The sequence below is a fragment of the Nannospalax galili genome, unplaced genomic scaffold, assembly GCF_000622305.1.
Source record: "Nannospalax galili isolate Female #2095 unplaced genomic scaffold, S.galili_v1.0 scaffold409, whole genome shotgun sequence".
Classification (NCBI taxonomy): Eukaryota; Metazoa; Chordata; class Mammalia; order Rodentia; family Spalacidae; genus Nannospalax; species Nannospalax galili.
In genome coordinates this window covers 2,245,886-2,305,201 of record NW_008360308.1, presented here as the reverse complement: position 1 = coordinate 2,305,201, position 59,316 = coordinate 2,245,886, and the positions used below count along the sequence as shown (strand labels likewise).

The following is a 59,316-nucleotide window of genomic DNA, read 5'->3' as shown; positions in this document are numbered from 1 at the left end:
AGAACAACCAGTGTTCTTAACCGCTGAGCCATCTCTCCAGCCCCTCTATTTTTTTTTATGCCAAGTTACTATGCCAACATTACAGTTGCCTGAACAAAAGGTCCAACTCAAATTTAGGGTTTTTTAAAAAAAATTTATTTATTATTTATATTTTATGTGTATACATGTATTGCCTGCATGTAAGTAAGTGCACCCATGTTGCGCAATGCCCGCAGAGGTCAGAAGAGGCTGTCAGATCTCCTGGGACTGGAGTTATAGACAATTGTTAGCTGCCATGTGGGTACTAGGATTTGAACCCAGGTCTTCTGCAAGAACAACCAGTGTTCTTAACTGCTGAGCCATCTCTCCAGCCCAAATTTAGTTTTAAGAGTGGACCTGAACTCAGAGGACACTTGTTTCCCCAGATAACTTTTGGAATCAGCTGTCTCCTGAAACTTGGTGGAACTGTCTGGAACTCTTTCTCTAGAATTGTGTCCTTGAGTCAGGCACCACCCATTATTTTATTCAAAAATGATTTCTCCAGCTTCAGTTGGGGAAGTACAAGTTTGGCTCTATCCCTATCTTAACAGACCATCCTGCCTTTCCATCCTCAGTTCTAGAATATCTCAGTCACCCCAAGCTCAATCATTCTTCCCAGTCTTCACTGTGTACAATGAAAATGGGTATGCTGGCTTCCAGAACTTTGATAAGCTAATTCCCAAACATACCCACTTTCATTTGTTCATTCATTCATATCTTTTTGGGTGGAGTACCAAAATTGAGGTTCCCAGGAAAACAATTTCAGGTGCCCAGATCACAAGACACAAGAGAAATGGTTTTGCTGGGGTTAATTAAGTCATTAGTCCAGATTATTTCCAGTGCCACCCCTACACTTTTTAATTAATTTATTTTATATGTATGAGTGTTTGATCTGCATGAATGTAAGTACACCCATGCATACAATACCCATGAAAGCCAAAAGAGAATGATGGCTCTCTTGGAACTGGAGTTTCAGATGGTTGCTAGCTGCCATGTGGATGCTGGGAACCAAACTCCTATCCTCTTAACTGCTCTTAACTGCTGAGCAGTCTCTCCAGTCCTGTATTTCTAATTTCTTGAAACAAGGCCTGGTTATTGCCCAGGCAAGTATCAGACTTACAGCAATGCCCCTGCCTCCATCTCTCCAGTGCTATGGGTAGCACTACCTTGGGTGCATTTCTGAATTATTGTGAGACAGCAACAAAGAAAGCTGTGGCTGATGCAGTCATCCTACTTCCAGAATATCTCAGAAAGTCCTTTAATTCTCCAATGACATCTTTCTGGCCAAATAGCAACCTCCCACCTCCCGGTCCCAGACTCCCTCAGGTGCAGTGTCCTGGAGAGCCGTAGGGTCAAGTAGCACACAACCCAAAAGAAGCTAGAGCAGAGAGCAGCTAGGCCAGGGAGGTAAAAGCCGGTGATTAGCTGCCCAGTCTCAGTGCGGGGGAGAGGGTTGCCACTGGGTGTCTCCAGTGGCCTCTAAAGGAGAGCAGGTCCACGAAGTTGAAGAGGCTGAGCCCCCCGCCCCTCAAGTTCTTTCTGACTACAGCAGGGCCAAGAGGAATCCTGCACCGTGTCCACTGGACAGGCTGATATCCTGTGCCCCTCACCCAGACTCCAGAGATGCGCAGCCACGGAAGCCTCTGAGCACTTTGTCACCATCCAGCCGGAAAGAGAGGAGCTTTCGGGCGCCGGTGGGGAGGTGACCTTCGAGTACAGATGCATGCATTGCCCACCCCACCCCACCCCCGCCTCTGTTATGCTTGCTTGCCCCCCCCCCCCCCCCCCCCGCCTCTGTCTCCACTCGCTATGGAAAGTGGGGGGGGAGGCTAGGACAGTGCTGAGAGGCATTGGGAACCTGGGCCACTGTAACCCGACGTTGCACCTGTCCCAGCTTTGGCCGGCACTCACCCATTTACCTCTGCGTGTGCGTGTTTCTGTATGTCCCAGGACCGGATCTCCTCCCCTTGCCCCCCCCCCCCCCCCCCCCGCCTCTGTCTCCACTCGCTATGGAAAGTGGGGGGGGAGGCTAGGACAGTGCTGAGAGGCATTGGGAACCTGGGCCACTGTAACCCGACGTTGCACCTGTCCCAGCTTTGGCCGGCACTCACCCATTTACCTCTGCGTGTGCGTGTTTCTGTATGTCCCAGGACCGGATCTCCTCCCCTGCACAAGCACGCGGAAGCTCGCTATCTCCACTCCAGCCCCATCCCGAGAAGACAAATGTCAGGGTCTCGAGCCGGTAGCATAAAGTGATGGAGAATTTGAAGGCCGGATCCTGAGACTGTGCGCGAGATCACACACACACACACACACACACACACACACACACACACACACGTGCCTTTCCCTTCCCTGCATCCTAAGGAAACTTTTTCAGAGCGGTGGCTACTCTTTACTGGGTTCACTGAGGACCCCGGGTTGGTAGGATGCTCCTGTAGGTGGCACTCTCCAGGAGTGGTCAGTCGCCACGGAGTACATGGGTCCCTGGCTTGTAGAGCTGGCATATGATGTCCTCAAGGGTGACCCAAGGCTGGAGGTCAGAGAAAGAAGCCTCGTGTACATCAGACAGATACTGTAGGACTTGATGCCAACTCCTTGGATCCCAAGTCCTCAAAGAAATTGGGCCTGTCTCTCTTCACTCCTATGTTGACTTTGGCTGGAAGACAGGGGTCCCTCTGTGAAGAAGACTCTTTAGTCACCTTTGAACCTTACAGTAAGTGGCCCCCACTAACATAATGTATAAAGGGGCCTCCCAGGCAACCTCAGTACAGATAACCAGCCACAGCAAATTGCCCCTCAGGTCTCCAACTGGTTTCCCTCAGGGCCTGTCTGAAACCTTTATTCTGTTCCCTGATAGTGGCCAACTTGCAACATCTCAGTCTCAGCTGGATTACTCCTCAAGCTCCTCTTTATCCCAGAGTCAGTACCCTTCACATTATATAGAAGGCAGAGCTGAATGCAAAAGTCCTGGGGGAAGGGCCAATGAGATGACTCAGAGAGTAAAGGCAGCTTAGTGCCTAGCCTAACCCCTCCTCTCTCCCAGAGTTATGTTCCTGGTACCCACACAACAGAGAGAATAGACTCCTCAAATTTGTTCTCTGAACTCCACACCATGACACATGTGCGTGTGCTCTTACACACACACACACACACATACACTACAGTGTAACATAAAAATAATTTAAAAGGTCCCTGAAGGAGACCAGACAAACCCCTATCCCTGTGCCCCCCAGCTCCTTGCACCCACTTCCCACCCCAGGTTTTTTCCATTCCACTGCTGCTCCTACATGGGCTGGAGAAGCGGCTGCATTTGGTGAGCTTAAAGCGGCTCCTGTATGGACTTTTCTCCATTCTACAGACCACTGAAAAGGGAAGTGGGGTCTTGTGGATACTGTGGTCCAGCCCCATCATTTCCTCTCTACCTGCCTGTCTTCTGGTCTCTGCCTGCCACTGGGAAGCTGTGATGGTGATGTTTGTGTAATCCTTCTGACTCGGGTTTGTTGTCAGCTGAACTTGCAGAGGTATAGAAGAGATCAGGTTATTGGAAATGTTCATGAGAATGGCTAGAAGCTAATGCTCACCAGGGGGTAAACAACAAGAATGAAATCTGTGGGGGGAGTCAAGTCACAGACAGGAAGGGACATCCAGCACAGAGAGAGGAGGCCGTTCATAGAAGGGGAAGTTGTGCTAATGGCTCTATCTCCTGCACTTCCTCCACACAATCCCAGGGTCTTCAGAATTATGCCACTATGCCTGGCTTTGGAAACTAATTTTTATTTTAATTTGTTTGAGATAGGGTTTCGTGTAGCCCAGTCTAGTCCCAAATTCCATATGTGGTTGGGAATGATCTTGAACTTCTGATCCCCCTGCATCCACCTCCTGAGTGCTGGGATTACAGGCTTGCACCATCATGTCCGGTTTTATGCAGTGCTGGGGAGTGAACCCCACTGCATGCTAGACAAACATTCTAACAAGTATCCTACATCCCTAGCCTCAAAAGTGGATTTCGACAGCCTAGGAATAGGGAGATGAGGACCTCATGGGAGACTAGGCTAGGAAGCCAGTTTCATGGACAGCGACAGCGAGTTTCCTGTACCCTCAAACTGACAAAGCCACTGAATTCACCTCTCTGCCCTTTCATTCTCATGGTGGCCTTGGCACCTTTGGTAGGTGGCCCCATCAGAACCTGGAGTGAAAGGTTCTTGGCAGGCAGCCTCACTACAGCTTACCTGCCACTGGGTGGCACTGCAGCACCTCAGGAAGGGGACCAGGCCTTGGAAACTGCCTCAAAAAGGGGAGTTGGGTGGGGGCGCTACTACGTACACTGCTTCCTTGCTAAAGTTACAGGCAGACAGGTACAAGAAATAGTTCCTGCCCTCCAAGAGCCCGCAGTGGAACAAACGCTTGGATAACAAATTAATTGCTCTAATAATAGACATAATTAGTTGCTTCAATATAAGTACAAGGAACGACAGGTTCCAACTGAAGGACCCAAGGGAGGAGGCCAGCATTTGAGTCCTCTGCAGATCATTGTAGGACAAGATGTCTCTTACTGTGCCTTCTCCCCAACCCCCCACTTTTTATGGCACTGAAAACAGGTGTGGTGGAAGTAGGGGTTGAGAATGTGCTCAGTAAAGTTTTGCAGCGTTCTTAAGAGGGTGAACTCTGGGTAGCTGAGGACTGGTGGCCTCTGTCAGCTGCCTGCCCCAGGTGGCCAGAGGGTAGGCCCTCTGTCCAGAGGCTTTGCCATACCATTATCCCAGGGTGCTTGCTGTTTCCGTTATGATACTTAGCTAAGGGTCAAGGAAAGAGAGAGGCTCCTGCTGTTAAGACAATTAGAAAATTCTGTTGGGGCTGGAGAGATGGCTCAGCAGTTAAGAGCACTGGCTGCTCTTGCAGAGGACCCGGGTTCAGTTCCCAGCACCCATATGGTGGCTAAGAACTTTCTGTAACTTCAGTTCCAGGGGATCCGAGACCCTCTTCTGACCTCTACGGGTATGGCAGGATATGCATGCACTTAATTACATGCAGGCAGCACACTCATACATTTTTTTTTAAATTAGAAAATTCTGGGTAGCATTAATTGTTCCAATTAATGCCCTCCCCCTTAGGGAAAGAAAGACAACTGGCCTCCAACCATCTTGCTGAGCCTTCCTGGGGTTGAACCTCAACTCCCAAGTTTCCAGCTTGCACCTGACAGTGACATGGATGCCAGAGCTCTTAGGGCTCAGTGATAGCATCTATAAAAGGGGCCTTTCATGTGCACAAATAAGACCTGCATGTACAGCTTGGATTATAAGTGGCAGGGATCACATGGGGTCAGGGATTCTCCTCTGGCTCGGCGGTTAAGAGCACTAACTGCTCTTGCAAAGGACCAGGGTTCAGTTCCCAGCACCCACATGGTACTAACAACCATCTGTAACTTCAGTTCCAGGGGCTCAGACACCCTCTTTTGACCTCCATGGTCACTGCACAACACAGGTACACTTACATACATGCAGGCAAAACACTCATCTGCATAAAATAAAAATAAATAAAAGTTTTAAATGAGGGACCCAACTTTGTAATAGAGAAACAGTTTAATGCCTAATAGATACATTTTCATAAAATTTTTTTTTTTGTCTTTTTGAGACAGGGTCTCCCTGTAGCCCCAGCTGTCCTGGAACTTACTATGTAGACCAGGCTGGCCTTGAGCTCACAGAGATCTGCCCGCCTCTGCCTCCTGAGTGCTAGGATTAAAGGCGTGCGCCACCACACCCAGCCCTCATTAAATATTTAAAGATAAAACAAAGTCTGTTTTCAGCATGGTGTGGTGGTGCATTCTTGTAATCCTAACATTGTGGAGGCTGAAGTTGGAGGATGGCTGGACCAGCCTGGGCTACACAGCAGTACCAGGATAGTCAGGGCTACATGAGAAGAGTCTGTCTCAAAAACCAAAACAAATGATTAAAAATGTTAAAGTTCATATTTTTAAATATTGTCTCCAGAACATAACTATCATGGGGTTGAAACCCATATCCAAATGTTCTTTGGGCTTTTTGTGTGTTTTTTGTTTTTCTCAATGTACTTTATTGAATTTTTGTACATTTCATATAAAACATTTTAATCCTATCCAGGTCCCTCCCCTATCTGTACCCTCCATAGCCCATCCACAGGATTTCATGAATTCTTTCACATATGTTAAGGTCTAGTGAGTCAAGTTTATGTCCCTCAATGTGAGTTCATCCACTGGAGTCTGGTCAGCCTAGCTAGAGTAACTCCCCCGAAGAAGATCAACTCTCCCTCACCCAGCAGTAATCAGCTTTCAATAATTCCTTGGCTAAGGATGGGGCTTCCTGCCCCTCCAGGTTTCTTTCCTGATTAAGTTTGCATGATTCTTGTGCATGCTGTCACCATTGCTGTAAATTCATATGAGCAAGTTCCCAAAGGCCTGGAAGACTCTGTCACCTTATGATCATACACTAACCACAATGGTCCCTGAGCCCTGGCTGGCTGAAGTTTAATATGAGTCCTATATCTAGGGACACACACTCTGAAGTCTCATATTCTCTACATTCTGGCCAGTTGTGGCCTTCTGTGTGCATCGCCCTCTGTTGCATGAGGAAACTTTGCTGGTTTAGAGTTTAGAGATCCACTAGTATTCTCTCTACCCCCTGTTCTGCTATGTTCTGTGAGGCTTAGATGTAGACACTACACTGTAGATGTATCACTTAGGGCTGGGCATCTCTCAGACAAAATGAATCATGAGGCAGGGTAGAACTTTTGAATAGCAGAGCCAGTCTGGATCTCTGAAAAATCTGTTCTTCCATAAAGAACAAAGGAAAATTGGTGAAAAGCAAACAAATTGTCATTCTTTTTTTAAGAGTACTGGAAATTAACCAAAGGCTTAAAACAATCCTAGGCGTGTTTTGAATGGTCAAATATCAGGACTAAGAGTTACTCTGCATTGTATTCGTGCGTCTTGCCAGTTCCCATCCTCTGCTGAGGGCCTCTAGCATAGCCATGAACATTGGCAGCCTCACAACCAATGAAACTGAGAGCCCAGCAGCTTTCTTTGGCTGTTAGAGAGCTGCCACTCTGTGACTGTCCTGCAGTTCCTGGGAAAGCTCTGAGTCATAAACTTCAGAGGGGAGAATATGGGGTTGGGATGTCTGGAGTTGTAGTTCAGTAGTAGAGTGCTTGCCTAGTGTGTGTAAGGCCCTAGGTTAGATTCTTAGCACTATGAAAACAAAACTTCAGGAGTCCCAGCAGCAAGGGATGGGGCACACTTTTGTGGAATTTACCTCCTGGTATTTGCTCAGGTTCTCACAATGAGTGGCCAGTAGGAGAAGGCAGAAAGGAACCATTTTGAAATAATACCAGGGCACTTTGTTCTTAACAAGAACTACCTTCAGGAGAATCCAGTCAACCAGTGCCCAAGTTGTTAGGTATCAACAGAGAAGTATGCTAAGGAAAGGGAAATCCCCTGAGCCTGCTCTGGCGATCAAGAAAAAAAGGATAATCAAAGAATAACTTAAAAATATATATTTTAGGCTGGGCATGGTGGCACATGCCTTTAATCCCAGCACTTGGGTGGGAGGCAGAGGCAGGCAGATCTTTGTGAGTTCGAGGCCAGCCTGGTTTACATAGTGAGTTCCGGGACAGCTGGGGCTACAGGGAGACCCTGTCTCAAAAAGACAAATATATATATTTAGAAAAGAAAAGAGGGCTAGAGAGATGGCTTAGCATTTAAGAATACTGGTTGCTCTTGCAGAGGACCCAGGTTTGATTCCCAGCACCCACAGTGTAGCTAACAACCATCTATAACTCCAATTCCAGGGGAATCCAACACTCTTCTGACCTCTGTGGTCATTGCAAGACACGGGTGCACTTACCTACATGAGAGCAATATACTCATACACATAAAACAGAATAATAACTAAAATTTAAAAGAAAGGGATAAATGATAAGAGCAAAGTTCGGTGGTGCACCTGCAACCCAGAACTTGGGAGGTAGAGGCAGGAGGGCCACTGGAAGTTTGAGGCCAGCTTGGTCTACATAGTGAGTTAGGGGGTAGTCAGGACTACATTGTAAGACCCTGCCTCAAAATTTTAAAAAAGACACAAAAAGAAAAAGAGGGAAGGAGGAAGGGAAGAAGAAAGGGAGGGAGGGAGGGAGGGAGGGAGGGAGAAGGGAGGGAACAAAGGAAGAAGGAAAGGAACGAAGGAAAGAAGGAAGAGAGGAAGGACGAACCAAATTTGTTGGTACATGTCTATAATCATTGCACTTGAGAAGCTGAGGTAGGAGGATCATGAGTTTGAGGTCAACTGGGTTGCATAGTGAGATCTTGTCTCAAAATCTAAAGAGGCAACACAAGACAGGATGACAAGCATACTCAAAGCTAAAATTATACCCATGCTCCTTTGCTGAAGCTGGGACAAGAGAGGAGCCCCTTCCTTGTCCTGTCAGACTCTCACCTCTCTGACCTTGCAAAATTAGTGTGTTTAGCCTCCACAGAAAAGATACAAAAGGCTTCCACTCCACACCTATCAAAGGAATGGATCCAGAGACAAAGAATTCTGTCAGGCTCAGATGGTTAGAAATCTTATATCCAACAAAACCTGATTCTTGTCTCTTTCAAAATGGGGAATCTTTAAGATCCCATTTTCCTCAGCTTAGACTTCAATAAAAACAATTATCTTTGCACATCCCCTTCCCCCCAAGAAAGGACCAGTTCACCTGTCCCACACAATTTTCGGCTGTTTTAGCCTTTGTCCTGTGGCTTTCTACAAAGTTGCAAGATGATCACAGGCTTTAAAGAGAGGAAATTAGACTCTTCCTACCCAGGTTTGTCCAAAATGTAAATGCCCCATTTTCCTAAACTAATTTCTGTCTCTCTATTTTTTTTTTAATACAGGGAAACTAAGATAGTGGGTTTATTGACATAAATGCCTGATAACAAATTCTCAATTTGGACAGAGAAAACACCAGGAATGTTAAAATTATCATACTGGAAACTTAAAACAACCAGGACTAGCATGCTAGGGGCTGTAGGGATAAAGCAGGCAGCACACAATAACAAACTGACAACATGGATGCAAAGCTCAACTCTCACCTCAGAGGGAGAAGAGATACTTTATTCTGAGCCAAATATGAGTGACCACAGACTGGGAACACAGATTCAGGTTGCCTCAGTAACATGTTCTAGCATGAAAGTGGATGTACAAACTTTATAGTCATAGAACAAAAAAAAGTTTAAAAAAATGGTGGGAACATCAGGTAGATGGCTTACAGTATAGTTGGGGAAACTCTGCTCTAAGTTTTAGGTGTTATTTTACTGTTACAGAATGATGCTGGAGCCCAGGGGGCATCTCTGGGGCTTCCAGGTTTGGGGGTCCCAAAAACAAGAATTTGGACAGGAACATGTGGACAGGTAGTTTAACAAAGAAAAAGATGTTTTGGAGAATGGAAGTGAATCAGGGTGGAAAGGTCAGAGGCTCAACGGCATCCAGACTGAGACCTTTATGGATCATTTGAATAGCCTACCTTTTCCTACACATGCTCTGTGAGCATGCTGGCCCAGGTCTGGGGACAGTTTCCAGTCTTATTTACTATCACTGGTTTCTTTCATATGTTAATTTTAATGCTTCTTGCATTTCACTCTCTACTCTTCTGTCTCAAGATGATATTCTTAGTTTAACTTTTGGGTTGTGGAAGCAAGTGGTTTGTTAATACATTCCAAAGGGTTTAATCTGAAAGGTCCTTAGAATAGGCACAGAGAAGCAGACTAAAGATAGTCCAAGATAATTTGACTGTGGATCTGCAACATTCCAACTATCCCTCATCATGAACTTCTTCTAACTGGTCAATCAGCCTCAAGGGTCTTTAACATAGGTATGGACTTTTCTGAGAACATAGACCTGGACATCCTAAAAAAGAACCAAAAGAAAAACACCAAATTCTAGAGGTAAAAAATGGAAATGAAGAATGTCTTTCGTGGACTTACTAAGCTTGGGTGTTTGTTGTTATTATTTAGTGTTGGAGTTGAACCAGGTCCTCACATAAGCCCCACTATTAGCTACACCTCCCAGCCTGAGGCTTGAGAATATTTTCTTTTGTAATTAAAAAAATTTTTTTTTGATTTATTTATTTTTATTTTATGTGTATGAGTATATTGTCTGCATGTATGAAAATGCGCACCTCGTGCAGTGCCTACGGAGGTTAGAAGAGGGTGTCAGAGCCCCTGGAACAGGAATTATGGACGGTTGTTAGCTGCCATGTGGATGCTGGGATTTGAAGCCCCAGTCCTCTGCAAGAGCAGTCAGTGCTCTTAACCACTGAGCCATCTCTCCAGCCCCCTAAATTTTAAGCCTGAAAAAATAAAAGGGCATTAGAACAGTATTGTGTCCTTGTTCTGCTGCATCTTTTCACTTCTACTTTCTGCTGCTCATCCAGAAGACTGACTGCCCCTTCCATCGTTACCCAGGCCTCAGAAATAGTAAAAACTGATCTGTGAATCTGCTTTTCAAATGTAGATCAGCCAATCCAGAGCCCACAACCCCAACTACCTCCTTTATGAGCCTCACACCTTGGCCATTATCCATCATCCTGCGGGGACTGGTCACCAAACAACACAGACATCCTCCAGGTCCCACTGAAGGAGCCAATACTAAATTCAATTGTATGGCCTCACCCATCCCTCTGCAGCCTCACTCATTCCCTCCCACAGAACTGCAGTAAAGGCTCTAGCCCCTGGCCTCCTCCCCAGCCACCTCATGACTGACCCTGGTACAATTTTCTCCCTGGTATGTTGCCTTGCTATATGTTAAGTAATAGTAAAACTTGTATTAAAATACTCATTAATGCCGGCCGTGGTGGCGCAGGCCTTTAATCCCAGCGCTTGGGAGGCAGAGGCAGGCAGATCTTTGTGAGTTCGAGGACAGCCTGGTCTACATAGTGAGATCTAGGACAGCTGGGGCTACAGGGAATTTTTAAAAAAAAAAAAAAAAAAAAAAAAAAAAAAAAAACAAAAAAAACAAAAAAACAAAAAAAAAAACTCATCAAATAGAGAAAATCAATGATAAGACAATTTTTTAAAAAAGATTTTATTGGGGGCCACGACTGCTCTTACAGAGGACTTGGGTTCAATTCCCAGCACCCACATGGTGACTACAAACCGTCCTTAACTCCAGTTCCAGGGGAATCCGATGCCCTCTTCTGACCTCTGAGGTACTGCACGACATGGGTGCACTCACATACATACAGGCAATACACTCGTACACATAAAATAAAAATAATAAAAATATTTTTAAAAGATTTTATTATTTTTAATGTGTATGAGTGTATTGCCTGCATGTATGTAAATGCACCCTAGTCGTGGAATCCCTGCAGATGTCAGAAGAGAGCGTTGGATTCCCCCGAAACTGGAGTTATGGAGTTATGGACAGTTGTTAGCTGCAATGTGGGTGCTGGGAATAGAACCCCAGTCCTCTGCAAGAGCAGCCAGTGCTCTTAACCTCTGGGCCATCTCTCCAGCCCCATAAGACATTTTTTAACTAAAAACTTTAATTACATTTATTTATTTACTTGAGGAGAGGATTTGTGCATGCCACCACACTTGTGTGGAGGTCAGAGGACAACTTGTGGGAGTCTGTTCTACTATGTGGACCTCAGGGACTGAATTCAGGTCATGAGGCTTGGCAGAAAGCACCTTTACCTGCTGAGTCATCTTGCCAGCCCAAAACAAATTTTTTTAAAACAACTGATTAAGTCAAAAGAGTTGACCTAGGCATCTGCAATAGTGACATTAACTTCTACTCCTGGCTCAATACTGCTGGAAGTAATCTGCTTAACGATCTCAGGACTGTGTATGTAGGTCAGTGAGTTGCTTGTGATTTTTTTTTTTTTTAAAGGAATCCTGGGTCTGAAGTATAGCTCCAGGACAGTATAGAGGTTTCCTAATATATGCAAAGTTCTACATTTGATTCTCAGCACCATAAATAACAAACAAACACAACCCCGCAAAATTTCTAAAAATTAGAAATTGTGGAGCTCAAAGTCCAATAACCAAAATAGAAATTTCAGTAAAGGAGTTTAATAGCAAATTTAAAATGCCAGAAGACTCATGCCAGGCAGGGTGGCATATGTCTGTAATCTCAGCACTTGGGAGGCTGATGCAGGAGGGTTTACAGTTCGAGGCCAGCTTGGCCAAAAGGGGCAGCAGGGGTGGGGGGATTAAAAAACAAACTTGAAAACAGACCAGTTGAGCTTATTGATTCTGAGAAAGAGAAAAACAGAAGCCCAATGACCTATGAGAGCCATTAGATGTGTAAATGTCTAGACCATGAGACTGTCAGAAGGCAGGAGACAGAGAAAGGGGTGGAAAGCATATTTTTTAAAAAATGTTGAAAATTTTCCAAGTTTGGTGAAAAACTTTAAAATACTCCACCCCAAAAGTTCAACACACTCCAAAAAGGGCAGGCTCAAAAGAAATCTACATTAGAGCCAAAAGGACTCTAGATGCTAATGTAAATCCACAAAAAGAAACAGAGATCACCATTAAAAGTAATTACATAGGAAAAAAAGAAGGTATAAATCTATTTATTTATAACTTTTTCCTGTGATTATAGTGACAAATATTATTATAAAAACTGTCTTGGCCAGGTGTGGTGGTACACACCTTTAGTCCCAGCACTCAGGAGGCAGAGGCAGGCAGATCTCTGTGAGTTTGAGGCCAGCCTGATCTACATAGCAAGTTCAGTTCAACAGGGGCTACATAGTAAGACACTGTCCAAATAATGAAACAAAAACTTTTCATGGATTTATAATGTATAAAGATGCATTCTATATAACAATAATGGAACAAAAATGGATAAGAAAACAAAGATGTATTAGAGCAAAATTTTTGTATACTAGTATAATTAAGTTGGTATTAATCCAACTTAAGTTGTTTTTTAAAAAGACTTACTTAGTATTTTTATTTTATGTATATGAGTGTTTACCTATATGTATGTAAGTGCACCTGTGTGTACAGTGCTTTGGAGGCCAGAAGAGGGTGTCAGATCCCCTGGAACTGGAGTTACAGATGGTTGTGAGCTGACCACAACGTGACTGCTGGAAACCAAACCCAAGTCTGCTGCAAGAGCAGCCAGTGCCCTTAACCACTGAACCCAGGCCCCAATTTCAGTTGTTTTATATTAATTGTGGTTCCCAAGGTAGCCACAAAGAAAGCAAGTTTTTAAAAGTATGCAATGAAAGTTAGCCCAGTGACATACATCTATTTCCAACTATTCAGGAAGCAGAAGCAGGAAGATTGAGTTTCAGGCCAGCCTGGGTTTATATATGAAAATATATACATATATATATATATATATATATGATGCAACCTAAGAGCTAAAATAGGAAATTAGAAAACACATGTTTAATACAAAATAAGACAGAAAATTAGATGAGTAAAAATATAATTAATCCAGGCATAATGGTGCGTACCTATAATCTCAGAGATGGAGATCTTTGGGATTGCTGAGGCCTTTCTCAGCCCAGGTGTGTGACTCAAGAACTCAGACGCCAGATTATTATGGTCACCGAAAGTCAATCTGAGACAGTGGCTGTGGAGCTGGTTGTTTAATACTCGTGATGATTAAAGACATGGACACGTTCAAGAGTAAGCAAAGCAAAGCATGCTTTTTTTTTTTTAACTTTTACAAAAGCTTTATTGAGAATTTCATACATGTATATAAGGTGTTTTGATCAAATCCATGCCCACGCCCTCCCCTCCAACATTCCCCCCTCTGAAGAGGTAATCCTAAAATCTTTTAAGGATTAGATACAAGCTCCCAAATACTTTTGACGTTTTTGGCCTTTGGAACAGAGTATGTTGCTAACAGGCCCAAGGTCATTTTGACTTTTAACCAAGAAACTGGCTACATTTCTTTGGGGTCTTTTACCTTAACTGCCTAGCCAGTTTCTACCTCCTTTTCTTATCATGCCATCCTCTGAAGGGGTTATCCAAATTGCCAACAGGGAATAGGGACTCAGACCGCTCTGGCTTCTTCCATGCTGAACAGGGACACAGGGTGAAGCAACTGGAGTACCCCTTCAGTGGGTCTATCTAAAAAAACTACCAAATTGCATAACTCTTGTCTCTAAGGCGAAAAGAAAGTCCTTGAATCGTGAATAGGGGATGTGAAGGAGAAGTAAAGGCAAGAGTAATTAGCATTACAAGTTCTAGACAGGGAACTAGAAAAAAGTCAGAACAGGGCAATTTTCAAATGTTCATATGAGAGTCCATTGGAGTTTCTTGACAAGGGCTTCCAAAATCATCCCTCTGTTGGGTTCTTCCTCATTTTTCTTTTGTCTTACAAAGCTGGACTAGTTGGCTAGGAAGAGTGGGTGGATACTGAGGTGAGGGTCCAGTGACCCTGCTTGGCACTCCTTTAATGAATGAGCACAACTATCAACAAGCCTAGTTGTGACTATGTTTAGCTATCAAGCTCAGCCGAAGTCGTGATGATGGTAGTTATTTCACGCAGAAGGGACTGCTGTATAGCATCATCTTATTAAAAGGACCTGGAATTTGGGAAAAGTGAGAAAGGGGAGAGGGGAGGGAGTGAAACTCTAAAGAGTTGGAGGGGCTCCAAGGGTGGAGCTGTTTGTCTAGCTGTTTACAGAACTGTTGGTAAGGACTAGGCAAAGACTGGCATAATTTTTATTGACATTGGTCACTTCTCTGGGCTTATCCCCATAGGCCAAGCCAATTAGGAGGTCACTCACTCTGTGCATATTCTTCTGGCCCAGCCAGAGAGATAATCACTCAGTTAGGGGTCTATCTCCAACTTCTGCTTTGCTGGCTGTTGACTGTGGCTCCCCTGCTGGCTCTTCGCCCGGGGCCTGCTGGCATTGTCAGTCTCCAGCCTTGCAGACCTTGCTGTCTGCTAACAATTAATTAAACTATGGTGTCTTTGCTCTTACATTTACAGGACCAGCTTGTCGTTTACCATGGCAGGGAGCTGACTCTGATCAAAGCCCCATTTGGAGCTGCAGTGTTTCTTGTTTACCTCATATCTAACTCCCTGTCTACCCTGCAGTCTGAGGTGGTCTCCTTCCTGGGTAGATGGAAGCTTCTTTGGAGAAACCATCCTTACCCACAATTTATTCTGTTACAATCAGCTGCATTAGAAGCAAGAAGGAAAAAGAAGCAAGAGGGAAAAAGCAGCTCAAAAGTCTAACAGTTAATGAGTGGATAAGCTTGATGTGGATGCAGTGGAATATTATTAAATAATAAAAAAGAATGAAATACTGATTTGTGCTACATCATGGAAAATGCCAAAAACATTTTACTGGGCTGGGCACGTAGCTGAGAGGTAGAAAACTTGGGTTCTATTCTCAGGACCGGGGGAAAAACACATTAGACTAAGTGAAAAAGTCAACTACACATTATTATTTCATTTATATGATTTATTTGGAGTAGGAAAATCAATAGAGAGAAAGAAAGTAGATTAATGATGGCAAGAACTTGGGGAAGGGAAATTGAGAAAGGATGGGGGCTTATTAAGATGATTTTTTTAAAAAAGTCCTAAAATTAAATGGCGTACTTGGTGAATATACTAAAACCACTAGATTGTAAATTCTTTAAATTTTTAAAAAATTGTGTGTGGGTGTGGGTGTGGGGGAGGGGAGGGGTGGGTGTAGGACAGAGAGCAACTTCTGGGAGTTGCTGTTCGCTTTCCACGATGTGGGACTCAGGGGATCAAACTCAGGTCATCAGGCTTAGAGGTAAGCAATTTTACCTTCTCAGCCATCTTGCCTCTCTCTCTCTCTCTCTCTCTCTCTCTCTCTTTCCTTCCTTTCTCCTTCTCTCCCTCTCTTCCTCCCCTTCCTTCTCTCCCCCTCCCTCCTTTCTTTCTTGAGACAGTGCCTCAATATATACTCCAGACTACCCTGGGAACCACTCTATGCAGCCTAGGATGGTTTCAAACTCATAATCTTCCTGTCTCAACTTCCTGAGTTCTAGGATTATAGGAGTGCACCTATACACACCTTCCTTCCTTCCTTCCTTCCTTCCTTCCTTCCTTCCTTCTTTGTATCAAGTTCTGTGTAACCTCAACTACTTTGAGGGGATAGGTAGGATAGGGATAGGATCTCATGTATCTGAAGCTGGCCTGGAACTCCTTCTGTAACCAAGGATGATCTTGAGCTTCTGATCCCCTCTTGCTTCTGCTTCTACCTCCCCAGTAGTGGGATTACAGGGGTGCCTCACACACACACACACAGTTTACCGTGATGCTGGAGAGGGAATCTTGGGCTTTGTACATGCTAGGTAAGCACTGTACCAACTGAGCTACATCCTCAGCCTCCAGCTGTACACTTTGAAAAGGATGACATTTATGACATGTGGATTAGATTTTTAATGATTCATTTTTGCATTTATTTATTTATTTGTGTGTGTGTATGTGTCTGTCTGTGTACCTATACCATGGCATGCACATGGAAGTCAGAGGATAAGAGTTGGTTCTCTCTTCCAGGAATTGAAGTCAGGTCTCTTGGCTTAGCAGCAAGTGCTTTTACCCAGGCGCCGTCTTGCCAGTCTTGATTCATTATTTAAAAAATTTTTAATTAATTTATTTTTATTTTACGTACATGAGTGTTTTGCATGTTATGTAAATGCCCGTGCATTGGATCCCCTGGAACTGGAGTTATGGACAGTTGTTAGCTACCATGTGGGTTCTGGGAACTGAACCAACTGGGGTCCTCTACAAGAACAGGCAGTGCTTTTAAGTGATGAGCAATCTCTCCAGCCCCTTAACTGATTATTTTTAAGTGGCTCACAATGAGTGTGGTGCACAGGCTTGCAATCCCACTACTTGGGAGGCCAAAGCTGGAGAATTTTGAGTGTGAGGGCAGCCTGGAGTACACAGTGAGATCTTGTCTCAAAAACAAAATAAAATTAACAAAACAAAAGGACTAACAACTCTGTGATTATAAAGACATGCCTGAATTCTTATATATTTCTAGGAAGGATGTAAAATGCTAAAACCAACTAGGAAACAATTTGGCAGATTATATACACATGTGAAAGTAGGCATTTTCTTGTAATGAGACAGCAACTGCACCCCTAAGAGAAAAACAATTTCTACTACATGATAGCTTATGCATGCACATTCCTAATATCTTTATTCAAATAGCCAAAGTATAGAAGGAGCAGAAAAGTCCATCATTGATGAATGGATAAATGGCTGTATATCTGCTCAGCGGGATGCTATGCCACATTTTTTTAATTTTATTTTTTAAATTTTATTTATTTCTTTTAAAAAATATTTATGTGTATGAGTGTATTGCTTGCATGTGTGTGAGTGCACCCCTGTCATACAATCCTCAAGGAGGTCAGAAGAGGGTGTTGGATCCCCTGGAAATGGAGTTACAGATGGTTGTCAGCTACCATGTGGGTTCTGGAAATAGAACCTGGGTCCTCTGCAAGAGCAGTCAGTGGTCTTGACCACTGAGCTATTTCTCCAGCCCCTCAAATACATTTTTTAAATATATGCAACTTATATCACATAGGCGAAACTCTCTAAAAACGGAGAAACCTCTAGAAATCAGGAAGTCCAAGACTAACCATGTGATAGAAAGATGCAGAAAGGGAATGCATATGGTTCTCAGAAAAGGTAACACAAATTGCTCCTGAACATAGGAACATATCGTTTCATACCCAATAGAACTGTGAATCTAAACCACATTGAGATCATGGGCTTCACCTATCAGATTGGTAAAATTTGAGAAAAAGCTGTCAGCATACCCCAAGAGCTGTGGGAAAGCAGTACGCTCCTGCATCGCTGGTCAAGACGCAACACAGAACCTCCCACAGAGGAGAATTTGGAAATAGCCAACAAAACTACAAATGCAAATGCTTTGATTCAGTAATTCTACTTCTGACAGTGTACATAGCAAATACTCCTGTGTACAGGCAAAATGAAATACTTTTACTATAAAATCAAATTAAATTTTTTTTACTTAATGCAATTTTATTTACTATATTTACTTTAGTTTATTTATTATAAGACAAAATGCAGAGTTCTGCTTGCCTCTGCCTCCTGAGTGCTGGAATTAAAGGCAGGCATTACCATGCTCTGCTGTAAGATTATTTTTAAAAGCAAAATTCTGGAATTTCTCCCAAATTGTCTATTGGTATTTGGTTAAAAAAGGCATGATTAGTCTATATACCTGATAGAATTGCCTTAAAAATGAATAAGAGGGGGCTGGAAAAATGGCTCAGAGGATAAGAGCACTGGCTGGTTTTAAACCCAGGGTGAACCCAGTACCCACATAGTGGCTAACAACCATACATAATTCCAGTGCTAGGGGATCTAACATCCTCTCCCGGCCTCCACAGACACTGCAGGCACAGGCACATTTACATGAATGCAGTCAAAACACTCATACACATAAAATAAAAATATATACAAATTAATTTTTATTTTTGGTCTTTTTAAGACAGGGTCTCCTTTCCTTTCTGCTGGGCGCCTGCTGGTTGCTGCTGAAATGGGCAAGTTCATGGAACTCAGGAAGGTGGTGCTGGTCCTAGCTGGACGCCACTCTGGAAGCAAAGCCATCATCGTGAAGAACATTGAGTATGGCACCTCAGACCACCCTTATAGCCATGCTCTGGTGAATGGAATTGACTGCTATCCCTCAAAAGTGATAGCCGCCATGGGCAAGAAGAAAATCGCCAAGAGGTCAAAGATCAAGTCTTTCGTTAAAGTTTATAACTACAGTCACCTCATGTCCACCAGGTACTCTGTGGACAGCCCCTTGGACAAAACTGTTGTCAACAAGGACCTCTTTAGAGACCCAGCTCTGAAACACAAGGTCAGACATGAGGCCAAGGTCAAGTTTGAGGAGCAATACAAGAGGGGTAAGAACAAGTGATTCTTCTAGAAACTTCGGTTTTAGTGTAATATTGTTTCCACCATTAAAAATAAGAAAGGAGGTCCTGGAGTGATGGCTCAGCAGTTGAGTACTGACTGCTCTCACAGAGAACCCAGGTTCAATTCCCAGAACCCACATGGCAGCTAACAACCATACATAACTCCAGTTACAGGGGAATCCAACGCCTTCTTCTGATCTCCCCGAGCATTGCACGATATAGATGTACTTACACACATCAAGCAATACACTCATACACACAAAATTAAAAAATAAAACATTTTAAAAATAAGAAAACTAAAATAAAAGAAAAAGGACAGGGTCTCCCTGTAGCTCCAGGTGGCCTGGAACTTACTATGTAGACCAGGCTGTCCCTGAAGTCACAGAGATCCGCCTGCCTCTGTTTCCCAAGTGCTGGAATTAAAGGCGTGTGCCACCACACCTGGCATATATTAATTTTTTTAAAAAATGAGTAACAGCTGGGAACTGGTGGTACAGGCCTGTACCCCAGATACTCAGGAGGCTAAGGCAGGAGGACTGAAAGTTCAAGGCCTGTCTAGGCAACTTAGTGAGACTCTGTCTCAAACTGAAGAATTAAAAAGCCTAGAGATACACCTCAGAAATATAGAGCTTGCCTAGCATGCCCAAGGCCCTAGTTTCAATCTTTAGCACTGAAGGAACAACAGAAAAGGAGGAAGAAGATGAGGAGGAGGAGGAAAAGAGGAGGAAGACTCATATATTGATCTGCAAAGTCCTCTAGAAAATATTGCAGAACAGTTAAAGTAACATGTTACCACCTATTTTATAACAAAGAGAGAAAGAATATACATGTGTTTGTACATTTTTATTTGAATAATACATACCAGAAAGATTCATTATAAAATAATAAATTAGTTTCACTGCAGAAAGCACGTAGGACTTGATAGGGATGTGAGTGTAACAGAGAGTTCTAAACATGAATGTTTAAAACAGTTACATTGGGGCTGGAGAGATGGCTCAACGGTTAAGGACACTGGTTGTTCTTGCAGAAGACCCGGATTCGAATCCCAGCACCCACATGGCAGCTAACAACTGTCCATGATGCCTGTCCCAGGGGATCCTACAGCCTCTTCTGACCTCCGCAGGCATTGCATGACACAGGTGCACCTACCTACATGCAGGCAATACACGCATACACATAAAATAAAAATAATAAATAAAATTTAAAAAAAATTTTTAATTTTAATTTTATTTTTTTTTACACCCAATTCCCAGATAGCACCCTCGCATAGCCTCCCTCCCCCGACTAGTGCCCTTATACTCTGATATCCCTGCTACTGTCTGCTGTGTTGTTGGCACCCCCAGCCATTCCCCACTACTTTCTCTTCTGGTGAATCTAGTCAGCCTATCTAGAGGTCTTTGTTACACTGATTGATTGATCTGGGGGGACACATGAGTGCTACAGTATGTGTGTGGAGGTCAGAGAACAATTTTTGGGAGTCAGCACTCTTCTTCCTAGTGATCAAACTCAGATCATCAGGCTTGGGGGCAAATATCTTTTACCTGCTGAGCCATCTCTCCAGCCCATCTCCTTCTTAATTAACTGTATATATTGTTTGATATTTGAACCAGATGAATGTATCACCTGTAAGGAAAATTTTTTATAAAACCAACACAGTATCTTTGAATCTACTGAGAAGACAATAAACACACACACACACACACACACACACACACACACACACCTACCACCATCCAAGCACGCACTTTTTAATGCCAGCACCAGGGATCATTCATCCACTGTTTTTTTTTTTTCTTTAAATCTTCAGGGTAGCTGCTGTGCATCTTAAGGTAATATGATATATGGTCGGCATCTAGCACAGTTCTCCCATACTTGCTTTCACATTGCTTTGCAAATAGGACATGAGCATGTAGGACACAGGATCTATCAATTGGCTGCATTCTTGGAATCTGAATAGGAGACTGTGCTATATAGAATCTTCTCTACAGTTATCAACAACAGTAAGAGCACTGTTCAAGTTCTGGGGCAGTGGGGATATCTTGGAACCAATGTTGATAGGGAGTCCAGGGCTGACGCTGGTCCAACAGGGATGTTCCAGGTGTTAGATTGGGCAACCAAGTGACTGCAGCAATGGCCTCACTTTACTAAGCACATTTTACAACATATTTTTTGCTAAGGCTCTAACTAGAGATTTCATTGGGCTTGTCTGTTTCCCATACCTGCATTTCTAGTTCTTCCTACGTTTATTTTATAGCACATCCTTCAACCTGTCAGAGTTGATTTCTGTTGTTGCAATTAATAACCCTAGTTCATGCATCTGGATTGTGTCAGGGTTCTCTACCCAGAAATCTCAGTAAGTGAAGAAGCCTACAACCTAGCTAGGCTATCCAAACCTTTTATCATTGGTGGAAAAAAAGATGAGAATATAGAATTCTACTAGGGTAGTGGTGGTGGTGGAGGTGGAGGTGGAGGTGTGTATATTAGTGTGATGCACTGTGGGAAATGAACCTGAAAATCCAAGAGGAGTCCTTGCTAAGGCTGATATCTGAAGCTTGCTGTAAAGTTTGACAGATCCAAGTAGATGGTAATCTCAGATTAATTTGATTGGAAGTCAAATCTTAAGGGTGCCTATAGGATTAAGTACATGTGAAAGTAAACTTTTTCACATAATTCGATATTGCTTTTTATATACTGTGGGTGTAATTGGTGATGGAGCATGCATACTCAAAGCCAACCCCAGCACCTAAGAAAGAACTATAAACTCATGTACTGTCTGGAATTTAGAAGAGCTGAGCGAGGTACATGCCTGTTATTCCCAGCTACTCAAGAGACTGAAACAGGAGAATCATTTGAACACAGGATTTTGAGGCCAGCCAGGGTAAAATGATTCTAATTTTTTAAAAAAAGTTGAGGATGGTAGCCAATGCCTGTGACTCCAACACTTGGAAAGTTCTAGGAGGACCACTTATAGGCTACACAAGATATTGTCTTTTTTTAAAAAAAAAAACAAAAAACAACAACAACAGGAAAAGCGGGGCATGGTGGCACATGCCTTTAATCCCAGCACTCGGGGGCAGAGACAGGCAGAGCTCTGTGAGTTCAAGGCCAGCCTAGTCTACCTAGTAAGTTCCAGGCCATCTGGGGATTCAGGGAGACTCTGTCTCAAAAAGACAGAGAGAGAGAGAGAGAGAGAGAGAGAGAGAGAGAGAGAGAGAGAGAATTTTGAGGCATAACTGACACTAATCCCAGACAGCAGGATGACCACTGTCAGAATTCCTTCAAGGAAAGGCATGCTAGCTGTATTTGCTCAATCCTGGCTCCAAAATTCATATTCTCAGAACTTCTAGAGGAAGTTCTTTGTGCAAACATATGAAAAGACTTGAGACAAACAATCCCTTCTGAGCGAGCTCTATCCAGAAACTACACCGGGTGCAAGTTCTAGGCAGGAACCAGCTTCCAGCACAGAATGGTTAAGATCAAGGCCAGGCAGGAGTTCAGGGACAGGGACAGTCCCTAAGTGGAGCTCCTAGAGACATCTTGTCCTTGGGCATCAACCAGGCACATGAATGCCTGACAAACACCTTAGTTTTTTGTTTGTTTGTTTGAGGTGCCTGAGATTCAGCTCTGGAGAAATGCTTACTGCTAGTAAACAGAAAATTTTACATAAAGACAGAAATCACATGGTGACCATCTCAAGAGATGCAGGAAGGCCTTTGACAAAGTCTAACATCCCCTCAAGATGAAACCCCTGAAAAAACTAGGAATAGCAGGAATGTCTCTCAACATAATAAAGGCGGTGTATGATAAACCTATAGCCAACATTAAGCTAAGTGGCGGGGGGGATGGGAAACAAAGTATTTCCTCTGAAGTCGGGAGGGAGACAAGGCTACCTACTCTCTCTAGTCTCTATAAGATAAAGAAATAAAAGAGGGGCCAGGTATGGTGGCCCATGGCTTTAATCCCTGCCCTCCAGAGGCTGAGGCAGGGAGATCTCTGTGAGTTCAAGGTCAGCCTGGTCTACATAGTGAGTTCCAGGTCAGCTGGGGCTACTGAGAGTGCCTTCTGTCCCAGCATTCAGGAGACAGAGGCAGGTGGATCTCTGTGAGATACAGGCCAGCCTGACCTACATAGCGAGTTCCAGGTCAGCGAGGGCTACAGTGAGACCTTGTCTCAAGACTTCCCTTCCCCACCCCACCCCCCCAAAAAGGAAAGAAATAGAAGAGACACAAATAGGAAAGAAAGAGTCAAGTTATCCCTATTTCCAAGTGACAGGATATTTATGATGCTTAACAAAATCCTGAAACCTGCTGTCAGAAAACTCCTAGATCTTAAAATCTTATATAGACTTTCAGCAAAGTATGTAAAATCAACATACAAAATCCAGTAGCTTTTCTATATACCAATAACAAACTTGCCCAGAAGGACATGGCAGGGGTGGAATCCCATTCATGATAGCCAAAAACCAAACCAAACCACACAAAACAATCTAGGAATAAGCTTAACCAATGCCGTGAAAGACCTCTATAATAAAATCTTTAAAACGTGGAAGAAAGAAAATTAAGACGCTACTAGAAAATGGAAAAGCCCCTTTAATCCCAGCACTTGGAAGGCAGAGGCAGGTGGATCCTTGTGAGTTAGAGGCCGGCCTGGTCTACATAGTGAGTTCCAGGACAGCTGGGGCAATAGGAAGACCCTGTCTCAAAAAGACAAAAAAGAAAAAGAAAAATGGAAAAGCCTCCCATGTTCCTTGATTGACAAAAATACTATTGTGAAACTGAAATTTATCTGTAGGTTCTCAGCAGTCTCTGTCCAATTTCCAAGCCATTCTTTACAGAAATAGAAAAAGACAAATTCTAAAATTCACATGGAAACACAAAAGTCCCTGAATACCAAAGCAGTCTTAAGCAGAAAGAGCAATGCTGGATGTATTTTCATACCTGATTTCAAATTGTGCTACAGAGTCATAGTAACAAAATCAGCCTGAACAGGCACGTAGAGCAATGGAGGAGAAGAGAGCACCGGGAATAAACCTACACAGCTACAGACACTTTAATTTTGACAACAGCGTTAAAAAAAAAAAAAAAGCACTGGTGCTGGGTATGATAGTGCTCCCCATCCCAGCATTCAGGAGGCAGTGCAGATGGATCTCTGTGAGACTGAGGCCAGCCTGGTCCACATAGTAAGTTCCAGGCCAGCTATGGCTACAGGGAGACCGTCTCAAAAAGACAAACAAACAAAAATTTGAGAAAAGACAGCTTCCACCACAATTAGTGCTGGGGAAACTGGCTATTCAAATATAGAAAAATAAAATTAAATCTGAATCTCTCACCTTGCACAAAAATCAACTCAGAATGGATCAAAGACCTTAATATAAGACTGAAACCTTGAAACTTCTCAAGAAAAACACAGAAACAACACTTTGAAGTCTAAGTACAGGCAAGAGCTTTCTGAAAAGGGCTCAGTGGCTCAGAAAATTCCAAGAATTAACAAGTAGGACTACATGAAATTTAAGTTTCCATATAGCAAAGGCAACAGTCGTCAAAGTGAAGAGACAGACTACAGAATGATAGAATATTTTTGTCAACTTTTTTTTTTTTTTTTTTTGGTCTTTTTGAGACAGGGTCTCCCTGTTGCCCCAGCTGTCCTGGAACTCACTGTGTAGACCAGGCTGGCCTTGAACTCACAGAGTGCTGGGACTACAGGTGTGCACCACCATGCCTGGCTTTTTCCCAACTTTTTATCTGACAAAGAATTAATATCTACTTCTATAAAGAACTAAAAATATCAAACATCAAGAAGCTTATCATCCAACAAATAAAGAGGCAAATGAATTACACAGACAGTTCTCAAAAGAGGGCATACAGGGCTGGAGAGATGGTTCAGTGGTTAAGAGCACTGGCTGCTCTTTCTGAGGACTGGGGTTCTATTTCCAGCACCCACATGGCAGCTAACAACTGTCTGTAACTCCAGTTCCAGGGGATCCGATGACCTCTTCTGATCTCCCTGGGCATTGCATGACATGGGTGAAGGCAATACACTCATACACATAAAATAAAAATAACAAAATATTTTTTTAAAAAAGAGGACATACAAATTCAATAAATTTATGAAAAATGTTCAATATTCTTAGTCATCAGGAAAATGCAAATTAAAAACTAAAGCCGGGCATGATGATGCATGCCTTTAATCCCAGCACTTGGGAGGCAGAGGCAGGCTGATCTCGGTGAGTTAGAGGCCAGCCTGGTCTACATAGTGAGCTCTAGGCCATCTGGGGCTACAGGGAGACCCTGTCTTTAAAAAAAAAAAAAAGACAAAAATAAATAAATAAAAACTACATTGAAGTCCAGTTGGTAGTTTTAACTTGTAGCCTTAGTAGCTGGGAGGTAGAGAAAGGAAAATCAAGAGTTCAAGGCCACCTTTAGCTGCACAGTGAGGTCAAGGCCATCTTGGGCTGCATGAGACCATTTCAGAAAATCAAAAATCAATCAATTAACTAATTAATCAAAGTACACTGAGATTCTCTCTTACTCTAGTCATAATGCTATGACGAAGAAAATAACTGATAACAAATCCTGGTGAGGATATGGAAAGGAACCCTTATACACTGCTGGTGAGAGTGTAAACTAGTGCAGCCATCAAGGAAATTTCTCAAAAAACTAAAACTAGAACTTCCATATGACCCAGTTATCACACTCTGCATACTACAGAGATACTTGCATATCCATGTTTATTGCTGCACTACTGACAAGTGGGAGCCAAGATATAGAACCAACGTGGATGCCCATCAACAGATGAATGGATAAAGAAAAACGTGTTATATATACACAGTGGAGTTTTATTCAGCTGGGAAGAAGGAAATTCTGTCATTTGCAGGGAAATAGAGGGACTAGAGACCATCATGTCAAGTGAAATAAGCCAAAATCAGAATGATAAATATTGCATATTTTCTTTCATATGTGGAATCCAGATTTAAAAATTTTTTATTTATTATTTTTGTTTTATGTATATGAGTGCATTGCCTGCATGTATGTAAATGCACCCCTGTTGTGCAGTCCCTTCAGAGGTCAGAAGAGGGCATCAGATCCCCTGGAACTGGAGTTACGGACAGTTGTTAGCTGCTTTGTGTTAGATTTAGGAGGGCAGAAAAAGGAAGGAGTTTAAAGTTTAGAAATATGAGGCAGAGCCAGACCTGCAACAGGCAAGAAATGTGCTCTCTCCCAACTTGATTCAGGGAATCCAGCAAAGGCTGATAAGCTCTTCTTCATGGAATGAGTATCTGCACTGAAATGGGGAGCAGTTTGGACTTATATAGGAATTCTGCTGCACACAGCTACAAGAGTTAACTCCATCCCAGGGTCTGGTGTCCTTGAGGGTCTCTTTTCCCAAGATCATTTTCTCAGGCAGGCAGGTGAGTTATCTATACTAAAGGAGACAGGTGGGCTCCATAAACAGTCTCTCTCAGTCCAGGGAGTGACCAGTTGATAAGGCTTGAGTAAAGCCAGGCTTGAGCAAGACGAGGCTGCCAATTTAGGGCCAGTTAGACACTTTAAGAGATTTTTAGCTTTTCCTAATGAGGCTGTGGCTCTCCTGCAATTCACACATTCTATCAATGTGAATGCTGGGAATTGAACCCTGGTCCTCTACAAGAACAACCAGGGCTCATAGCTGCTGAGTCATCTCTCTAGCCCCCAGAATCTAGATTTTTAAAGATATGAATGTAGAGAGCTATGCTGGGGGAAGGGAGGGGTGTAAAGAGAGCTGGGAGGGGTGAATAAGATAATGGGAGAGGGGAAAGAAAAGCAAATACTGAATGCTCTCTTGCATATGCGGAACCTAGGTGTGTGTGTGTGTGTGTGAACATATTTGGAGGGAACAAAGGGAGGAAAGGCATGCATGGTATATTAGCTACCTTTCTGTTTCTGTGACAAAACACCATGACAAAAAGCAACTCACAGAAGAAAGGATTTATTGCTGCTTACAGTTAGTTCCAGAAGGATGAGACTCTAACATGGCAGGGGAGGCAAGGCAGCAAGCAGCAGGCACCGAGGGAGGATCAGGAAGCTGAGAGCTCACATCTTCATCAGCAGACAGGAAGCAGAGAGTGGGAACTGGAAGTAGGGAGAGACTATGAACTGGCAAAGCCCACCCCCATGACACACTTCCTCCAGCAAGACTCCACCTCCTAAAGATTCCATGGACTCTCAAACAGTGCCACCAACTTCAAATACTTGAGCCAATGGGTAGTATTTCTCATTCAAACCACCACAGAGGTGATAGAGGAAAAATACGAGCAACACATAATGACGTGCATGTATGAAAAAAACTTAGACTCATCTTGCATGATAATTAAAAATAATTACTTTAAATAAAATAAAAACAAAGATAATAAAAAAGTATTTAAGCCAGGCATGGTGGTGCACACCTTTAGTCCCAGCACTCAAAAGGCAGAGGCAGGCAGATCTCTGTGAGTTCAAGGCCAGCCTGTTCTACATAGCGAGTGCCAGGCTAGCTGGGGCTACAGTGAGACCCTGTCTCCAAAAGACCAAACAAACAAAAAAAGCATTTAAGATCAATTAAATTTAGCAGAATTTAAATGAGTAAACAAATGATTTACGGATCAAGCAAGCACCCTGAGCAGTAAAGTTCAGAGAGCTCCACCCAGAAGTGGGCTGAGTAGAAGAGCTGTAACACTGGAGCTCCGAGGTCACTGGGGTGGTGCAGGGCCTCCCTCAGGGCAGGGCCTGCATCCTAGAATTTCACTTCAGAAAGGCTGTGTAGCCTTTCCTCTTAGATAAACCCTTCCACCAACAGACTGTTTTGAGAGGAGGTGAAACATTCCACCCTGCAGGGAAGCTCCTTAAGCTCAGGAAGTAAACAACTAAATAGCTTCAGGAAGTCCCTAAAATTGGCCACGTGCATTAGGCCCCTCCTGCTCCAGGACTACTGAGAGACACTCTCAGTCAAGCCATGCTGCTAGGAAAAAGTAAAGACCAGCTAAGCTGCCTGGAAGATGTTCGGTTAATCGAGCTACTTGGAGAGGACACTCTGCAACCTGTTGAGCTGCCTACAGGCTGTGCAGTGAGTATGCTCCAGGTTTCCTGCTTTTGTGAGCTCTCCCATGCTGGGGTAGGCTTTTGGTGATGAAGCTGCTTTTGAGTCATTTCTGTTCCTGTAAGTAACTGCTCTATTACACTCCTTTAAATAACCCCATTAAAATTAATTGGTTCACTTTTGTCTGTCCTGGGGCGAGTAGACATTTGTTTATGCTGCCCCAGAAGGCACACAGCAGATACTTTAAGAAAATAACTTTTGGGTTTTTTTTTTAATTATTATTTTTTTATTTTATGTGTATGGATGTATTGCCTGCATGTAGGTAAGTGCACCCACATCATGCAATGCCCTCGGAGATCAGAAGAGGCTATCAGAGCCCCTGGGACTGGAGTTACAGATAGTTGTTAGCTGCCATGTGGGTGCTGGGATTTGAACCCAGGTCTTCTGCAAGAACAACCAGTGTTCTTAACCGCTGAGCCATCTCTCCAGCTTCAATAATAATTTTTGTTTTTGAGACAAGATCTCTCTGTAGCCCTAGTAGCCTAGAACTCACTATGTAGACCAGGCTGGCCTTGAACTCACAGAGATCCTTCTACCATTGCCTCCTGAGTACTGAGATTAAAGACGTGTTTAATCACACTCAGCCCAGAGAATCTTTTTAAAAGGACCAGGCTTAATATCAAAATGTCCTTGAGAACAGCCCTCCCAGCCAGGAGTTGAACCAGGATCTCATATATGCTGGTCAAGGTTCTGCCTCTGAGCTACATCTCCCAGAGGTAAGAACTTTTTTTTTTTTTTTCTTTTCATAAAAGCAAGCAAGCAAACAAAACCTCAGACATAAAACCCCAAGTCAAAACCCATACAGAACAGAATAAATGTACATTAGGGCATTGCCTGATAAAAGACGTCATGTTCTTTCAATGTTTACTAGGCAGCAATAAAGACTGATAATTATGAAGTCTTTCTTGAACTGTTGAGACTTAGAAAAATGGTTCCTCAAAGTTAAGTCCTTAGGAGCACCCTCAGGAACAAAGTTTTCTCTTTGACCTTTTGCTGGCCTCCTATCTTTCATTTCGTGTTCTCACTCTCTCCCTGAGGCCAGCCATAGAAATGAAAATACCTCTTCTTCAAGGCAGGTCAGAGAAATGAGAACCTTTTTCCCCAAAGCCAGTCATAAAACCTAAAAATATTGTTTTAGCTTTCCCTCACCTTTCTGTTTAAAAGCTTGCCATAAAGAAATTCTCTGACCTACTTTGTTTGATAGTAGATCATAAGATGCCCTCCGTTTCTGTCGTCCATGCCCTCACCACTCCCTTCCCCATTTCAGAAAGAATCTTGCCGTACCCAGAAGGAAGAGCTGGGGCTGGAGAGATGGCTCAGTGGTTAAGAGCACTGGCTGTTTTTGCAGAGGACCGGGGTTCAATTCCCAGCACCCACATGACCACTAACAACCATTTGTAACTCCAGTTCCAGGGGAATCCAACATCCTCTCCTGATATCCACAGACACTGCAGGACATGAATGCACTTAAATACATGTAGGCAATACACCCATACACTTTGTGTAGAAGAGCTACACAAAAAGAAGCCAAGAAGAATCTGGACAGACCACCTTATTGGAGTCCCACCCCAGCCCTCCAATCTATTACAATTAGAACACCCCTTTATGTGTTGTTCAATCATATTTCTACTCAGCTATATACCATCAAACATAAGCATAAAAATGGATAGTTCACTCTGGGTATTTACTGTGAACATACCATGTTAGAAACATAAGTAGCGGGGCTGGAGAGATGGCTCAGTGGTTAAGAGCACCGACTGCTCTTGCAGACGACCTGGGTTCGATTCCCAGCACCCACATGGTGGCTACGGACCATCCTTAACTCCAGTTCCAGGGGAATCTGAAGCCCTCTTCTGACTTCTGCAGCATTGTGTGACACGGGTGCACTCATACACATGTAGGCAACACACTCATACACAAAAAAATAATAAACTATTTTGTTTTAAAAAGAAACAAGTGGATATGTTTGTGTCCTTCTACAATGTCAAAATATATTGAATTCACAAACCATGTCAATTTCCTTCACGTTTATCACCAAGTACTACTGATTTCACTTGCTAGACATGGCCATTGGTAATCACAAGTTCTTTTATTCCACTCTTGACTAAACTCAGTTTGTACATTACATGTCAAACAATAATATGCACATAAATAGGTATATAATGTCAATGAAAGGGTTAAAGACGTTACAAGGTTCAAAGAAGCTTTATTGAAAGCAAGAACAGAAAGTAGATACAGATGCAAAGGGAGTCACTGTTGCTAGTTAAATAAGATACTGGTGAACCCAGTCACTGGGCTGTTCTGAGGCACAGAGCTGGTTGTAAGCCCAGACAAACACAGAGAAGTTCAAGGTGGCAGGGCTGGGTCTGGGCAAATGGCAAATCCAGTAAGTAGGCAAGCAGGGAGATTTTGCTGAGCTGAAGTTCTAGGGACAAAGTCAGGAGCCCACCACTTATGGGTCTCATGATACATGCATGACTGGCCTGATAATGGGTTGGTGGGTGCTGCTGTGCACCTGTGTGCAGTGTCTTTTCTTTCATAGGGTCCAGGTGAGAGGGTTGGTTACATTATTAATTGGTCTGGCATATTTGATAAGCTTATAAGCTGATTTTCTCATATAGTTTTGAAATGGCCATATGTTCCTGAATTAATTTGATAAGTGCATAGGTGGGAACATTTTATTTATGTAAATAAGTTGGCTATCAGTTTGTGACATGGTGCTGGACAGATGATGGCTGATCACTTACTCAATCAAGATGTGTCACAATTGAGAAGTCATTCTGTCTCATCATTGTGCCCCAAATGAGGCAAATTGCTCTTTTATAAAATGTAGTCACTCAGGGCAAGGCACAGCCTGAAAGCTTCTGTTCTGTCCAATATGGAGGAACTTAGAGCAGGGCACAGCGTCGTTTTCATAGTAGTTGAGTCTTCAATCTGAAGTCTTCTATGACACATAAATCCATAATCCATAAAACCAAAAACATGTTAAACTTTTCTTTGGTTAACCTGTCTATTGTTACAGGAGAACTAACTGTTATCCTTTAAAATGAGCAGGAGAAGTCAGGCACAGTGTCATACCTGTAATCCCAGCACTAGGGACGCTGAGGCAGAGGGATTGTGGTAAAATTGAGGCTGGGTAGTGAGTTTTAGGCCAGCCTGGGCTACATGGCAAGACCCTGTCACAACAAACTAACCAACTAACTAATAAAACGGGCAGGAGAGGGATCACCTCTGTTTGTCCACTCTAGGAACTACTAACATCACAAGTAGAGAAAATTACCTACAACTATATAACAATATGAACACCTGACCAAAGACCCGAAAACACAGACCCCCAAAAGTGACTGTGTTAGAGTATAGGATTGTGGGTGATTTTATTTTTTAAAAATACATTTGCCCTCTTCAGAAGGGGGAATGTCCTGGCTGTCCTGGAACTCTATAGACAAGGCTGGCCTTGAACTCACAGAGATCCACCTGCTTCTGACTCCTGAATGCTGGAATTAAAGGTGTCTTAGTATTTTTTTGTTTCTGTATGCCACAAAACCTAAAATAATTAAATTAGCAAGGCAGTCTCAAAGGGTAGAGGAGAAAGGGAGGAGGAGGAGGAGGAGGGAGAAGAGTACGTGAAGTTATTAGAAAAAAGTGATGGGGAGATATGGGAGGAGTTGGAGGGGAGGGAGTGGGCATGACTGATCAAAACACTTTATATGCTTATATGCCTATATGAAATTCTCAATAAATTATTTTAAAAAGACCCAACTTTCTGTATCCTCAAAACAAAAGCAGACAGGGGACACAGCTCGGTCAGCAAAGTGCCTCTCGAACAAGTATGAGGCCCTGAGTTTTTCCCAGAACCCACCCCACACACACTCTAACGAGCCAGGTCTGGTGGCATGCACTTAAAATTACAGACCTCAGGAGGCAGAGCCAGCAGATCCCTGGAGCTCACTGGCCAGCCAGCCTACCTTACTTGCTACTTGGCAGGTTGCAGGACTTTGAGAGACCCTGTCGGGAGGGGAACAAAAGGTGGACAGCTACTGAGGAAGGACGTCAATGATTGTATTCAGACAGACAGACAGACAGTCACACAGATGTAAAGTCCTGATGACTTAACAAAAGGAAGAGTTCAGAAAATAAAGGACAGCTCTTCAAGTTAATGTAGAATTTAAGGGTTTTTTATTGTTGTTTTTTGTTTGTTTGTTGTTGTTGTTTTTGTCTTTTTGAAACAGGGTCTCCCTGTAGCCCCAGCTGTCCTGGAACTTGCTATGTAGACCAGGCTGGCCTCGAACTCATAGAGATCCGCCTGCCTCTGCCTCCCAAGTGCTGGGATTAAAGGTGTGCGCCACCACACCTGCCCCATAATTCAAGTTTTAAAACCTAATAGATGACTTGACAGATAAAACTGAGAAAAATCTCCTGTCATGTAAAACAGGGGTCAGCAAACCTTTTCTGTAAAGGGCTGGTAATAAATATTTTCAGCTGCAAACCATATGGTCTCTGTCACCATTACTCACCTCTGGTTTTGTAGCATGAAAGCAAATGAGCACGGTCATGTTCCAGTAAAGTGTAATATTTCGGAACACTGAAATTTGAGTTGCTCACAATATTTTAAAATTTATTTGATTTAAAAAATTTTAATTGAATATATGCTCTTTTCATATAATATAATTTAATGGTATTTGTCTTAAAAAATACATTTCCATCCTTATATTACAGTTCCAATAAGAAAAGGGAAGGACAAAAGTGAAGCAAACACTTCTTGAGGCTGGCCGATGGGTGACAGCCAAATATCAGTTCTTGTTTTTATCAGGCAACCTGTCTCACTGTGATTTTGAAATTTTTGAAATTTCTTCCAAATTTTCAGATGGTGTGAAATTATAAAATCTGTGGGTTTTTAAAAAATTATTTTTATTTTATGTGTATATGTGTAGTGCCTGCATATAGGTAAGTGCACCCATGTCATGCAATGCCCATGGAGATCAGAAGAGGCTGTTGGATCCCCTGGAACTGGAGTTATGGACAGTTGTTAGCTGCCATGTGGGTGCTGGGATTAAACCCGGGTCTTCTGCAAGGCCAGCCAGTGTTCTTAACCGCTGAGCCATCTCTCCAGCCCTGGGTTTGTTATGTTTTGGGTTGGCTTGGTTTTGGTCCTCTTTTTCTAAGACCCTTGGACTCTGAAATAACAGGTATATGTATGCCACTGAGCTGGCTTTGGCCCACAGCACAGAGATACTTAAGCTTCAGGATGGGATTAGTTGATAGAAAGATCGAGAGAGGATTCGAGCGTTGGGGCTTTCAGCTCTGCCTTACAAAGAAAGGGGAGAGGGGCTGAAGATTGAGGTGATCACTAGTAATCAGTGACTTAATCATACCTGTGCAAGGAAGAAACCCCAAAGGACAGGCTTCAGAGAGCTTGCACATAGCTGAAACATAGAGGTCCCTGGAGGGTGGTACACTTGGAGAGGGTTTGCAAGATTCCCACTGCTACCCCAACATCTCACTCCATGATCTCTTCATCTGTATCCTTTGTTACATCCTTTATGATATACAGTTAATATGCTTCTCTGAGTTCTGTGAGCTGCTCTGACAAATGAAAACTCAAGGAAGGGCTCATGGGAATCCCAAATAATAGCCAGTCAGTCAGAAGTTCTAGAGGTTGGCCCTGGTCCTGTCATCTGAAGTGTGAGGGCAAGCTAGGAGACTTGACTTTCAACCTGTGGCTGAGTTGACTTGAATGAGGGACACCCAACTGGTGTTCATTACAGAACTTATTTTAATTTTGAATTCTGTTTTTTTTTAAGATTATTTTATTTTATATTATATGGATGAGTCTTTGCCTGTATGTATGTAAGTGCACCATGTGCATGCAATGCTTCAGAGGCCAGAAGAGGGCATCAGCTCCCATGGATCTGGAGCTAAGGATGGTTGGGCATCACCATATGAGTGTTGGGAACTGAACCCAGGTCCTCTGCAAGAGCAGCCAGTGCTTTTAACCACTGAGCCATCACTCCACAATTTTTTATTTTAAACGTTATTATTGTCACGTGTGTGTATGCATGTGTGTGTTTGTGTGTGTGTGCATGTGTGTACGTGTGTGTACATGTGTGTGCAATCTCTCCCAAGCATCTTCTGTTTCTCTGCTCCTAGACAGACTGACCCTTCACCCATTTCCAGCCACTTTGTGGCCCTAGAGGCTGAGCTGTTGTGACAGTCTCAGCTAGCTCCTTTCTCGGACTTCTTCTTGGGTGTGGCTAATGGGGAGCCCCAGGGTGAGGAGACAGGGAATGTTGCCTAATTCCCTCTTCAGTGCTGCCTCCCCTGAGTGGGTGTCAGCACCAGCAAGATGTTTCATTTCCACAGGGTGGGTCCTCACATAGTCTCTCTGTCTCCAAGTTCTGAAAACCATTCCTTTCTCTGGCCCCCACAGGCCCAAAGGAGGCCATAGCCCATTGTCCTTAGCTTTGAGTCTCACGGTACTGCAGTCTCCCTAGTGGTTACTCTACACCTTCCCCTCACCTTTGTGAATAGTACCTTTATTACACATTACACCGGCCTCAAATTACCCAATCGAGTGTGTCATCTGTTCTCTGCCAGGCCCCTGACTGATAGGCTACCTGAAGAGATAGGGAGTAACTCATCCAAGCTTAAGTGTTGGTAGGTGGCATAACAAGGCCTGGAAACAGGTCTGTCTGCATTTAAAGCCTGCAGTGCTTCTGCCAGCTCAGACTGAGTCTCCCAGGGCAGCCAGCAAATTGAGTTTTTGGGCCAAAGTCCAGCTCTGGGTTTAGGAAATAAGCTCTTCTGTACCGTGCCCTGAGCCACACCATGCCCTGGGGCCATTCTCATGCCCGTCTTCCCTGAAGCTGGCGTGTGTCCTCATTCTGTGTGGTTCAGATCTCCCGGGTTTGATCCTACAGCACTGAAATAAAGTGAATAAACCAACTCATGAGGCTTTTTCAGTTTCCCCACACACCTACAAGTTATGTTCACATTACACTTCAGTGTATTAAGTGTGCAAAAATGTAAAATACCTTAATCATTTGAGCTGTTGGAAAAACGGCACCAAAAGACTTGCTCAACACACAGTTGCCACAGCCTTCAATTTGTAAATAGCACATTTTTTGCCAAGGGCAATGAAACAGGTATGTCTGTTTTTAGCTGTTGTTTCATTTGCCCAGGAAGCCTTTACTTATACAGAACAACTTAAATGTGTCCATACATTCTTGAAGATTCTTCTAACCAGGAGTGGTATGGTAGAGGCACACCTATAATCCTAGCACTTGGGAAGCTGAGGCAGGAGGATTACCTGTCATAGACCAGCTTGAAAAAAGCAGTGGGATTTCGTTCCTCTTTCCTTGAATATGAGCTTCCCTGTATAATTTGGTCCTGATAGAATATAGAAGGAATGAGGTAGCACGATTCCCGAGTCTGAGTCATAGAGGCAGAAAAGTTTCTGCCTCACTGTCCCCTCTTAGGAAACGGATTCATGGAATCTAGCTGTCAGGTTACAGCGATATGGAGTCAACAGGATCCCTGGCTGTGGATCCAGCTGTGAGTGAGCCTTGAAGTTTTTTAACAGCTGCCTAGGAGATTCCAGCAAGAACTGCCAAGCAGAGCTCAGCCATAGTCAGAAACAAAGAAGGAAATGACTGCTGTTTTTTTTTTTCAATATTTATTTTTATGCTATGTGTATGAGTGTTTTGCCTGTATGTATGTATGTCAGTGTACCACATAGGTACAATGCCCACAGAGGCCAGAAGAGGCATTAGAGCCCCAGTGGGTGCTGGGAACCCAATCCAGGCCCTCTGCAAGAGCAGCCAGTTCTCTTAACCACTGAACCATCTCTCTCCAGTCCCAAGTGATTGTTGCTTTTTTAAGCCACTAATGTTGTGCAGTAATATATGCACAACATTAAAATTAATGAATTCCCCACACAAAGTGGTGCACGCCTTTAATTCCAACATTCTGGAGGCAGAGGCAGGAGGATCTCTGTGAGTTCAAGACCAGCCTTGTCTACATATGAATTCCAGGCCAACCAGGAATGAAACCTTGTCTTTTTTTTTTTTTTTTTAAAGTGATGATTGGGCTGGAAAGATGGCTCAGTGGTTAAGAACACTAACTATTCTTGCAGAAGACCTGGGTTCAAATCCCAGCACCCACATAGCAGCTAACAACTGTCTGTAACTCCGGTTCCAGGGGATCCGAGAGCCTCTTCTGTCCTCTGCGGGCATTGTACGACACAGGTATGCTTACATACATGCAGGCAATACATGCATACACATAAGATAAAAATAATAAATAAAATATTTTAAAGTGATGATTGAGGCCAGCCTGGTCTACATAGTGAGTTCTAGGCCAGCTGGGGCTATAGGGAGACCCTGTTTCAAAAAGACCAAAAAAAAAAAAAGTGATGAACTCTTTTCTTTATAGGACTGCTAGAGCCAAAGATTCTCTTGGATGTGTCCAGTGTCTTCTAGGAGACTTTTCTTCTCTAATTCTCTTTAAAACACCTACAACTTCATTTGATTAATAGTCCCACTATGACCTTGCCCTTCATTATGTTCTCCAACACCTGAGAAATTAATGATTTCTTCAAACTAAATATATCTGAATTTTAAATAATATTCTAGAACTTACTTTTTTTCATTTAGTAATAACTTACTGTTGACAACATTCCAAGAGAATAAATGTAGATATCCTGTTTCTGCATGAATTTTCATGTGTGTGCAGGTACGTGTGTTTGGGGGAGGTGCATGCCTGTGTGTGCATGTACATGTGGAGGCCAGAGATCAACCTCAGGGGTCATTCCTCATGAGCTGTTTGTCTACCTTGTTTTTTGAGGCAGGGTCTCTCATTAGCACAGAGCTTGCCAAGCAGGGTAAGCTAACTAGCCAGCAAGCCACCGGAATCTGCCTAAGTCTCTTTTTAGCCTTAGGATCAAAAACAAGCCAGTATGCCTGTGTATGTATATATACATATGGGCTTGGGGGCTTTAACTAGGGTCCTCATGCTTGCAAGACAAACATTTTACTGTTTTGGTTATCTCTCTGGTTCCACTATCCTCTTTTAAAAAACAGCTTTGTAGGAATAGTCCCCAGTGCTTAAGGGTTTCTCAAGCTAAATATGCCACCAGATGACATTCATTAACTACCGCATAGCTAATTCATTAATTTATGAATTTATCTTCTAACTCATTCATTAAAAGCGTACACATACACACTTAGAGGTTGTTTTGGGAGTATCAAGAATTTTTTAGAACTCGAAGCTTTATTTCACAGAGATTATTTTTTGCTTAAGTGAATTAGAGTTAGTTTTTAATTTTGCAGCCAAGAACTTTGACTAAACCAGCAGCTCATATGAAGTATTGAGAATATAAGCAATAGATTCTCAGAGAAATTCATTTTCTCTAGTTAGGGCTAAGGTTAACTGTGGTAGGTGGCTTTTACCATAGCTCTCAAAACCCCTGCCACCTCATCCTCATGCTCATCTGTAATCCAGACCTCATGACTTGCTTCTAATAAATACAGAATAGGACAGAAGTGATGAGGTGACACTCTCAGATCAGGTTATAAAAGACTGACTTTTATCTTCCTCTTTCACTCGTTTCCACCCCACCCTCCTTTTTGAGACAGGGCCTCATATAGCTCAGGCTGGTCTTGAACTCCTGGTCCTCCTGCCTCTACTTCCCAAGTGCTGGGATTACAGTCATGTGGCACCTCTCATTTCCCACTGTTTGTATACTTTGATGAAACAAGATGGTGTGTTGGAAAGTTCCAAATGGTAAGGAACTTGCCAGGTGCAGTAGCATATTCCTTTAATCCCAGCACTCAGGAGGCAGAGGCAAGCAGATCTCTGTGAGAAAGAGCCCACCCAGCCTGGTCTGCATAATGAGTTCCAGGCTGGCTAGAGCTACAGGGAGACCATGTCTCAAAAAAAACAAAAACCCAACAACCAAACCAAACAAAACAAAAAAACAGATGGCAAGGAACTGAGAGTGATTTCTGTTTTGTTTTTGTTTTTCGTCTTTTTGAGACAAGGGTCTCCTTGTAGCCTCAACTGGCCTGGAACTTGCTATGTAGACCAGGCCGGCCTCAAACTCACAGAGATCTGTCTGTCTCTGCCTCCCAAGTGCTGGGATTAAAGGCATGCACCACCATGCCTGGTGAAAGCAATTTCTGACCAGTGGCTCATATGAAGATGAATTCTGTCAAGAACCTTGTTTGGACATGGTTTCCTTCCCCAACCAAGTGTTCAGATGAGATCACAGTCACAATTCATACCTTGACTGCTACCTCATGAAGGACCCTGGCATAGATGACACAGACAACCTTGTCTGGAAACCCATCTATGCTTTGAGATAGCAAGCACAAACTCCTCTGCATCCCTAAGGGACAGGTAATTTGCTATGCACCAATATATAACTAATAAGATAATGATTTAAGGGATGGAAACTTTTTAGCTATAGCATGTGGCACAATTAAATAAACAATTTTACCATTGCTTAGAGCTGCCTTTAATGAAGTATCTACTGAGAGAAGGTTCTGGGGAACACAGGGCTGTCACCAGAAAACAGCATCTCAGGAATGAACAAGCACTGTGGACGGCTCTGTTACTTTGAACTCTGCTGAACAATTTAAGAGGTTGGTAAGCACACGGTCATAACTTCTTTTTTTTTTTTTTTTTAACCGTTGCCCTTCATTCTGATTTCCCTTTCATCTCTTCTTCCCTTCCAAAACACTCAGTCTTATTTATGTTCTTTTATGTGTCTAAGTGTTTTGCCTGCATGTGTGTAAGTGCACTACATGCATGCGATGCCTGCGGAGGCTGGAAGAGGTTGTTGGATCTCCTGGAACTGGACTTAAGAACAGTTGTTAGCTGCCACATGGGTGCTGGGAACAAAACCCAGGTCCTCTGCAAGAACAACCAGTGCTCTTAACTGCTGAGCCATCTCTTCAGCCCCCAAAACTTTAATCTTAACAGTACAAATAGAACAGAGCCAAGAAAGCATGTGTACCTGGAGGGAAGGGAACAGTGAGGTGCAGGTAGAATACTGAAGCCAGATGGACTGAGCACAGCATTCAGTTTGGAGGGCAGCTTGGCTAGGAAAGCTGGGTGAGGAGGACATCTACATAAGACGGTGACCCAGCTCAGGATGAGCAAGGCTAGGAAGGAGAAGGAAGGCCTTGTTCCAGAGAAGTAGCTACATGAGGGCATGGGAACCTAACAGTTCATTTTGCTTTTTGCTTGCAGAATTAAGAACTAATTAGTTCTCCTATTTCTGGATTCTGGGAAGCCCACGATGAAGATACTGGTATCTGATGAGGGCCGTCTTGCTGTACCCTCACCTGGTGGAAGGTGGAAGGAGAGAAGGAATACAGTTCCCAATCCTGTTGCAGTTGCACCAATTTTCTCATGAGGGTAGAGACCCATAAACTAAACACCAACCCCCAGATGGTCCCATTTCCCAAAACTGTGACACTGGGTACAGCCTGTAACACATCAGACTCAGGGAAACATTGAGAGGATAATAGCCTGACCAGGGCAGTGAAAGTGTATGAGTTATGTCCTGTTCTGTAAGAAATTATCTGAAGATATAGTAGGTCCAAAGAACAACCTTTTATTATGTCATATGTTTGTGAGTCAAAAATTTAGAAAGGGCCCAGCAGGAATGGCTTGTTTCTGTTCTGCAATGTCTGGGCCTTGGCTACCAGACCCTGTGGGTGAGGACTATAGTTATCTGAAGTTGCAATGGAAGCTGTAGCTCTGCTTCCAAGGTGACAAATTTCACTCATACCTAGGAATCTGGGGGTTAGCAACTTCGTTTCTTTTCACATGGGCCTCTCTACCCATGGTCTCCTCTGTAAGATGGCTGTGTGTCCTTATAGCATGGCAACTGGTGTCTCCTAGAGTGAATGATCCCACAGAGTGAGCCAGGAAGAGGTTATCCCCTTTGCAATCTAGCTAGAAGGTCAGATAGCATCATTTCCATCATATTTTATTCATTCAAAGTGAGTCACTAAATCTAGCCCATGGTGAATAGAGGGAGTGGAATTAGATTGCACCTTTTGAATGGGAATGTATCAGTGAATTTGTAGACTGTTTCAAGACCACTGCACAGCACAGCAATGGAGGGTTGGCCTGGTATGGGCTTTCAGAGCCCAAGGATAATGAAGAAGGCACCCCTGTGGAACAGGCAGACTGACATGGGATTTGGAACTCAACTGTATTTGAGGAAGGGCTCTTTACTCCTGCCAGGGTGATAGCGGTACTGGGTGATGGACAACACTCAGGGGACTCAACACTAAGAATAATCTGGAGAGGAGGCTGGGGAGGGCTAAATCAGTAAAGTGCTTGCCTTGAAAGCTTGAGGACTTGAGCTCAATCATGTAAAAAATGTAAAAAAAAATAAAGCTGGTGTAGCAGTTTGTAATCTCAGCACTGGGTAAGTGAAGACAGATCTTTGGGACTTACTGGGCAGCTATCTGAGTCTACTTGTCAAGAGAGATCCAGGCCAGTGAAAGACCTTGTCCCAAAAAGAAGATAGAGCGCTCCTAAGGAACTATACCCAAGGTTATTCTCTAGCCTCTACAACCAAGTGCATGCATATACACTGCCCCCAATATAAATACACATACACACACACACACACACACACACACACACACACACAAAAGAATAAAGGGGGATTGGAGATGTAGCTCAGTGATAGAGCATGTGCTTAACATGTTCAAGGCCCTGGCTTCAATTCCCAGAACATACAAAAAGTATATGAGAAGAGGAGGAACAGGGGAATGGAACCCAGGTTTCTCAGAAGAGTAAGATAAATATGCAAAGGAGAAAATGAACAAATTCTGTGGTACAGGTATAAACTCATGGTTTACAAGATATGGAAATAGAAAGTGAGAGGGGTGTGTGTGTGTGTGTGTGTGTGTGTGTGTGTGTGTGTGTATACATGTGTCCCCTGTTGTACTCTGGGAGTCATAAGCCATTCACTCTTACAACTCACTAGGAAGGCCTGAGAAGATCAGAATCCTAATAGCAATGAGCTTTGATCTTGGCTTAAGGATACATAGCACCCACAAATACCTTTTCCCCCAAGGAAACAACAGCTCTTTAGAGACATGGTGGTTTTAGGCTGGGATCAGGAAACATAGAAAATGAGTCCCAAACATCTTTTTTGCACCAGAATGGTGAGTACTTTCTCAGAGAATGCTAAGGACATAACCAAATAACTTATGAAGTAGGAAGTAGGGTCAGAGTTGTATGTCTGTAGTCCCAGCTAATTGAGAGGCTGAAGTAGGAGGGTCACTTGAGCATAAGTGTTTGGGACAACATACTCAGAGTCCATTCATTGGAAGGAGGCTAGAGGTGGGGTGGGGGGAGGACCTATGAGCCAGCACAATTTGAGCCAATCAAAATAAATTCTAAGCACCTGGGGATGCGGCTCAGTTGATAGAGTGCTTGCCTAGCATACATACAGCCCTGGGTTTGCTTCCCGGCACTAAATAAATCAGGCACAGTAGTGCATACCTGGTTTTTGGGGTTGGGGGGTTGTTTTTGTTTTTTTGGTCTTTTTGAGACAGAGTCTCCCTGTAGCCCCAGCTGTCCTGGAACTCATTATGTAGACCAGGCTGGCCTTTAACTCACTGATATTTGCCTGTCTCTGCCTCCCAAGTACTGGGATTAAAGGCCTGCGCCACCAGCCTGACCAGTAGTGCATACTTGTAATCCTAGCACTCAGGAGGTGGAGACAGGAGGAGTAGAAGTTCAAAGCCATTTTTAACTGTGTAGTGAGTTTGAGGACAGCTTGGTCTATGTAAGACCTTATCTCACAGAGAGGGAGGAGAAAGACGAGGGAGGAAGGAAGCAAAAAAGAAAGGAAAGGAAAGGAAAAGCTGGGGAAATGGCTCAATGGGTAACAACACTTGCTGTGCAATCCTAAGGACCTGAGTTTGAATCCCTAGCACCCATGTACAAGTCAGGCATTTTACCTGCCTTGTAACCCAATGCAGGGGTACAAAGACAGGTAGATCCTGGGATCCTGGCCAAATGGGGGAAGGGCTATTCAGATTCAGTGGGAGACTGTCTCCAGAGATACGTAGAGAGTGATAAAAGACACCAACGTCCTCCCTCTGGCCTTTGCATGTGAGCATAGGCAAATGCACCTGCATACACACACATGCACATACATGCATATACCACACATGCACAATACATATATAAGGAAGGAAGGAAGGAAGGAAGGAAGGAAGGAAGGAAGGAAGGAAGGGAAGAAGGGAGAAGCCAGGGCTAAGGACATATTTTAATGGTAGATCAAGTCTTTTACATGAAAAAAGTCCTGGGTTCAATCTTTAGCACAGAAAGAATGAGGGGTAAGAATGAAGAGTAAGGACAGGGAGAGGAACCCATTGAATTAACTAGAAAAGATTATGCTCACTGGGTGTGGTGGCTGGTGCAAGCCTTTAATCCCAGCACTTGGGAAGCAGAGGCAGGTGGATCTCTGTGAGTTCAAGGCCAGCCTGGTCTATATAGCTAGCTCCAGACCAGCTGAGGCTACAGGGTGACCCTGTCTCAAAAAGCCAAAAAAAAAAGAAAAAAGATTATGTTCAGTGATACAGTACATTACCTAGTGATGTCCTAGGTTTGATTCCCATCACCAAAAGGAGAAGGAGGGCTGGGGACTAGGAAAATAGTATGAGTAGCAATAAATAAGTAAATTGATGAACAGCAGACTGTTTGTAGAGTTTCAAAGTATTCACAACACTTGTATTAATTACAAAAGGAAAAAGTACTACTTTACAGTGGAGGAGCCTGGTAGATCCCACTTCAATTAAGCGATCAAAGGAATGTCATCACCGATAGAATGAGTAAAACCAAGCACCATCTGGCCGTGTGTGAATGGAAAGGCTCATCACCTCTGGATCACACAACTCTAATCAGAAGAAAACAGCAGAGAAACAAAATTGAAGGTCTAACAAAATATCAGCTTGTAATCAACAAAAAGTTCAAGGATATCAAAGTGAAGACTTGAAGAATTGTTCCAATGTGAAGGAGATTTAAAAGGCATGAAAAACAGGGGGCTGGGAAGATAGCTCAGTGGACAAAGTGCTTGCTTCAAAAGCATGAGGACCTGGGTTTGGATCCCTAGAACCCACGTCAAGTGAGACACAGAAGCACACACCTGTAATCCTAGAGCTCTTAGGGAAAGATGAGAAGCAAAGACAGGAGACTCTCCAACCAACCTAGCTTCCACTCCTCCAGCCACCTCTGCCACCATGCCTCCCCACCATGATGGACTCTTGCCCCTTTGGAACTGTAAGCTCAAATAAACTTCCTTCTATAAGTTGCTTTGGTCAGTGTTTCTATCACAGCAACAGAAAAATAACTAATGCAAGAGGCCAGCTTGGTCTACATCGTGAGTTCCAAGCCAGCTGGGGCTACAGGGAGATTCTGACTCAAAAACAAAGACCATCGAGAGAGAGAGAGAGAGAGAGAGAGAGAGAGAGAGAGAGAGAGACCTACCTTGTCTCAAATGAAGTGGAAGGTGAGGACTAATGTCCAAGTTTGTCCTCTGACCACCATACATGTGCTATGACACACATGCCCCTTCCTACCATGAAAACTAAATGTTATATGCTATTCTGAATTAGATCCTATTTTAATGAAGGATCTATTGGACATTTGGCAAAAGTTGAATGGGGCTTGAGGGTTAGACATTAGTGTTAAATTTCCTGACTCTGATGTGGGTTGACTCTTCATAAGAAATATAAACAAGCTTATGTTTCATGATAGAAGTAAGCCCTAAAAGCCTACTATACCCTTAGTATAATAGGAGCTAACTTCTTCCCTGTGTGTAATGATGCAGGTTATGCAGCATCATTGGGGATATTGGAATAGATACTCGAGTCACTCATTATCCCCCGCTTTTAGGGTCTTTATCCCCCGCTTTTTAGGTCTTGCTTTATGTGCCGATTATCCTACAATTTACAGTCCTCCTGTCTCAGTCTCTGGGTGCTGAGATTTCAGGTATGCACCACCATGACCAGCTTTCTTTTCTTTTGTTGTTCAAATGAAGAACCCAAGTAAATATCTGGGCTCAGTCAAGTTGACATTAAAAAATGAACTAGCACAGGCATACCAGCCTTTCCTAGATTAACTGTGCAGTGGAAGAAGAAAATAATTTTAACTGAGGTTATTGGATGTGAGCTCTAAGCAGCAAATCTATTCTCTGGGGACTCAGACTACCTCTTTGATCTACCAGTAGGCATTGGGTATGGTACTCCTGTGATAAATGACAATTTAGACTGATTCTGACTTACCTCACCTATTTTATTGAAATGACATTAGTCCTAGAAATAGGCCAACTATCAGCAGGCAAAAAGCCAATTGAGTGATAGTATGTTACCTCCCTATGGAAGGAGTACATGCCCCTCCTCTGAAGAGGCACACTTACTTTAGTCAATGCAGTGTATGAGTGATCCATGTCACCTTTCAGCAGACATTTTAAGCATCAGGTAACTATGTCTTTTTTCTTTTTATTTACCTTATTTGTTTGTTTATTTATTTAATTTGGTCTTTTTGAGACAGGGTCTCCCTGTAGCTCCAGCTGTCCTGGAACTCACTATGTAGACCAGGCTGGCCTTGAACTCACAGGGATCCCCCTGCCTCTGCCTCCTGAGTGCTGGGATTAAAGGCGTGCGCCACCTCGCCTGGCTCTTATTTATTTATTTTTAATATTTTATTTATTTCTGTTCTAGTTTGCCTTCAACTGCTGTGACAAAACACTATGACCAATACCAACTTGGGGAGGAAAGGGTTTATTTGGTTTACATCTCTCCGGTCACAGTTCTCAGTGAGCCCAAGGTAGGAACTCAGGGCAGGAACCTGGAGGCAGGAGCTGACACACAGGCCAGGGAGGCTTATTGGCTTGCTCCCCTGATCCATGCTCAGCCTGCTTTCTTTCTTTTTTTTTTTTTTTTCGTCTTTTTGAGACAGAGTCTCCCTGTAGCCCCAGCTGTCCTAGAACTCACTATGTAGACCAGGCTGGCCTTGAACTCACTGAGATCCACCTGCCTCTGCCTCCCAAGTGCTGGGACTACAGGCAGGCGTGCACCACCACGCCTTTTTAGTCTTTTTGAGACAGGGTCTCCCTGTAGCCCCAGCTGTCCTAGAACTCACTATGTAGACCAGGCTGGCCTTGAACTCACTGAGATCTGCCTGCCTCTGCCTCCTGAGTGCTGAGACTGAAGGTGTACACCACCATAGCTGCTTCAGCCTGCCTTTTTTTTTTTTTTTTTTTTTTTTGGTCTTTTTGGGACAGGGCCTCTCCAGCCTGCTTTCTTATACAGTACAGAACAACCTGCCCAGGGTTGCACCACCCACAGTGGGCTAGGTCCTCCTACATCATTAAAAAATCAAGAAAATACCCCACAGACATGGTCACAGGCCAGACCAATGAAGGCAATTCCCTAACTGAAGCTCCCTTTACCCAGGTGTGTCAAGTTGATAACCAAAGCTGTCCAGCACAACAATTTTGAATTTTTATGTGTATAAGTGTATTGCCTACATGTATATAAGTACATATGTGTCATGCAGTGCCTGAGAATGTCAGAAGAGGGCATTGGATTCCTTAGAATTGGAGTTATGGATGGTTGTTAGCTGCCATGTGGGTGCTGGGAACTGAACCTAGGTCCTCTGCAAGAACAGCCAGTGCTCTTAACTGCTGAGCCATCTCTCCAGTCCTATTTCCCCCGTTCTTAAAGAGTCATACTTAGCCACTGGGAGAATCCAAATAATAGCTCCTTGATCATGGAGTGAAGGCATTCAACTGGAGCTCCAAAGTCTAAGCAAAAGCCAACCTGTGCATTCCTTTGCAGCCTTTCCTCTTCATCCCTTTGACCATCAATTGTTAACTTGTGTGTGTCTCATTCTAATTGAATCATTTTGTTTGTTATGTGTGTGTTTTGGAGCACCAATTACATAGCAGGTGCCATGATAGGTCTTGTGGGGCACATGAAGAATAAACCAGATTATCTAGACTTTAAGGAACTCTGATTAGAGTAACTCAGACCAGATGTGCCTCATACACTTGTTTTGTAGGGCAAGTTGCATGTATAGTGTTTAAATAGTAAGCAGAATTTAAAACAACTTAGAATTAGTTGGCAACATTCAAGAATCAGGAGATATCACATGAAGATCTACATGAATGTTTCTTTGAATTATAGAAAGATCTGGAAGTCCTGGGTCCTCTCTCCCCTGTGGCTATAGTCAGCTGAGCACAGTATCTGCTATCTCTTTCAGCAAGGCTTTCCCAGTTTCCCACAGGCCCCCTTCACCCCTCCACTGCTGAGGGACGAGCAGCCCAGCTTAGTTCATGACCAGCTCCCATCCCTGCAAGCCACGTGGGTGTCTTTGCCCTTATATTGATGCTGAAAACAAAATAATCCTAATTGCCAGTCATTTAAAGAGAGGTTGTATTTCTCTTTCCCTAATGATCTTTCTACAGCAGAAATATTAGATGCAACAACAGAGATGGGTGATCTCTGAGGCTTCAGCCTGCCACGACTTCCCTTTAGCCAACCTCCTTGCCATTTGCTAAAACATGTATCATTTTAAAAATAAAAGACTATTTTTTAGAAGTTTTAAGTCTACAGAAAAATTGACAACATAGTGAAGTTCTCATAGGCAGGGTCAGGGAGTTGGTGTAGTGGGGAAAGGTGCTTGCTGCCAATCAAGCCTGATGACCTGAGTTCGAACCCTGGAACCCACATAATGGAAGGGGAGAACCAGCTCTCACAAGTTGTTCTCTGACTTATACACATGAACTATGTATGGCATGCCCCCATAAATAAATAAATAAATAAATAAATAAATAAATAAATAAATAAATAAAAGATCAATCGAACATAACTGAAGACACAAACATGAGTACTCACAATTCAGACACTTGATATCTGACAAAGGTGCCCAGAACATCAAATTGAGGAAACACAGTATCTTCAGCAAATGGTGCTGGCAAAACTGGACCTCCACCTGTAGAAGAATGAAACCAGATCCTTATCTTTCACCTTGCACAAAAGTCAACTCTAAATGGATCAAAGACCTCAGTGTGAAACTGGAAACCCTGAAATATTGACAGTAACCTATAAGATATAGGTGTAGGAAAGGATTTTCTAAATCAGATAGAAGTTGCTCAGGAATTAAGGTCAACAATCAACAAATAGGACCTCATTAAACTAAAAAGCTTCTGTATAGCAAAAGAAACAAGCAAAAAAGTGAAGAGAAAACCCTCAGAAAAGACGCAAGAAAGAAAATGACCTACTTAAAAGATGAGCTAAAGATCTAAACAGAGTTCTCAAAGGAAGAAATAAAGATGGCTAAGAAACATCTAAAAAAGTGTTCAACATCATTAGTAATTAGGGAAATGCAAAGTAATATCTTATATTAGTATGATATATTAGCTTTCTGTCACTATAACAAACACCAAGACAACTTATAAAGACACAAGGTATATGGCTCAGAGCTTTGGATGTTTCTGACATGATTGATTGACCTTGTTGCTTTTTAACATGTGGCTGGGAAGCATATCACAGCAGTGTATCACAGCAGTCACTGTAGGGTAGAATAAAGCTATTTACCTTAAGGCATTAAGGCATTAAGGAAGGGGCTGGGTCCCAAAATTCCCATTCAAGGGCACACCTCAATGCTGGAAGATTTCTCCCTAGGCTCTGCTTCTTAAAGTTTCTATTGCTTCCTCATAGGTCCCAAGCTGGTAGCCTAGTCTTAAATACATTGGGTGTTTTGGGATATGATCAATGAACCAATATTGATAGAGTGTCAGTGTCTAAAGCCCACAATTTTATTTAGATATAATTTTTACCTACACTCTCTTTCTTGTTGTAAGAGCCCATCTATGGATATATGGGTTCACCAAGCTGGGCTTTTTTTTTTCTCTCTCTCTCTCTCTCTCTCTCTCTCCTTTTTTTCATTCTAGTTTGCTTTGGTTTTGATTTTGGGGTTTTTTAAAATTATTTATTTAATAACCACATGATTAGAAGCAGCATTTCATTTCAGCCTTAACATACTCAATAACAGTTTCCAGAGCAAAGATACATCTCTTTCAAAAGTGGCTGTAAATTTTTAGGTTTATAGTTGAATTAATACAGTTATACAATATTGAACTCAGTATAAACCCTATAAGACATAAAATTGCATGAGTTTTTAAAATTATTTATTTATTTATTTATTTATAATGTGTATGAGTATATTGCTTGCATGTATGTAAGTGCACCCATACTCACAGAGATCCGCCTGCCTCTGCGTCCTAAGTGCAGGGATTAAAGGCATGTGCCACCATGCCTGGCCTAAATACACATTTAAAAGAAAAATAATTTATTATTTTTATTTTATGTGAATGAGAGTATTGCCTGCATGTGTGTAAGTTCACCCATGTTGTGCAATACCGCAGAGGTCAGAAGAGGGCTTCAGATTCCCCTGGAACTTGTTAAGGATGGTTTGTAGACGCCATGTGGGTGCTGGGAACTGAACCCGGGTCCTCTGCAAGAGCAGTCAGTGCTCTTAATTGCTGAGCCACCTCTCCAGCCCCTGGATGAGTTGTTTTTTGTTTGTTTGTTTCTTTGTTTTTTAAATTATTTATTGTTATTTTATGTGTATGAGTATTATGCCTGCCAATGCCCATGGCAAGAGGCTGTCAGATCCCCTCGAACTGGAGTGATGGATAGTTGTTAGCTGCCATGTGGGTGCTGGGATTTTAACCCAGGTCTTCGGCAAGAACAACCAGTGTGAGCTAAGATGCATCTTTTTCAAAATTAAATGAGGTTTTAATCTTTAAAAAAAATCTCCATTTCATTATTAAAATACACAGTTTCATACAGAAAAATTCATTTGTAATGCAATTGACATTAAGATGTTTGCGCATGTGTTTTTAATCTCTATAGATCTGATTATTACTAGTCACGGTTGATTACACTCAGATCCTTGGCATCTGAGTATGGATATAAAGTCATCAGGTAATGTTTATCACCTCTACTAATTAACTTCAAGTAAATTTTTATGCATCTTTCTCAAATACAACTCGTTTTTAAAAATTTGTTGATTTTTGTGTGTGTGTATATCATACAGAACATCCCAAACAATCTTATTCATCTATATACCCAGTCCCCAAATGGCACCCTCCCATAGCCCCCCCCCCCACTAGAGCCCATATACTCTGTCATCCCTGTTGCTGTCCACTGTGTTGTCAGTACCTCTAGCCATTCCCCAGTGCTGGTCTGTCTGCTGAATCTAGTCAGCCTATCTAGAGTTCCTTGTTTTAGGAAGATCAGCTCTTCCTCATCTAGCAGCAGTTGTCAATATTCCTTTAGATAAGATTGGGGTCTGCTGTTCATTTTCCCAGTTCTATGCTGGGTTACTGTCTGGGAGTCTTTTGGGCCACCCTGGCCAATAACTCAAAGGAAAGTATCTCTTGTCTGGCATTGTTTCTTGTTATGTAGCCTTCAGCTATATACATGGACTCTTAAAAAATTATATTGACCCCTTTAACTTTTGTTTATACTTCCCTTTTGGGTGTTTAAGACCCTACAGTTGGCCCAGATAAACCAATTTACTTTTACTCTTAAGGCTGTTTGAGGATCTGTTCCTCAGGGGTCACAAGGGCTTGGGAGGAGCCCCTGGCTCCTTTCTTTTGCCAGTTCCATCTTATGTGAAGATAAGTCAAAGGTCCTACTCGACCATGGCTGGCTTCACTTGGAAGCATGGAGGAAATGATTCCTCTGTGTTGACCCTCCTCTTTGTAGACTGGACACTGGTTCAAGTCCATTTGATGGGGTCTCCTCGGCCTCCTTGATCAAGAGGACGGGTGACTCACCACGGTTACAGGACATTTTGAGAGATGCTCATACGTGGTTTCAGTGTATAACCCAGGCTGGTCCAGGCTGGCCTGAAACTCAAACTTGGAACATCCCTGCCTTTGGTTCTTAATTGCTGGGATTGCATGTGTGTTCCACCCTGCCCAGCTCTAGCACACAGTCTTAAATTAATCATCACATCTCTCTCTGTAAGGGTCCAGATGGGTATAACTGAGTTGGGAAGACCCACTCTGAATGTGTGTGGCACATTTTGGGGGCTGAAGTCCTGGACTCAAAAGAAAGGGAAAAAAAGGAGTAAGCTGAGCATTGGTGTTTGTCTTTCTTTGTCTGTTGTCTGCAGATGAAGTGTGACCAACTTCCTCATGCTCCTGCTGCCATGCCTTCTCCAGGCTGTTTGAGGATCTGTTCCTCAGGGGTCACAAGGGCTTGGGAGGAGACCCTGGCTCCTTTCTTTTGCCAGTTCCATCTTATGTGAAGATAAGTCAAAGGTCCTACTCGACCATGGCTGGCTTCACTTGGAAGCATGGAGGAAATGATTCCTCTGTGTTGACCCTCCTCTTTGTAGACTGGACACTGGTTCAAGTCCATTTGATGGGGTCTCCTCGGCCTCCTTGATCAAGAGGACGGGTGACTCACCACGGTTACAGGACATTTTGAGAGATGCTCATACGTGGTTTCAGTGTATAACCCAGGCTGGTCCAGGCTGGCCTGAAACTCAAACTTGGAACATCCCTGCCTTTGGTTCTTAATTGCTGGGATTGCATGTGTGTTCCACCCTGCCCAGCTCTAGCACACAGTCTTAAATTAATCATCACATCTCTCTCTGTAAGGGTCCAGATGGGTATAACTGAGTTGGGAAGACCCACTCTGAATGTGTGTGGCACATTTTGGGGGCTGAAGTCCTGGACTCAAAAGAAAAGGAAAAAAAGGAGTAAGCTGAGCATTGGTGTTTGTCTTTCTTTGTCTGTTGCCTGCAGATGAAGTGTGACCAACTTCCTCATGCTCCTGCTGCCATGCCTTCTCCACCATGATAGGACACAGCCTCAAAATGTGAACCAAAATAATTAAATCCTTCATCCCTTAAGCTGTTTTTGTCAGATATTTCATTATAGCAGTGATAAAAGTAACCAGTATACTTCCCTAGGCTCCTCTTGGTTGTGATAGCTTCTCTGACTTTCCATTTGGATGATCATGGCAGGGTTTTTTTTATATTTTATTTCTTATTTTCATGTGTATGTGTATATTGTCTGCATGTAGGTAAGTGCACCCATGTCGTGCAATGCCTGCGGAGGACAGAAGAGGCTGTCAGATCTCCTGGAACTGGAATTACAGACAGTTGTTACAGGCCATGTGGGTGCTGGGATTCAAATCTGGGTCTTCTGCAAGAACAGCTAGTGTTCTTAACCACTGAGCCATCTCTCCAGCCCTGATCATGGCAGTTTTATGGAGCACTTTAAGGCTAAGTGTAGAATGCCTCTCTATTGGAATTTATGTTTTTTGCATGTTTAGGCAAGTCTGTGGATGCTTAGGAATAGGACCACAGAGGTATAGGCTCCTTTTCAGCATCCTATCAAGGACATGTGGCTCTCAGCATGTCTTAATCAACTCGATCATCTGGCCCACATGGTGTGCATTGAGTTTCCCTACTGTAGTTTTCCCCCTTCCCTTTTGTAATCTTGGAGGAAGTTCTAAGTGTACCCTATGAGGAGTGATTATCTACATCAGTTTTTGGGGATTCTTTTGCATAGAAGATTTATCTCTCCTCCATTTATTTATTCAACCATTTATTTGTATCATTTATACTTTGGTTTATATCAATATTACTTTATTGTGCTGCTCAGCTCATTCCACCTCTGGCTATTGAGAGCCCTTTTTCAGTGGACTTCTTTATCTTTTTGACATAGCTCCAGCATTGTTGTTTCTCTTCTTTTGTTTATTTTTTTAGCATTTTCTTATTTCCTGGTTCTGAAAGATGCTTCAGGCTCATTTTGTCTATTTTCTGACCCAGTCCTGGAATCAATCATTTCTCATAGAGAACCAGGCTCCTTTTATAGCATATTATGGTTTGAATCAGAAATATCCCCATGGGCTCATGTGTTTGAACACCTGGTCTCAGGCTGGTGGTGCTGTTTTGAGAGGTTGTGGGCCCTTTAGGAGGTAGAGCATGGATGGTAGAGATGGGTCACTGGGAGTGGGCCTTTCAGGGTTACAACCCAGCACTGCTTCTGGTGTAATTTTCTGCTTCCTGATCTAGCCACAGTTCCCAATCCACAGAGCCACTCTGCCTTACCTCCCCTGCCATGATGGGTTATATCCTCTGAAACTTTGAGCCAAAATAAACCCTTCCTCCCATAAATTGCTTTTGTCAGGTGTTTTGTCACAGCCATGAGAAAAGTAATTAACACACTGGGGAACAGTATTAGAAACTGAGAGCTAGATGTAATTTTTATATTTTGCTACAGTAAAATAAAAGGGGGTCTGGGGGCTGTAGCTCAGCGGTAGTACTTGCCCTATAAGTATAAAGCCTTGGATTTGATGCCCAGTACTAGAAAAGATAAAAATCAATCAATCAATCAATCAACAAAAATCTAAACTGGGCTTGGTGGCTCATGCCTATAAAGTCAACATTTGGCTTAGGAGGTTAAGCAGGAAGATTGCCAAATTCAAGGATAGCCTGATAGCGAGACTCTCACCAAGAGAAAAGACAAAAGAAAAGGCCTGTTCAACTTGTTAGCGTCTCCAGGGTACACACTCTAATCCCTTTCCAGGCTGTCACACCGGCTTTTCTTCAAGTAGGTACCAGCCTGGGTTGGGTAGGCACTGATAAAACTATGCTTCAAGAGAAAATGTACAGATATACAAAGGAAGACAAAACTAAGACCGTGGAGAAGCTGAAAGAAGCGTCAGGCTATCAGGTTTGGGGGGATGTGTTAATAGACCACTAGCTTCTACCAACTCCAAAATTAAGAACAGCAGCAGAGCATCTGAAACCCATAGTAGAGATTTCCCCCCTTTGCTGGTACCTGCCTACCTGATGTTCTTACCAGTGTATTTGAAAAGTTCTGTACTTTCTTTTTTTTTGGTCTTTTTGAGACCCAGTCTCCCTGTAGCCCCAGCTGACCTTGAACTCACAGAGATCTGCCTGCCTCTGCCTCCCACGTGCTGGGATTAAAGGCATGCACCACCACACCTGGCATAGGACTTTCTTTTTTTTTTAAAAAAAAGTGTTATTTATGGAGGGGAGGGTTGCCCATGTGGAGCTAAGAGGGCAGCTTATGGGAGCTGTTTCTTCCCTTTCACCATTTGGGTCCCTGAGGATCAAACTCCTCATCAGGCTTGGTAAGTGCCTTTACCTGCTGAGCCATCTCCAAGGCCCAGTTTATGACTTTCTTTTGTTCTGTGACTATAAAACTTCATGAAACCACATTGGAACATGTTATTTGGGGTAACCTGAATCTGTATTCGAGGGTCACGATCACTTATATTTGACTTCAAAACAAACTCTTTTTCCCTTTGAGGTGAGAGCTGTGATTTTGCATCCACACGGCTCACAGATATTACTAGAGCCCTTGGTGTGGGCAACCCAAGGGTATTTATTCTCCAGCTCTATTGATTGCCCCATGTGAAAGAATCATGTGAAGTTTGTGAATCCTAAGAATCTGTCCTTAAGTGCCTTCCAGGGTCTGAAGATTTCGGAACTGTATTTGGTGACACTGTGGTTCAAAAGAACCTTTGGCTGGGCGTGATGGGGCACACCTTTAATCACAGCACTTGGGAGGCAAAGGCAGGCAGATCTCTGTGAGTTCCAGGGGACTACAGGGACCCTGTCTCAAAAAGACCAAAAAGCAAAACAAAAAACCCAAAAACCAGAACATTTGGGGGACTGGAGAGATGGCTCAGCAGTTGAGAGTACTGGCTGCTCTTATAAAGAGAGGATCTAGGTTCAATTCCCAGCACCCCACATGGAGGCTAACAACTGTCTATAACTCCAGTTCCAGGGGTTCCAATGCTCTCTTCTGACCTCCATGGGCATTACATGACATGGGTGCACTTAACATGCATGCAAACAATACACTCATACACATAAAATAAAAATAATAAAATATTTTTTAAAAAGAACATTTGGGTCAGGGCTTGGTGGTATGCAAGCCTATAATTCCAGCTCTCAGAAAGAAGAGGCAAGAGGATGCCTGGGTCAGGTGGAAAGTTTGTCTCAAAAACAAACAAAACATGGCTGGAGAGATGGCTCAGCAGTTAAGAACACTGGTTGTTCTTGCAGAAGACCTGGGTTCGAATCCCAGCACCCACATGGCAGCTAATATCTGTCTGTAATTCCAGTTCCAGGGGATCTGACAGCCTCTTCTGTCCTCTGCCGGCATTGCATGACACGGGTGCACTTACCTACATGCAGGCAATACACACATACACATAAAAATAATAAAATATTTTAAAAAACACTCAAATAGAAAGGGAGGAAGAAGAGGAGGATCTGACAGCCTCTTCTGTCCTCTGCCGGCATTGCATGACACGGGTGCACTTATCTACATGAAGGCAATACACACATACACATAAAAATAATAAAATATTTTAAAAAAACACTCAAATAGAAAGGGAGGAAGAAGAGGAGGAGGGGGAGGAGGAAGAGGAGGGGGGATGAGGAAGAGCGAATGGAGGGAGGGAGGGGAAAAGAAAGCAAACCACATACACAAAAACCTGGGCTCCTAGTCAACAATGTAATGCAATCTATTCTGAGAATTAGCTGAGCTAATGTAGTAGGGAAGGGGTCAGAGAAGAGTGTCAGCCATAAGGACTGAAATAAACCAATGAAAACATGAGCCAGGACGTCAGAAGGCTCAGGAGTTGCTGAGGGAAGCGGTGGCTGAAAGGGAGGAAGGGTGAAGGGAAAGAAGTTGGCAGGGGTAATATAGAGTAAAGAAGCCCCGCCCCCTCCCCTAGCTCCTTGCTAGCGAATGCACAGTGCAGGTCCTGCTGGGGAATGGCAGAGGCCAGCTTGACAGGATCAAGGAGAATAAGCCTGAAAGCAGGTTTGAGGAACCAGCCTCTTGAAAACTGGGCATGCAAAGAGTTCGTGGGGGAGTGCAAAAACCGTGGGAAATCAGAAGGATCTGTGTTGTTTTTCCAGATAGAGGATTAACAGAGCATATATGCTTTCTGAAGGCTGAAAACGTCAGGTTCTGGCAGCCTCAGATAATACTCAGGCTGCCTGGGATCAGACCCCGTAGCTTATCAACCCGGCCCAAAGTCCGCCAAGCCCTTAAGTCACTTGTGTCCTTAAAACCCTTGGGCAGAGGAGAGCTGTTATAACTGTCCTTATCTCACCTAACCCGGCACCCCATTCCTTTTGCACCAGGGCTTTCTGGAAGAAATTGCATGCTGCTGGAGAACGGGGTGCACAGCTTGAGTCTGCATGCAGAAGACCCTGAATGTTAACGTTTATTCATTCAACTAAAATATCTTGGGATCTGGGGGCAACAAGGAGAAGGAGCTCCACATACAGCCCCAGGGGAAGCCAAACCCAGAAAAGCCGAGGTTGCCCACAGATAATTACTGCATAACAGACATGACAATAACTTTGCATTTCAGCGTTTTCAGGGTCGCTGAGCGGGAAGAGGAAAGACCCAAAGGCTTGCGTGGGGTTTCCTGCGTGGGTCGGTTTTAAAGCGAGATCAGGAACCGAGCCAGATTAGCTTGGCGCGTAGCTTCCTTCCTCCCCACGCCTCGAAGGGACTCCGTGGGCCAGCGGTGCGGAGCTGCTGGGTGTCCTCGTCCGAGGTGGTGTGACACCCCTGATGCAAAGCCCCTCTCGTCTCAAATGACTCAGACCCGGCGACCGGTGGGGTAGGCTAATCCAGCTAGGCTTGTGGGGGTCCCCGGCTCCGGACAGCAGCTGGCTTCAGAAAGGATGCCCTGGGTGGAAGTGCCGGCTGTTGCTCAACGCCCCACATTCCCAGCCCAGGCCAAGGCCAGGACAGCCCAGCAAAGCAGCCGGTCCTCTAATCTGGTCAGGAAGTGCCCTCGAGGTCATCAGCACTACAAAGGTAGCCTTAGTCTGCACCTTCAAAAGAAGCCCTTCAAATACCAGGTCAGGTCCCGAGTATAAAGCAGAGGCCCTGGGGAGAAGCAACCTGGGTACGCGGCTTCCACCCCGCCCGCCCCTGCTTCCTGGGGCGCATTCATTTGAAATGTTAATATTTTGAAGCTTCGGTCTCCTTTCCATAACTGTGCGTCTTCTAGAAAACTGGTCTTAGGCTCTGAGAGATTAAAGGACACACCGCCATTAGCTCAGGCGGGAAGCGGTTAAACATTTGTTGATCTGAAGGAGAGAGGCAGGTGATTTGAGACAAACCGGGTAAGTTACTGCACAGGCTAGACCGCTTGCTTTATTTAATGTTTCTCTTCTGCGCTGATCTCAGGAGTTTACCTTTCTCCTGCTGAACACTGACCCTAATTTACACCAGTCCCTGTCACCCTGTGGTCTCTCGCCTCCGCAGCAGGGCAGAATTCAGGTCGCAGGTGGAGGGCGGAGTGTGCTGGTGGTGGCGCTGCACTGCAGCAGATCCAAATCCAAGTCCCGCCCAGGTCACCAGCCTAGTCCCTGAGAGCTGATAGGCAGGGCCGGGCCTGCCAGCCTGGTCACCGCGGGGTGGGTGTCACCGAGGTTTTTTTTTTTTTTTTTCTTTAAAGTCTTGGCATTCATTTCGCCGTCCACATTTGATAGCTTGTCGAGTTATTGCCCAAATTATCAAGTCGGATTCCCTCCCAGCCCAGTTGCTAGACATGGTACCTGGAAACACCCCGAAGCGCTGGCACTCTGCCAGGCCCCGTCCGAGCCTTTCAAAGAGATTAGCTCTGGAAGAGGTGATGAAAGCTGTCCAACACTTGCCCTACACATGCCTCATGGATGAAGTAAATTGGGCACACTCCCTCGTTGAATTTGGATTGGAATTACCCAAAGACTGCTTGCTTCTGGGGTTGGAGAGGGTCATCCTGCTTCTGGAATGTTTCCAGCTTCCCCACAATTCCCCAACTTTAGAGTTCTCTCATCCATTAGATTCTCCCATCAGGCATTGCCTTATCTTCCAAAAGTTTTTGCCTCAAGCTGGGAAATCCCAATAGAGGAATGATCATTTTTCATGGAGCCAACCCCCATGCATAATGAAGTCACACAAAGCACAGAATTCTTTCCCAACTCTCCTGCGAGAGGCTCCTGGACTCTTCTGGGCAGCTTTAACAACTCACACTGTAGGCCAAGCTATGGGTGCATACAGAGTGATGAGCCAGGCGAGGGGCTTCTCTACCATCTAAAGGCTGAAGTTGCTCAAAGAAACCTCAATCCAGGGTATTCATAAGCCTTTCTTAGAAGTTCCAGTTCCCTTTCCCCTGCCTCCCTGGTCAGCTGAGGGATCCTGGGGAGTGTGATAAGCCAGGGGCATGAACACATCTGGGTGCTGCTGGAGGACTCATAGGTGAGACAGGAAGCCAGTATAAACAGCTTGGCTAAGACAAAGGACTGTGGCAGCAAATTCAAAAGCCTGGCTCTGTGGACTGTTCCCATCCTTGCTGCTCTGATACATGACCTCCTCCAAACCAGCTGCTACAGGCCGTCCTTCACTACTCCTCTTTGAACTTGATGTTTCATACTTTGTGTGTGTGTGTGTGTGTGTGTGTAGGTTAGAGGACTTGTGGAAGTTAGTTGTATCCTTTCACACTGTGGGTCCAAAGATTGAACTCAGGGTGTCAGATTTGGTGGCAAGCACCTTTACCCACTGAGACATTTCTCTAATCTCTGACTTTTTCCTTTAAATAAGCACCAAGGTCTCAACCCTGATCCTCTGAGCAGACTTTAGGTCTCTAGCTTGAAAGGACAAAAGCAGGATGGGATTCTTCCTCCTGGCTTGAAATTCCCATCCCAAGCCAACATAGGCTTCATTTTTCAGATTTCTGGAGACAGACAGACCTGGTTTGAAACTGGCTCTAATGCCTCTTTGCTAATCTGCTGGGTAAACTTGGGGAAGTCTGTCATCTCAGTATTCCTTAGGTTTCCCTTTAGTGAAGTGATAGGATAGTACAGTAAGCTCTAAGAAGGCGATAATGTCAATGACAATGCTGGGGAATCTGCATCTTTGTTAGCAAGGACCTTTTCCCTTCATGAGAACCTAGCAAGTGCATCTGGAGGGGGCTAGCTCTCTGAAGTTCCGCTGTGGCATGCGAGAGATTGTAATGTCTCTGTCACTGCCGAACTGTCCAGCCCTGGCATCCTAGCTTTGGTGAGCAGCAGGTAGAGGCAGATTGGCTTTCAGATCAGGTGACACCCCAGAGGCCTCTCACTGGTCATCAGCTAACCCAGCTTCACTGCTCGGGTCTTGCTCCAAGTAGGGTATTCCACTGCTTCTGGCCTTGGGGAGTCCAAGCAGACTTTGGAAGACATTCAGTTGCCTTGTTTTGCTCCTGATAGCACCATCTCAAGATTATTAAACTGCTTCTTTTTCAACATTTCCAAGATATATATATATATATATATATATGTATATACATGTATATATGTATATATAATATCCATCATATCCATTCTTCTAGGATTTACTAGAAAGAGCCATAAAAAATGACCACAATGCCATGTGCCTGGGCTTCTGTTTCTCCTTTTAAAAGGGACCATATGGGAAGACCAGAGGATGAATGATTTACATATGGGAGGGCATGTGACTTGGGAAAAGGCTCCACAAGTGCAGGGGGAGAAGCATGGTCCAGGCAGAGGGGACTGCAGGAATCCAAGCATGAAGTCTTGACATCTTGAGTGGTATTCTATCATCCAGACTGGGGCAGAGGGAAATGGAGGTGTTTAAGGTAACAAACAACTGTATGAACTTACTTCCTGCCACAGCTGAAAGTCATTACACTTTTGGAAGGAGAAAGAAATGATTTATCAATATATGATTTTGAAGCATCATTCTGGGGGGTAAGCAAGGGTGAATTCACTTCTTAAAAATAGGCTATTTTTAGTAAGGTATGGTGTACATACCTATAATCACAGAACTTGGCAGTCAGGAGGATGAGGACAAATTTCAGGCCAGCCAGGACTACATAGCAAGATCCTGGGTTAGGGGCTGGAGAGATGGCTCAGCAGTTAAGAGCACTGACTGCTCTTACAGAGGACCCAAGTTCGATTCCCAGCACCCACATAGCGGCTAGGAACCATTCTTAGCTCCAGTTCCAGGGGAATCCAAAGCCCTCTTCTGACCTCCGCGGCATTGCACCATATGGGTGCACTCACATACATGCAGGCAATACACTCATACACATAAAATAAAAATAATAAAATATTTTTTAAAAGACCCTGGGTTAAAAAAAGAGATTTAAAAAATTAAAAAAATTTTC

The 59,316-nt window shown here is 43.6% G+C and overlaps 1 pseudogene; it reads left to right on the top strand.

Annotated features, from left to right (window-relative positions):
• Positions 1–18,537: 18,537 nt before the first annotated feature.
• On the top strand, positions 18,538–18,924 carry LOC103726808 (annotated as a pseudogene).
• The last annotated feature ends 40,392 nt before the right edge of the window (positions 18,925–59,316 follow it).